Source organism: Carya illinoinensis, chromosome 10 (assembly GCF_018687715.1).
Source record: "Carya illinoinensis cultivar Pawnee chromosome 10, C.illinoinensisPawnee_v1, whole genome shotgun sequence".
NCBI lineage: Eukaryota > Viridiplantae > Streptophyta > Magnoliopsida > Fagales > Juglandaceae > Carya > Carya illinoinensis.
The window spans coordinates 10849824-10903551 of NC_056761.1; the positions used below are offsets into that span (position 1 = coordinate 10849824).

The following is a 53728-nucleotide window of genomic DNA, read 5'->3' on the forward strand; positions in this document are numbered from 1 at the left end:
ATAAATAACTAGTAAAAACTAACAACAAAATTTTAAATATAAAAATAAACTAAAATAAATTAAACAGCAATTTAAACACAAAACAATAATTAATATTAAGAAAGCACTATAAAATAAATTTCACAACTAAATAAATCCAATTAAAATTTGATAAATTTAAAATAAAAGAACTAATATTTTAATTAAATTAAAATACTCATTCAATAAAAATACACGTAAAAACGGGGTATCACAGTCACTATCCTCTAAACGATTTGCAGCCTGGCAGTCTTCTTATGTTGTACATGTCTCTCAAGAGTAGAGGATTCACTTAAACTCATCCTTCATAGAAATAAAGGATTCAACCTCTACGAACAAACTGTCCAAAATACAAACTTCATTTTTTTTTAACTATACAATAAAGAAAAAAAATGTATAGTTAAAAAAAAATGAAAAATAACGGATTACGGCTTGGATTAACTCTTGTAGACTTTGAAATTTGTGACAACTATGAAGGCCACAAGTTTTTCTCTTTCTAACCACAAAAGTTAGATCTGATAGGTCTAGTGGTGGCGATTTTGGTGATCCGATGTATATAGCTAGAAAAGCTGCTAGAAGGGGTGGCACATGAGGACCACGCGCAATTGTGAGCAATGCGTGAGAATCACATGTGGTGATTTTTGCAAAATTGTCACTATCCTCTAAATGATTTGCAATCTGGCAGTCTTCTTGTGCTGTACGTGTCTCTCGAGAGTATAGGATTCACTTAATCTCATCCTTCATAGAAATAGAGGATTCAACTTCTAAGAACAAACTATCCAAAATACAAACTCCAGTTTTTTTTTTTTTAACTATACAATAAAGAAAAAAATGAAAAGTAACATATTACAGCTTGGATTAACTCCTGTAGACTTTGAAATCTGTGACGGCTGTGAAGGCTACAAGCTTTTCTCTTTCCAGCCGCAAAAGTTAGATTTGATTGGTCTAGTGGTGGCGATTCAGGTAATTCGGTGCATATGGCTAGAAAAACTATCAGAAAGGGTGATACATGAGGACCACGCGCAGTTGTGAGCAATGCTTGAGAAGCACGCGCGGTGATTTTTATAAAATTGTCACTATTATTTAAATGATTTACAGCCTAATAGTCTTCTTATGCTGTACGTGTCTTTCAAGAGTTTTTAAAAAACTATAAATATAAATTTTTTGACTTTGAAAAAAGAAAAATAAATTAAGAAAAGATGAAAGAAAAAGGAGAATGAGAAAGAGGAGAAAGTCGATCCAGAAAATCAGAATTTTTTTTTTTTTTCAAGGAAATTTTTGTGAGAGACAGAGAGTGAGAGAGAGACGGCAAAACTTAGGATTGGAGTGATTGACATTAGGTACGAGTTGAGCCTATATATATATATAAATATCTATGTATATATTATAGAGTGAGAATGTTTGAATTGGCCGGACTCTATTAATGTATATAGAGCAATGCCCAATACTAAGTATGTACAAAAAATTTATATATTCAAGTCGCTAGCTTTCTCATTAATTTGTATACTAGTTATATATATATATATTTTAAATATATGTATATATAAATAAATAAAAACAGTAAAAAGTAATGATATATAATGCAGTACTACTACTATTAATAGTAGATCTTTTGGAATTTCGATTCGTGGAGTAGTACTACTTATTGAATGATAATTAGGAATGGGTTTACCAAAAGCTAATTTCCAGTACAAATGACAAATCCATCAAAGGGAATCTATGCCATTTCTTCTTTTCCTTTGATCAATTTGGTGGTGGTTTGGATTTCTTATATATGCACATATGTATGAATAATAGGTTTAAAAAAAAGGAAAAAAAAAAAAAAAGAACCGAAGGAATGAAAGTTATATTGCATGCAATAATATTTGATGATCAGAACCTTTCCATTTTCTGAGAAATATTATTTTTTTTTTTAATCATGGATTTAAATCATCATTTACATCTAATGAGAAATAGACCGTACGTACGTTATAAACGATATATATAAACTTATTTATTGATCACTACGTATATATTATATATATAAATATATATACACCATCGATCAATCTCTTATTTATTTATCATGCACGCACAATCAATCTCGAATTATTGGTTTAAGAGGAAATTAATTATATATATGTTTACTGCATACATGCATGCATGTACGTAAAACTCGAGCATTACTCATCATGAGAGAACACCTCTAACTTGTGGGAAATCATGATATTAGGCACGTACATATGAACGTACAGCCATATGAACAAATTTGCTAGCTATGAGGAGCTAGGAATTAAGCGGAACGATCTTGGCTCCCCTTCATAATATATATGAACATGAGCCATTATCCTTAGATTAATTAAAATAATTAAAAGCATATTTCACACATCCATGCATGCATACATACATACATACATACATATGCCATTTAACTGCCACCAACTGTAGAAGCATTGCCATTAAGGTTCACACCTGCTGATGCAGAACCTGTAGCAGAAGAGTCAGCGCCCTCTTCCACCACCTTCAACTCTGCACCATCCTCCTCCATCCTCTTCTGATTCCCAGATGCCTTTGCCTTGTCGTATGAAAAATGTAATCCGAAAAACAAATAGTAAACCAAGATAATTGCAGTCCAAATGCCAAACCTTATGAACGATGCTTTATCTATCAATCCAAGAAGAAAAAATGAAAAATGTTGATGGCAATCGAGGCTGATGGCAACCATGGAACCAATGGTACTCCCCAAAGCTTTGGTTTCCTTGCCTGTGGAACGAAAAGTCAATGCCTCACTGTCCCGATAAGCCAAACTGGCCCGGTTATTGCGTATCCTGCATGCCAGCGATCATCAGTACTTTCACCCCAGTAAGCAGCAGTCCCGATCGAGGACCCAAGTATTAGCCCCAGACAGACAACAAGCACGACACAATTTAGCTGTTTTGTCACTCCACTGACATAATAGCGGCGGACAAGAAGTGCAACAGCCACGAGCATGAAGATGAATAGCGTGGAGACTGAGAGGAGGTTGGCGAGAACGTGAAGATCTGTGAAGAAGGCAACGGCAACCGTGGGGACGAGCATGACAGCCATGGCATAAATGGGTGTGCCTGTCCTTGAATTGACTTTGGCCAAAACCTGGGGAAGCATGTGGCTGCGCGCAATGTACGTGAGATACCGAGACTGGCCGACAGCTCCGACTAACAAAGCACTTGTCATGCCTTTCAGTGCTCCGGCAGCAACTATGTACTTGGTATTGTGCCTCCTGCCTGTCCGAAAATCACACAAAACAATTTTAAAGTGGTTCAGCAAATTGCCTACGTCCACTGGAGCCTCTTTTATAGAATTTGTACAAGATTTACAAAAATCTTCAAATTCTCAATTCTCTCCCTCACATGCCTCTTTCTTTCTCTTCTCCCACTGCCCTTGATCTCTCACCGCAGTGAGGATGATTTAATCTTCACAAATTGTCTTCTTTTATAGGAGAAACCATGGGGAACAAATAGCCACACTTCTTGACCAAGTGAGCCTCCAATGGTGAGTGGGTGGGTGAGTGGTTGGTGGATGGGGTTGGTGGCTGTAAATCCACAACCAATTCACACTTGATCAATTCACACTTGGGTTGATTTCAACAATCACCCCCTCCACCCAAGTGTGTCATACCAGGCTGCTTGCAAACTGATTCATTCTTTAAATGAATACACATCTTTCTTTGACATGAGAGACTTCTGCTATCGAATACGCTCCAATGCATCTGCAGGTATGTCTTCAAATGGATGTCCAAATGCTTCTCCAAATGTATCCTCAAATGCATTAGCATCGTCTACACCCACGGAGATTGCAAGGGATTTTCTTCAGAGGAGATTTACAAGTGCTTTACTGCACAATCTCAACTCTCTAGGATTCTTCTTTCACTCGAGTCCATGAGTCTGCACTCATGTACACCTTGAGCAAACTGAGCTTCGCTTGAGCCACAACCGAGCGAACAATCTACCTGGTGCCTTTACAGCTTTCAAAACCAGGCTCCATAATCCTACAATCACACCAATCTCCAACTTGGAGACTGGTTCTCAACATGCCGAGCTCTATCTCCAGCATGATCCCTTATCATCTATGCAATTTTACAGCTCATGTCTTCAAGTCAGAAGACTAACTAAAGTGATGCATAACTTTAGTTCATCACGTACAGTACCTTTAATCAACACATACACACAGGGTAACACATTTCCTACTGCACTAGGAATCAATGGTCTCGCACGGACCTTGACACATATCAGAGAACCTGTTGCTGAGGTCTCCTTCTCCGATCTAGGAGACTGACCCTTCATCCTGCTGAATGAAGGTAGTGAACTACAGTATGAAGAAAAATCTTGCAAGAAGGGAGATTATGCAAGTCGGAGACTGCACACAAGATGGGCACATGCGACTCTGAAAATCACACAAAACAATTTTAAAGTGGTTCAACAAATTGCTTACGTTCACTGGAGCCTCTTTTATAGAATTTATACGAGATTTACAAAACACTCTAAAAATTCTATTTCTCTCTCTCACGTTCCTCTGTCTCTCTTCACCCACTGCATTTTATCATCAGAGCTCTCTCCTATTTATAGGAGAAGAGCAGCCCATCTATTGCAGCTTCTTCTAACTTTGGAGAGGGTGGGTGGCCTAACAATGGTAGGTGATGGTGGGTGGTGGTGGGTGAGCATGAGTTGGTGGCTGCAAACCCAAACTTATTTCACACTCACACTTACACTTGGGTTGATTTCAACACTTGGCCCAGCCCAGCCTAGCCCTACGGCTTGGAATGCAACAGAATATGGAGCATCTACATCAACATCAGCGTACGGCTGCATGAGGCATAGTGTCACGGCTAGCACACAGTACACTAAGGTTATAACCACCATCGGGCCAACAAGACCTATGGGGATGTCTCGAACTGGGTTCTTGGTTTCCTCAGCCATGGTTGAAACGGCATCAAATCCAACATAGGCGAAGAATAGCACGGCCGAAGACTGAAAGATGCCTCGAACACCGAAAGGGACAAATGGGGTGTAATTCTTGACATCAGCTTTTGTAAGGCCAGCGATGATGATGAAGATGATGATGATGAGATGGACAGTTGAAGCGATGTAATTGAGACGGGAAGAGCCCTTGGTGCTGAGGATGGCGAAGACACAGATGGTGGTAATGACAACAATTGAACAACGGCAACGGGGTCGAGCTTTCTGCAGTCCTCTGGGAGAAAATGGACTAGGATATGGAAATCATTGGCTTTGTGGTTGCAAAAAGTGGCAAAATATGATGTCCAAGAACGTGTTACATGCAGCAGCTCCACCGATCACATACTCGAGAAGGATGTTACCGGCAGCAATGAAGGCCACAAAATCACCGTGCTCGAGCTCTACCCTTAGGTAGGCAAAACGAACCGCCTGAAACATAGCAACTTTACACATGATCATTTAGTCCAAAAAACACAAAAGATGATTGAGAGATGTATGATCGATTGAAAGTCTCTAACCTGCTACAGGGATTATTAAAGTTCAAGAAGAAAATTCATCAACCGTTTGATACGCATCCAGGATGATGCACGTGGAAGACATTACATTTTGTTATTCTGTTTGTTGAGCTGTATATACATATTAGTTATTCTTTATTTCTCATTTTTTCATTATCTTGTAACTATAAATAGACGCATATGTACATGGCAAAGTAATACAATACAGAATATTCCCACACTCTGTTTTTGCTCATTCGGTTAGTTATGCTCGTCCCCTTCACTGCGCTGTATCATTCTTAATATGGTACCATAGCAATGACTGATTCTTGCACCCTTTCCAATCCCGAAGCCAACTCCACCATCCCGCCAGTTCATTCTTCATCCAACCTGGAGAATTAGCTCCTTCTTCCTTGGTTCCCGATTTACTAACAGTTGAGAACTATGTCACTTGGGCAAGAACCATGCGCAGAGCTCTAAATATCAAAAATAAATTAGGATTCTCGATGGAAAGATTTCCAAACCCACAACTACATTTGACCCACTTTATTCCATCTGGGAACGCTGCAATGATGTAATAATCACTTGGATATTACATTCGTTTGTCCCGAACATAGATCGAGCATTGCTCATGCAGAAACTGCTACTGCTGTTTGGACAGATTTAGACGAGAGATTCTCCATCCAAAATGCCCCTCGCATTTTCCAACTTACCAAAGTCATCTCCTCATCCACCCAAAATACTGACTTCGTTAGCCAATATTACAACCAGCTTAAGAGCTATTGGGACGAGTTTGAGATTTATGAACCAATGCCAACGTGCACCTGTGGAGCAGTCAATAGTTTGCTGGAATCTACCCATCGAGGCAAGGTGATGCAATTCCTAATGGGTCTTGATGATTCTTTTGATGCCATTCGTGCTCAAATTTTGTTTTATGATCCACTTCCACCTCTCAACCGTGTTCTCTTCCTGGTCCAACTAGAAGAGCGACGCCACCAACTCACTCTTGCACAGGCTCCACTTGCTATGGTCACCAAAGGACTAGATTCTCGCAACCAATCAACTTCACGTCGAGAACATTTATTTTGTTCTCACTGAAATATCCATGGACATTCCTTGGAGCATTGCTTCAAGGCAAATCCAAATTTGCCCATGTGTTCGCACTGTCAAATACCTGGACACACCAAAGAAAAATGTTATAGACTGAATGGATTTCCTCCTAGGCACAAGACTAATTCCAAGTCGAAATCCTCTGTTAATCAATCTTCCATTGTGCATGATACAATCAACAATGATCCATCGCTCACCTAGGAACAGCATGGTCAACTCATTGTCTTACTCCATTCCTCTCAAAATGCTGCTTCCAACCCTATTGCCAACAACGTCCATGCAAGTCCCTCACTCACATATGGTATTTCTTCTTCCAATATCACACACACATACACACAATCATATTTCCCATACAACCAACACATGGATTATTGATATCGGAGCTACGGATCACATGATTTGTAGCCCCAAATTTTTCACCCACAATGTTACTTCTATTCATCAAACCATAAAGCTTCCAAATGGTGATTCTAGCACTGTCACACATATTGGTGATGTGCACTTGACCCCTGATTTAATTCTTCATAATGCTTTATATGTTCCTAATTTTTCTTTTAACCTTATATCTGCCAAGTCTTTAGCACATCATTCCAATTGTTGCCTAATTTTCTTCTCAAATTCTTGTTATATTCAGGCCCTTTCATCTTGGATGACGATTGGAGTGGAGACGGTGCGTGACAGACTCTATCATCTTCATCTCACCAAACCCAACCCCAACGGTTTACCCCATTTTCCCCATACCCCGTTACCTTCAGTTTCTGTGAATAATGTTGCCAAGCTTGATTTATTTACTCTTTGACACTATAGACTTGGACACAGCTCAATGACTAAGCACGTTTTACATGATTTGAATTCTTATTTTAGGCATTCTAATGCTCTTGATACTCCTTGCCACATCTGTCCACTTGCTAAACAACATAAACTTCCATTTCCCAAAATTGAATAAAAACAAATAAGCCATTTGAAATTGTTTCTGTTGATATTTGGGGACCCAACCCCACTTAATCCTACAATGGTTACAAATACTTTCTCACCCTTGTTGACCAATATACACACTGCACATGGCTTTATTTACTTAAAACAAAATCTGAAGCATGCATCTCGCTCCAAAATTTTTTCTCAATGGTTGAAACTCAATTTGACACTCAAATAAAATTCTTCGATCCGACAATGGTGCAAAATTTAGTATGCCTACATTCTACAATTCTAAAGGCATAATCCATCAACTCACCTGTGTTGCTACACTCCAACAAAATGCCTTTACCGAACGCAAGCACCAACATATACTAAATGTAGCCAGAGCCCTCAAATTTCAGTCAGGCTTAGCCATGAAATATTGGTCTGAATTTGTTGCCACTACAGTGTATCTCATCAACAGACTTCCCACCCCACTCCTCCAACACAAGACCCCCTTTGAACTTTTATATAAAATCAAACCATGCTACTCCAACCTCAAGACTTTCGGCTGCCTGTGTTATGCCTCCACCCTTTCTCACAACCGGCACAAATTCGACACACAAGCCCGAAAATGCTTATTCCTTGGTTGTCCATACGGCATAAAAGGATATAAGCTACTCGACCTTAACACTAATCATATCTTCATTTAACAAGACGTCATTTTTCATGAGAGTATTTTTCCACTTAAACAAATAGCCACCATTATTGACTTATCTACCCAATCCTCTCCACCCATCATTGTTGACACTTACACCAACCCATTTATTTATCCAGATTTCCCTCCCAATCCACCCACTCAACCCACGGACTTCCCCACTACAGACCCAACTCCCACCCCATCACACTTACAACCCAACGACTTAGTCAACCTACACAATTCCACACCCACAATTGATCTCTCATCTTCCCAACCCACTCAACCCACACTCATAGACCAAATTCTATCTCAACCCAGCCCTCCTAACACCACCCCTCTCCCACTACGAAGATCAACCCATACACGAAAAGCCCCTGAATATCTTCGCGACTATCATTTTCACCATGTTGTTACACATGATCCTCACGCCACGACATCCAAGATGATGGTTCCTACATCTTTGACCACCTCAGGTAAGTCTATTCATTTCCCTCTTTCTTTTGTTCTTTCTTACGCATCTTTGTCACCCCAATTTTGTGCTTTCACCACTTCCATTTCTCTCCATACCGAACCAACATCTTATACACAAGCTGTCAAACACTTGATATGGCGTGAGGCAATGAATCAAGAACTTACGGCTCTTGAGTTGAATGAGACCTGGACCATCGTGGATTTACCTCCTGGAAAGCAACCAATTGATTGCAAATGGATTTACAAATATAAGTTCAAGGCTGACAGAACTGTAGAACAAGCTAAGGCTCGGTTGGTGGCAAGAGGTTTTACCCAATGAGAAGGAATTGATTTTCAAGAAACCTTCTCACCTATGGCTAAGCATGTCTCCATTCGATGCTTGCTAGCCATTACTACCATCAAAGGCTAGGATCTCCAGCAGCTGGATGTCAATAACGCATTTCTCTTGGCAGTCTTGATGAAGAACTTTATATACAACCACCTCTTGGTCATCCAGCGGCTAAAACCAATCAAGTATGTCATCTTCGCAAGAGTTTATGTGGTCTGCACCAAGCTTCGCGCCAATGGAACACTAAGTTTACCTCTACTCTTGTTGAATTCGATTTCACGCATTCAAAGGTTGATTACAGCCTTTTCACCAAGAGCACATCTACTTCATTTGTTGCATTACTCATTTACGTTGACAAAATCTTGATGAGTTCTAATGCAGCTTCAAGCACTTCAATCTAGCAGTTTTTGGCAACCAAGTTTCGGATCAAACACCTGGGGTCACTCAAATACTTTCTTGGGATGGAGATTGCCCGAACACATAATGGAATCCAATTATGTCAACGCAAGTATACTCTAGATATACTTGCCGAAACTGGTTTATTATCTTGCAAACCTTCTCCTTTGCCAATGGGGTCGAATATTAAACTGCAGAAAGATACTGGTGAACTCTTTCATGATCAAACTCTTTATCGTAAACTAGTTGGCAAATTGATTTATTTGACCAACACTAGACCTAACTTAAGTTACAGTGTCAATTTATTAAGTCAATTTATAGATGCTCCTCGAGTTCCACACTATGATGCTGTTGTCAAAGTTCTCAAATATGTGAAGGGTACCCCGAGGTAAGGAATTTTTTTTCCTGCAACATCCACACTGGAACTCATTGCTTTCTCACATGCCAATTGGGCTACTAATTGCCCAAACACAAGAAGACCCACCACAGGTTTTTCAGTATTTCTCGACAGTTCCTTAGTCTCGTGGAAATCAAAGAAGCAAAATACCATTTCACGTTCATCAGTCGAATCGGAATATCGTGCAATGGTCGTTGTCACCTATGAGCTAACCTGGATCTGATATCTTCTAAATGATCTTAAAATTGACATCACTACACCTGCTCGGTTGTACTGTGATAATTTAGCTAACATGCACATTGCGACAAATCCAATATTCCACAAAAGAACAAAACACATCAAACTAGACTGTCATCTAGTTCGAGACAAAATTTCTGAAGGCCAAATAATCACTACTCATGTTTCATCATCTGATCAATTGGCCGACTTGCTCACAAAACCCCTTCATTCTTCAGCTTTCAATCGACTTCTTACCAAGATGGAGAGTAAATGTTAAGATGGGAGTCATTAACATTTACTCTCCATCTTGCGGGATATTAAAGTTCAAGAAGAAAATTCATCAATTGTTTGATACGCATCCAGGATGATGCATGTGGAAGACTTTACATTTTGTTATTCTGTTTGCTGAGCTGTATATACATATTGGTTATTTTTTATTTCTCATTTTTTCATTATCTTGTAACTATAAATAGACGCATATGTACGTACATGGCAAAGTAATACAATACAGAAAATTCCCACACTCTGTTTTTGCTCATTCGGTTTGTTATGCTCGTCCTCTTCACTGTGCTTTATCATTCTTTATAGGGATCTCCACGGCAAACTAGGTGTAACAGAAAACAGAAAGCAAGGCGGAGACTCCAGAAACAACGTAAGACAACACGACAGCAGGTCCAGCATGTTTCTTGGTCTCAAGACCCGTGAGCACGAAAATACCCGAAGCGATAACCGCACCCATTCCGAACCAAATAAGATCCCACCAATTGAGTGTCTTCTTCATCTCATGCCCGCTCCGAGCCTTCACCTCCACCATCTCCATTTGGTCATGGGACCGGCTCGTGACCCTGTTTGCCAACCGCCATGGAATTTCCAACAGTGCTTGGGAATAGTTTTCCCAACTCTGGAATTATGAGTTATTGGGAATATGAGAACCATTTTCCGAGTTTATGAGGGATCTTTTTCCGATCACTTGAGAGCCCGTCTCGCTGCTCACCTCCATGCTAACATGCACAAACTGAAACTGAAACGACGACTATAAATTTCTATATTATGGATAAATTTAAGTACAAAACCGTCGAGGGCCCAATAATGTATTAATTTTATTTTATTTCCTTGTTTTTCAGAATGGGAACTAGGAAATGAAGAAAAAGTGATCCTGTATGTGTGTGTGTGCTTATCTCAGTGCAATAGTTTCTTTGAATTGAAGTAAATGATCAGAACGTAACGTATCACAAACATGCAAATCTCGATAATACTTTCTATATGTGTTTGGTTGCTAAGAAAGTGCAAATGAAGCTAGCTTATAATTAACTGATCCTTTCTTGATGACGTAAACGTACGTACGAAAGATTAGCGGCCCCAAGTGACTGATGAAGGAAGTGCCGAAGGCTCCGTTGATGATTGCATGCAGTTTTGCTTTCTAAGATTAATTAGTAGGAAAAAAGGGCTAGCTGGTATTTGGACTCTCTTTTAATTTTCTAAATTTTCTCGAAGAGCCAAACAAATTACATAACAGACACACATACGAATCAACTTGATGATCACAACCTCTACTTAATTAATACCACTTGAAAACACACACCATGAAACTCTCTCTCTTTTTTTTTTAATATATAAAAACGACAAGAACCTCGGTTGATTGTATTTGTGAAGCTATGGCAGCTAGGATACCGAACGGCTGGAAGATTAATTTTTCGTTGATAACAAGAACTATCTATATAGAGTTATATATAAATACGTGGAGAGAGAGAGAGAGAGAGAGAGAGAGAGAGAGAGAGAGAGAGAAGTCCAATCAATATTAACATGAATCCCATAGTAGAAGGGATTGATGAGTAATGACAGCCGAAACCAAAGTGTTACCTGTGTATATATATACATACATACATATATATATAATGGTATCCAAAAAAATCACGTACGAGATATAGGCAGGCTAGCTAATAATAATAATATACTCTGGGCCCGTTTCTACTAATCAATTAAGGACATAATAATAATGATGATGATGATGATGATGGTGATAATAATATGGTGGAAAGCGAGTGCCCGTTTGACCGTTTCTACTGGAGTCTTTGCAGCAGAACAATATGCGCTGGATTCTATCGGCACTGTTTCCGCCAGAAGTTCAAAGACATTTTTTTGAAAAAAAAAAAATTCAAGGCTTCATTAAAGTGGAGGAAAGCCACAAATACAATAAACTAGCGCCTAATATGCGGAAGACCCCTTTTTACAAGGCCACAAAGAGGTCTCTCCCTAAACTCCTCACCCCAAAAATCCAAATGCCAACTGTAACGGGTGCTTGGGGTCAAGGTTTGAAGAAGAAAGTGGCTTGAGTGCTGATTGGTCTGTGTGACTGTTGAGTAACAAGTGTGGTGTAGTAGCTTAGTTGAAGGAGTAACAAACTTAACGGCTTTTGGGAAGGAAATAGACCAAGGCGGAACGAAATGTAGTTGGGAAAGCTTTTTAATGAAACGATCAGTTTTGATGAGAATGCCGTTAAGCTATTTAGGTTAATGAGTATGTCGTTTCCTGTATTGTTTCTTGCATTTTCAGCTTTAGTTAAACGAGGCGTTTTAAGTGTAGGAGTAAGTATGCGTTTAGAGTTTTAATTGTTGCGTTTTATAATTTCAGCATTTTGCAATTATAAAAGTATAAGCTACTCTTATAAAAGGCATCTTGAATCATCGTGGATAATTTGAGTTTGGAGGTTGAGAACTCCTCGAAAGTTCTCTGTCAAGGTTCATGATAGAGTCTTGCATTTGATCAATCTATGTGTTCTTGTGTTGGTTCTTTGCTTATCATTCTCTGTGTGTAACTTCATCATCCATGTGATTCTTGAAGTTTTGAGTTAGTGGGAAACTGGGTTGCTGATCTTGGCATCTGGGCTACTGTTCTTGGTATCAAGAACGTTACACCAACCTCACTCTCTTTTGCAAGAAAATCTGCAACCATATTTGTTTTTCTATAGATATGATGAACACTAACATTCATCAATTGAAATAAATGAAAATAAATGAAGTGCTTCTTTCCAAAAGTCCCATAAATACCAAAATTTGCACACACCCGAACAAAACCTACTGTTTTGCAACCTGTGTTCTCTCTCGTGCATAGGGAGGGGAATGGGGCAGCACATCAACTGGTTAGATATGGTTGGAGGGTTGATAGTATAGAAATGTGGTGAGATTGTATTCCAAAATTTCTTTCTCAAATCATATGGTTTGATAAATGTCTGTAATTGATTTATCTCAAATGAAATTGTTTGTTTTATCAAAATAATAATAATAATAATAGTAGATGACTAATCGTTGTTCATACACCGTCTTCATCTCTCGCGTTTGAAACCTCTCTTCAAACTCAACCCTGCTAGTTCTTTTCACTGCTGTTGATCTGGAGAGGGGCGATGATCAGGTAGAAGCCCCTCCACCTTCTCCCTGCCCGGTACTCCTTTCCTCCTCCATATCAAACATGGCATGTGTGTGTGTGTGTGTGTGTGTGTGTGTGTGTGTGAGAGAGAGAGAGAGAGAGAGAGAGAGAGAGAGAGAGAGAGAGAGTCATCCATGCTCCATTAAAATGCATGGTATCCATTACTTACCAAAAAAATGAAGCATGGTGTCCATGCATATTTGCATAAAATCATCAATATATCTTGAAGTTCCACAGAAAGAAAGTCTCAATCTCACCTCACTAGCCCAAAAAAGTACAAAGTTGATTCTAGAGTCTAAACTACGTATTTATGAACTCCCCCAAAAGGACTGTGATTCCAAAATTTCGAGGACTGTGATTCCAAAATTTCTAGATATGTCAATGAAAGAACAAATGCCACTTTTAGCAAGAAAGACGGACAAAAGAAATGAATGTGACATTTAGAGAAAGGGGAAGAACCAAAACTATAAACAATAGATGAGAAATGAAGTAAATTACAGTCCAGAAATGCATTCCACTGACAACTACGTGAATAGAGTTACAACATCTCTACGGTATCCTCTTACCATCAAAAGCCTGGGGACATTCTCCACCAACAAATCCATGTACTCCATGTAGAAATATGCCGGGTGGTTCACTGGAGGTGCTGGTAAGCTCACAAGCACAACTGCAGCCATTCTTGAGTATCTCAGTATTGTTGAATTCAGCTTCAGAGTCGTGTAAAGAAACTTTTCCACCTGCTGCTCATTCACAACAACTGGCTTTCCATCAGCCATCAGTGGTGTTCTTTCTCTCTCAGCTGTTGCCTTCATCTCTGTTAAGTATCTAGTAATCCGGTGCTGTGCGCCTGTAAATGCCTCCAATGATTCATCTTGCTGAGACCCACCCTCTACTTGTCGATCCCATGATTTCATCGTTATAACAATCACTTCAGCTTGCATCCGAAGATCATACAGAAACTTCTTCACATCAGTCTTGAGCCCCTCTGCATCAGAATCCTCCTCTGCTATGCAAAAGACTTGTATCTTACAACTCTCAAAGCTCTCCTTGGTAAGAAGGAGCTGAGAGAGGAGAAGCATGAGACCACCGTCTCTCACAATCCAATACAAATCTATCGTACCATATTGTCTCTGATATTCATTGGGCCATTCGTCAAGACCTTTAACAATAACAACTGCCTTGTTTGCAACAATGCAGTCATTTATTATTCCAACAAAGGTGGCAGGTATTTCAGTTAAGTTTTCACGACGCCATATTTCAGGGTACCGCATCACCACAATGTTTGGTTTGAGATTGCCGAGTCCCATGGTTTGGACAATACCACGGAAGCCCTCAGACATACTAGGTGCTACAACTATCTCAGCTACACCTTCACAACGCTTGTAATCGATGTAGGTACCTAGCTGCTTGCAGGCAGCCTTGGCTTCTTCGGCAAGTTCATGATAGTCTCCATCTAGAATGGAGAAAAAGATAGACATTCCCCGTCCCTTTTTCTTCATGCAGTTTGCAAAGTCAGCAAGTTTTGGATGGCAAGGTACATTTTCTGGCAGTTTCCCCCACGGCCTGCAGAACACCAGGGGGATAGGATACCAATTCTTCGGGTGCACTTGGCTTGCTGCAAATATATTGTAAGAGTTCAACAACAAATGAAAATGCATGATAAATACAAGGACCGATAAGTACACTCATGCAGAATATACAGACCAAGGAGTGCAAGCCCTATCCAATTTTATAGCAAACAGCACACAGTATCTCCATAATGCAGTCAGATATGGAGACCATTAATCAAGAGTATTAAGACTTGGTATAATCTTTTCAGAAGCATACGCACCTCCTAGCGATCGAAGACTGCGAAGAGCTAGCTGGAAATATGCACTCTTGAAACCATCACCCCAGTCACCGGCTTTTCCTTTAATGCTCACATAATAATATATAAGGCTTACAAGGGCTAGAGCCACTATAGTAAATGACCAAGAGATTAAGAACATTATCACTGCATGCAAAACAAAAAAAACAGCACATAAACATGATAATCAGTGGGTATCATACTTGCACTGGCTACACACATGCACAGAAACACACACAATGCAAAATTTTGCCTGGAGAAGCTATTCTCTCAAATGCACCTAAGTTAAACATATGACAACATAGGTTTGAACTTCAAGTGGCCTTTTTAAGCATTGTATTCCTCAAACATGCAAATTTATCCAACATTTTTAAGCCCACAATTCCCCAAGAAATTCTACACTTTATCCGATCTGTTCAATAAATGGACGATAATGTTTCTGAAAGCATCTGCTGCAAATAACAGAACATATTTGGCAAATAGGCATATTAAAGTGAAGGAGATCCCAACCCAAGCATGCACCTTAACAACATAATTTATAATGAGAATGTCGAAGGCTGAACAGCTAGCACCAAGGACCTCTCTTGCCAATGCTTTCACTGGACCTTTTTTGGCTTGCCAAAACCTCATTTATAAACAATGCAGTGATAATTGGAAAAAAAATAAGAATGATATATGCGACAAGGAAACACACCTATACAAAGTGATGCTCCAAGAAGAGAGAGGCTCCAGTGGTGAAATTTCCACCGAGGACGCCAGCTGGGAGCATCTAGAAGATCCAGAAGGAAGCAAGATAAGTTCACACCCGCATAACACAGAAGAAAAAACATAGTGACAGTTGGTGTGATAAGATCCAGGTTCCCAATTACGACACACCCAATACAGATGAATGCAGTAAAGAGGGTAGCAATGTGAGGCTCACTGCCATCTGCAACCTTGAAGTAATTAAGAATAGGAAGGATTTCATCATTGGCTATTGCTGCAAGAAGGCGCGGGGCACCTGTCAGGCTCTGAAGAGCAGCTCCTAATGTTGAAAGAATGATTCCAATGTAAATGATGGCCGGAAAAGGCCAAGCAACTGTAGCTATAAGTAGCCTGCAGAATAATTCCATTTCAGCTTTCACGCAGTCAAAGTAGTTTATTACTTGACTAATATTCATCCAAAAATTTTCAAGTCAAAGTAGTTTATTACTTGACTAATATTCATCCAAAAATTTTCTTTTAAGTGTCGTACACATTGACAAATCGGTGCCATAACCTGAATAAATACTGTTTGTGTATAAACTCAACGACATTCTTTGTGGCGTCACATTCCTGAAGACAGATTATTCTACAATGTTGCAAAGATTATTCTTCAAAGATGACTATCTAACCTTCGACAAACTATCTTCCAGTTAGTTCTTGTATTCTTCATTAACTATGTCAATTCAAAACTTTTAAACCTGACAGCTTCTATGAACTCAAAAAATGTTGTGAGCAATGACAGAGAAAACTTAAATGATTGGTAAGCAAAAAAATTCTGAAACCTTTTAGGATTCTTGAAAAAATTTGAGATGCGTACTGTATGGAGTTGTGAAAGTGAGTAGGTAGAATGAAAAGTTTTATACACAACTTTTATGAAGTTTTTTTTTTATATTTTATATTGGGTTTGCAAAAGTTGAAAGGTAAAATCGAAAAGCTCAAAAAAAATTTTGCGAGATGCATTTTTTTGGGTTTTTGTGAATGATTAGATTAAATTTTTTTTTTTGAAAGATGAAAAATGGTTTTGGCATAAAAGATAATTGGATTGGAAGTGAAGAATTTTTCCTAAAATCCCTAAAGTTTTTTTCAAAGAAAACATACCGCAGAAGGTATGTAGAAGAACTTTTCCAAAACCTCCTTGCCAGAAATTCCCAATATAAGAAAGGGTCAAAACCTTAAAGAAATCAATAGAAAATAATAAATAATGAATTAAAACAAAAGGGTTCTAAAGAGAAGAAGATCCGGTGACATGCTAATAAGCTTTTCTTCTTTTACAAAAAAATTTAAAAAAAAAAAACGATGGGCTCCAAGTACGCCTTCCCACCTTATCATTTTCATCCAACTTTATCCCAAGACTTCACTTCTTCTCATGGATGTCAAACTCTGAAATGGCATAAAAGCAAGTCATCCCCTTGAAACTGCTCTTTTTTACCCTCCTTTTATTTTCCTAGTTCCTTTAATGTGCTTTTCATCAATAAAAATTTTCACAAAATAGAACGACCATTCTCTTTCCACAAAAACCAAAATGGTTGTCCACTGAACTCAGGTGCTTTCAAGAATGTTCAATTCTTCGTACAACCTCCCCACCCCCCCACAACAAAAAGAAAAAAAAAAACATGCAAGAGCACAGTAAAATAGTACGGCTGGGTGATGTAATGGACGAGTATTTGCCCTTTGGTTATAGAATTCTCACGAAAAGTTCTCTGCAGCAGTTTGTTTAAATATTTCTCATGCAATTATGAAGTAAAAAGGCCAAAAGATGATACTGCTGGCCAAGATTTTAAAAAGCTACTAACTCAGAAATTTAGAACTTCAAAATTCTTTTTCTAGCTCATCCTTAAAAATACTCCTCATCTTTCATTGCAGTTTCTTCTTTCCCTTAGAAACACCTACAGAATTGCACCCATGACCTATTCACTTGGTGCATATTGGAACAAGATGCCAACTGGCTTCGTTTCTGTTCACTTTTAAGTTCTTAACCAGTTAATACATGAAATATAAAGACAGATGGCCTCGGAGGTATGGGCCTTACAAATTTGCCCATAACTGAATACAAACTAGTGCTGAAATTAAAAGAAGTTTTATTACATATCAAAGACTAGCGCTGAAAATAAGAAGAAAATATGCAAAATATGTAACCATTGGTAGGAGATGAGTGAAAATCTAGAATCAAAGGAAGGTACAAAATAAATGTGTAAGTAATGAAAACAACTTAAAAGGAACATAATACCTGTCTGCCAATAGCTTCTTTCTGGTTGCAAGGGCTCCAAATAACAAAACAGAAACTAGATACATTGCAGTAGTTGTTAAAGTTGCAGCCAATGTCCCAATGGGAATTGACCGCTGGGTATCTTTCAGTGAAGCTGATCGATTTGAACCTGCCATAATTCCCGTCACAGCAGGGAAAAAAAGACCAACCAATCCACTGAAAAAGTAAGAAAATAAATATTGTTAGAAAAACCAACAACTAGTGGAGCTATTCAATTAACAATGAAAGATAAAAATGGGGGGCTGCACAACATATTTGGTCACTTAGCATTAAGGGCAACTTTTGGTGGAAAGGAGCCAAATACATCAGATTATTTGCATTACTACTACAGTTCTTAAGGTCTATGAAAATATCCCACCTCAACACAGCCATAATTTTTATTTTTGATAAATACCTCAACAAAGCAATAATTTTTAGAGAATAAATTCAAATGATGACATACGACCTTGCCCAGGCAAATCAAGTGACATGCAGGTAATTGCAAACAGAGATGAGCCATTGAATCATTTAGTCATGATTAGAGATACATAATTGGGAGGCCCCACAATCCATCAAACCCTAGAGCTAAGAAAATCCTAAAATTGATCTTGTTGAAATAGCGTCAGATCCCTAAACAATATAATCCACACACCAGACATATGTCTCATAACATTGACTCAAGATTCAATTATAAAGCCACAAAAAAGTAGTTTTATGGCTTACTGGAAATTCCAGTATACACTTCCTTCAGGATCAGGAACACCAGCATCATTAGTATTCTGATAACCTGGACTCCAATTTTCTTTGAAAGTTTCCGAACTCAAGCCTGTGACTCCAACTGTACCAAATATTTCCAGAGAATATCATTTATCTGATCCCGCTACCAAACAAATTCAAGAAAAGGCAAAGGATGATACAAGCATGAGCAGGCAAATATATAATAAACAGCAAAAGTGAAGGCTACAAATGTCAAAAGGTGTCATAATACTTAAAGCATAAACACATACTTGTAACTTATACAACCCACAACCAAGTTCACCTGATCTGATCAGCAAGAACATCTGCCTATAAAGAAACCGGTTTTTGCATCATAAAGATGCAATGGATAACCACAATGTGAAGAGATAGAACAAATAATATATCACTGGCTGGTTGGGTGAGTTAGTGCTTGAAAATCTGCTCCACCCAACTCAACTCAATCTGACTCAACATGTCAGCTTCCAACACACAATGGCTTGATAGTTAGAAGAGTTTTTTTTTTATTGTCACAGGATGTCCGAGAACAAAGTCACAACTAATCTCGGGGGTGCACAGGCCCTTGGCAAAGAGTTTCTGGCAAGTGCACCTCAGGGTTTGATAGTCAGAAGACTCTTTTCACTTGAGATGTGTGTGGGATCCAAAGCCAATAAATGAGGAAAGGAAAAGAAATTAGACAGCCCAAACTTCTGCAAGCTGGCTTCAAACTCCAGTTCAGCTCAATGACCACCAGAAGATTCGGTTTGGCTTAGATGGGGACTCACTTCCAAACCCAGTCAGCCAGAAGGCAGAAATAGGTGATGTTTTCTGAGCCAATAGGATCGGTGAACACCCCTACCAACACCATACCTCCCCAAGGGTCCACAGTGAGCCAAGTGGACAATCGAATCCGATAAAAACTTCCACAGCATAGTTAATATTGTGAAAAAGAACCAAGAATAAACATGCAACTTATGATATGACCATTAGGGTACAAAGAAACAGCCCATGGTTACTTTCTCAATCGAAAGAGACTGCTGAAAAGAGAAATCAGGAAAAGTAGTCAAACGATCTTGACCCAAAAGGCAACTAAGCCAGAAGGCACCTCAACAGCAAGAGTGGGCACAATAGTACTGCTTATAACTATGAGATATCAGGTGTCTCAAGTCTCCCAAATAGAGAAGAGTATCAATCTAAGAACTCCACAATGACATCTTTTTTTTTCCACAATGACATCTAATCTCCCAGATTAAAATAGGCGATGTCTTCAAACTGACACACCAAGGAGGAGGCCTGACAAAGGATTCTCCCCCAAATTTGTATCTACTGTGGGTCCAGAAAGGACCAACAAGATCAGGACACTTGATAAAATTCGACCAAAAGGCTCTTTGGCATGCCTATTGATAATTTCGACGTAAGAACTGATAGCATTACCATCACGTTTGCAGTTCTTCTTTTGCAATAAGCCGCATAGAGTAATGCTAAATAAGTTCACTTAGGGGGAGAGAGAGAGAGGTCATCCGCAAATCATGAAAATTTAAAAATACACTTACTCGCAGGTTTATCCTTCCTTGCCAAAAAGATCCCAATGAATATGCAGAACAGCGAGAACAGAACAGGTATAAGGAAAGCAGGTGCAACCCGATTGATGATTTTCACACCACCAAATACAATAAAGCATAGGATGATAGTCACAACAATCCCATAAATTTGCAGGTCGTGTGAACTTGGACTTTCTACTGGCCCAACTGCTGTGACATTAACGTTTGTGATGGTTTCTGCAGGGAGCACATGAAAATATATATAAACAAATTAATACAAGATACACTTTTTAATATCACTGATGGCATGCTTGGCTTATCGGTACCAACTACCAAAAACAATTGTTAACAATTCCACTATAAAGAGTGTGAATGTCATAAAAAGCAAACAAATGCATATATAGAATAAGCTCCACAAAGATATTTGTGCACACAATAAGGGGCTAAAAAATGTGGTGGATGTTCTCCCCCCCCCCCCCCCCCCCCCCCCCCCCCGGGGTTTATTTATTTTTTATTATTATTATTAAACATGTGGAGAATGGAAGGAATTTTTTTTTTTTTCTTTTTTATAGGTAATCAAGAAAGTATATTCATAGAAATAGGCAATGCCCACATACACGGGTAGCATACATGAGAAGACCTAGCTAGAGGTTACAATTGAAAGTAGAAGGTCACGGACATTTACTCTGTTACAAACTATTGCCCTGCCCACAGAATGGAAGGAAGTATTAAAAGTGAAAGATCTTTGGTATCATAATTCAACAAAGGTCAACGTTCTGGAACGACTTGAAAGGCACAACCATTTACATGGTAAACAACCTTTCCATCTGTCAAGGAGAAGAAACAGTGGACTTATAATTATCCCCATAACAAGCTGGACCTATGATGCCAATATACAGCATGCCAATATACAGCAATGTTGGCATCATGCCACAATGTCAGAGTTTGCAATGACAGTACTATTACCACACAGCTGTAGTTGGTAAAAACGTTTTTTTTTTTTTTTTGATAAGTAAGAAAGTATATTAATAAAAGAATAGGCAAATGCCAAGTTCAGTACAAAGAATGTCCTAACTACGTAGGAGCAATATAGACCAAAGCACTCAAAAGTATCATTGATCAACAATTGGTTTGAAGTCAAAGGCTGTTGAATACTATCTTAAAAAAAAAAAAAAAAAAAAAAAAAAAAAAAAAAAAAAAAAAGATTAAAAATAGAGTTTTATTAAATCAAGAACTAGGCATAGCCCAAATACGCAGAAAGTAAACAACCGAGAACACCTAGTTACAGTTAGGAGCTAGAGATGGATACAAGGAGGCTCAAGAATATTATCTAAAAAAAGACCCAGAAAATTCGCAACAAAATCTCAATGGTAACCTCTAAAAATCCCAGCAGCAGGCACAGCTTTCAGAAAGGTTTCAACAGCTCCCAACACATACCTAGAACCACAAGCAAATGAAAGCACAAAGTCAACGACTAAACTGTATTCATAAAATAGGCAAAGTAATCAAAAGTAGAACAATTATTGCATTCCCAAACTCCATTCTTCTCAAGGATGTCAACTGTCAACCATATATATCATGGTGTTATCAGATTTAAGTTCATAGAATACACTCACAGAGCTCCAGCAACTGCATTGCCAAGGAAAAAACATAGTCCAATGCTAACTCCAACTTCTGGACCAAGGGCACGACCAATGAGATAGTAAGGTCCCCCACCCTAAAAGCAAAGTAAATAAACTAAGATCACTTGGCATTAATTTGAACATGACCTATCTGGTGAAAGTGAAAATTCACCAATAGAACACAGTAAAAAATGTGAAGCAAGTGAGTTCTCATTCCCGAGGTATATTATCTTATGAACTATGCAATAAACAATATAATGAAGTAATACGCCTGAACTATAAGCTAGGAATTATAAACCAAAAGCCTGTGCAATATACCCGGAAACACATCTAGAAAATGTTAATCGAGCTCAGCCGGCTTCCTCAAAATAGGATACTCATCCCAACAAGCAAGGAATTGAGCTTTAGAAAGCCGTTGCGCTTTAGCACATCCATTGTATTAGTCTGCGCTTAGCTTATCTAAGCCAGGTTTTATCTGCAATATGCAGTACCAATATGAATTGAAGAATCCCACTATAAACTATTCAATAAATGCAATTTTTCCTTTCTCACAAACGTCGTAATGATCTAAGAACAAAAGGACATCTCCTCTCCCGTATATGAGAGTTGGAAGGTCAAGCTACGAGTTTAATCCCACATGAGGATGAGTTGTATCTAATGGTAGTATATAGAAAAAACTCCAAATTCCCTCGTAACTTTAGAAATAACAAACTATCCCAATTTATTCGTCACTCACACATAATAACATGTTAACAGCCAATAAGTTAGTCATGGAGAAACCCTTGTGGACAATTATTCTCCAACACTGGCCTCCAAAAGATAATAAAGAGCTTTTCTATAGCATGATTAATAAATATAATTGGAAGAACTAGCCATTTTTTCTTCTGTCATGATTTATAGTCATCAATCCAACTGCAATAAGACACAAGCAAAGCTAATAGGTTGCTTGCAAACAATGTTCTACCTTCATTGCCCCATTAGTGGCAATAGCACTCAGTGATATTCCAGTCAGAAAAGTGCACAAACCACAGAAAGAAACCAGCAACAGTGACTCGCCTATGCCAGCCATACCAACAATCCTGCAATTATAAAAGAAATCACTACGTGTAGTTGGCCGAACAAGAAAAGGCAACAAATTAAATTCAGATGTTTACAAACGATACGGTAAAGATATACAGCTGAAGATGCAATTACAATCCATATCCAGTTAAAGATAAGTCAATATAGAGCATTCCAAGTTACATTATGTATCTAAGGAGAAGTGGGGAGAGAGAGAGAGAGAGAGAGAGAGAGAGAGAGAGAGAGAGAGAGAGAGAGAGATGTAAAGACATCGTAATATACCATGTCTAACATCTTTTTCTCTTCTTTTTTCCTTTCTTGTCAAACAAAAGGCTGAAAACAATTAGGTGGGTTTACGAACCAAAAAATTATGTTCTCAAGCCAAAGTGTAGAGCACATCTAGTAAAGTCCTTATATGGCATAATTTGATTTGGAAGATAAATTTTAAAATTGAATCCTACAAATCAAATCTTACCATTTAAGTGATGTGGATGGTGTCCTCTACACACCAGCTTGAGAATAAAATAACTCTTAACTTGAACAAGAAGGGTATCTATACTTACTAAACAAAGAACAGGAACTTCATAGGGAGTCCACATCTTATCTACCTCTTGATTTCTTAATCCCATGAAGTAAAATAAGCTGAATAATTCTAAAAAAACGCCAACTTCCCAATCGCAGGCAGCGCTGAGGAAATTAATGTTCCCCTGAAGAAAACCACCCAAAATATCCAATAACTCATCCACCAAGGCCTCCTAGTCACACGCAATCCTATATAGAGCAGGAAATGCACTTGAAGGGTCCTATCTCCACACCAAATACCATGCCAGCATCTGATTCGGAAGTCATCCCCTCACACATCTAACGTGTCGAGAAAATGCCACTTATCCTCTTCTATGTTCTTAAGATTATTTTTTGTTCATTAATGTTCTAATGAATTTTCATATTCAGTACATTAACATTGTGAACAGTCATAAGTTCTGCATTAAAAAAAAAGTGACCCAGCATTTCCCATCCAAGGAGTTGCATTTTCAATTAGGTTCACCCACACTTGCTGGGAAACAAAAATGAAAATGCACTAAATTAGGTTTAGTTCAATATCTATGAACATATAATTTGTGAAGAAACTGTTTTTACAGAAATTCTGGCAACATTGCTTATCTTAAATTAGAAATAGCATTGGCAACTGAGAATGATTATACTCTCAACCTATAATTCCCTTTACACAACCTAAATTACAATGCAATTAGGGCATAAGAAACATCAGGTAATATGAGAGTCACCATGAAAATCGGATGTAGTAGATAATTCCCAGTATGCTCTGCAAGCAGGGGACAAATACACCCATCAGGGTACCCAGTTTGAGATCAGCACGCTGCATACAGATGCAAATCAAAAGACAAAAGGGCATCAGAACAATAGTACAGTGCACTACCAAAGGTAAAGGAACCCAAGATCACGTGATACAATATTCATGACCAAAGTCAATTTTCAAGCAAAACAATTGCAACATATGCCAAAACAAATATCCATCCAGTTCACACATAAATTCAATCTTTAGAAACAATTTGCACCGAGTTTCACTCACCAAACAAGGCTCTATTAAAATTAAATCAAGGAAAGAAAGACCAGTCATTTACCTATATCATACTTTCTTAGTTAACACCACAATAAGAACCTCAAGGATGTTCTCAACTTCCATTGGTTAGAAAAATAAAAGTGTTCTTTTAATTTATAAATTATTAAGCTGCTATTTCAAACCATCAAATGAACAAACCATTTCTGTCAAAACAAAGCACACCCCAACAAACAGAAGAATAGCTTGTGCAAGCAAATAGTAAACTGCTCAACAAAACAGTATATACCTTTGGTTGCCCATTGGTAATAGCGACATCCTCACCATCTCTAGGACTTGAGGGTGCCGGAATTGGCTCCCCTGTCATACTGGAATATATAAACTTAATCTTAACATCATTGAACAAAGTGATAGAGTAAATTCAGAAACAATAGGGATAAGCACAGTGCCAGACCTCCGAAGACCGAGGATATTGACAAGAGAATCAAAACCAAACAATTCCAGTTTCGACTCTCCCTGGGGTCCATTGGCTTGCCCATGTGTCGGCAAAGACTCTTCTTTCAAATCTGTATTCGCAGTTGCCTCAGTCCCCGCTTTGATTTTTCTGCTACAAAGAGATAAAAGAGATTGGGAAATTCTTAGGTAAAATTTGGCACTCTTAAGTTCTTTGAGTTCTCTTTTGTCAAAATGTAGATAAAAAATCAGACTTTATGACTAAATAGATCTAGGTCATATAATAAAGAGGACTTCTACTTTATAAGCAGGTGTGGAGAATACAATCTTTACACCATTGACCTGGCAGGATTTAATTTGTAAGAGATTTGAATTTTAAATTTCTCTTGTAAATCGAGTTTTGCCATGTCAAGGGCATGGAGAGTGTGCTTTACACACTAGCTTACAAACAGAATTTTTCTAAATATGTAATTGGTATTCTCCTTGTGTGTTTGGGAGTTAATAACTACAGATGGATGAATGGAAAGAAAAGAAACTTGTGACTTGAAAATTATAATTTGTTTCCGTGTTTTTAAAAAAGAGGAATACAAATGGAGTTTATAAAAGGGAATGAAGCATTCAGGTCACTTATGGGGGGAATACATAGGAGGGATTAAGAAGATCTTCCAAAACGAAATAATGGATAGGTGGATCTGAAATGGTTGCTCCGATGCATACAGTAAACAAAATTTGATAGATTCTATGAAAAGCCAAAAACTAATCAGAACATTATTGTTAAATAGTGAGTTCAGGTTCAAAGGTAGAACTCATACAAGTGGTTTATTTCATAAACTTCATATATACAGAATATGGCCCTACGAAATAATATGTTTATACCGTCTATCTTTAAGGCTAGTGCCTAGTACCAAGCGGAAGCGAAACTCACGAGCAGTTAAAGGGAAAATTATATGAAGAACTAAGTTTTAAGCAGTAAAACAGATTCTACACATGAAGAAATAAAACTAGAGTCACCAGTCCCATCACACACGGTCAGTGACAGTTGCATAAGCTTCATTACACATTATGGAGACAACTTGCATCTAACAAATATACTCATATAGAGAGAGAGGTGGTACTTGAGGGAAGCTTGGAGATCGGAGAAGGTTTCGGAGGCGGGGGAGGAAGATCCAGGATCCATGGAGGACATCTCGAGCACGACGCGATCGTTGGCCACAACGGGCCGGTACTTGCGTCCGCCTATCCGACCCGGGAATTCTTCATCCGCGCTCTCAATATCCGCATTGTCCATTTCCTCCTGCTTCTGCTTCTAGTTCTACCTACTTCTTCTTCGGATCTAGTTAAGTCCCAATTCGATAGGATACGAACACGAACAGATCCAAAAGTGAAGCAGAGAGAGATCTAAGAGCAGGAATCCGATATCAAACTTATAGTTGATTTAATTAGTATCTTGTTGAATTCAACAGAGATATAGAAGAATTGGATTAATTGGAATTGAAGAGGAAAACCCGTATACGAGTTTGTACCGCTTTTCAACTGAAAAGAAGGTACGATGACTAAGGAGCGGAGGAAGAAGATGGACTCTTTCTTATTTTCGGTCTATTCAACTTTTATCTGTTTCTTTAATAATAAGAAAGTAGAGAAATGTTCTTTGAAGTTGCAAAACGTGGAAATTTTTTTTTAAAAAATTTTTTAAATGATTAAATCTGAAATTTATATATATATATATATATATATATATATATATATATATAAATAAAATAAAATAAAATTTTATTTTTTTTAAGAAGAGGGTGGAACACTAACATATTCTAAGATTGGGTTTGTATATTGACTAGAGTTGAGTTTAATTTTTTATAAATAGTAGTGAGTTGAGATTGTAAAGTAAGTTATGTATCTAAAATGAGTCTGGATGTTAAGATGAGTTTAATACTTTTTATGAAAAATTAAAAAAAGTTGTGGGTCTCAAGTATAAAGAGGTGTTGAGTTAAAAAATATTATGAGTCCCACATATAAGTTTTTAATTGAGATGAGTTTAATAATTTATTGTATTTGATATTCAAACTCATTTCAACTCATCTCATCTAATCATTACAATTTTTTTAAATTTCAACACAAAATATAATAAACAAATTAATATTTTCAAATTCTAAAATAATAATAATAATATTAAAAATAATATTCTATTCAACTTTCGTCTCAACTCATCTCAACTTAACTTACTATCCAAACCAGCAATTATATATTTGGATATTAGACTCAACTTAAAATTTAACTAAACTGAGTTGATTTCAATCAACCAACAACCAAAATATTTTATTTAATATTACTCAATAAAATAATATTACTTTAAGCAATGCTATGGCCACAAAAAAAATTTCAAATTTATAAATTGAAGTGACTTTATGTGAAACATTATATTTACTTTACAATAAAAATAATTTTACAATATAATGTATTATATTAAAATACGGCAGTTTGTAAATTTATTTTTATAAAATCTTTTACAACTAAAACATTTATCTATTATTTTTCATCTTCTAAAATTTTATCAACCCCCATTATTAGAATCTTAAAAGTTTGGCTAGGTTTTGGTTACCAACAAAATGAACTAAAAGGGAAAATAGGAAATCATCATGAACACATATGAAAGAATTTAAATGAATAAGTAACATAAAAAATATTAACATATTTTTCTTTAGTTTTAATTATAATTTGTTGGATGCATCAAGTCATGAGCTATGCATGTTTTGTTATTTATGTTACTATTTTAGGTAAAATATTACGTAATTTATTCAAAAAATTTATACAGTTTGGATACAGAAATAATTTCATCTCATCTCATGTTATTATTACAATTTTTTTAATTTTCATACAAAATATAGTAAATAATTTAATTTTTTCAAATATCAAAATAATAATAATATTAAAAAATAATATTATAACAATATTTTATTCAACTTTCATTTAAAATTAACTCATTTCATCTCACGTACTCACAAGTACTTGTCATTTATGGGATTGGTCATTATTTTGTTCTATGCCAACTAGATAAAATCTGCTAAACTATATTATAATTTTCAAAATATAAAAATAAGTTTTCAAGTCCTTGGCATGATATGCAGTCCTTATCTGTAGAGCAGACTCAGAGCATGCGCAAATGCCATCAGGCCAGCAATCTTATGTAGAAAGCCCTTCCAGAAAGGCAAAACTGCAATACTCTGCAAACAATGAACTAATTCAAATATCTAGCAAAAACAAAAATAGAGAGATGAGTTACAAATTACACTTTCTTTCCATCCATCTCCCTAATACTTGGTTGAGTTTCGAAATCATAGAGACTGAATCTTGGTTTCTAACTTAAAAACAAAAAAGTGGAACTACGAATGATAAGAACTTATGGAGGAAATACTACAAAATAATAAAAAATTTAGAAAAGGTTTAGTCATTATGAGATGAGTTGTTCTTGTGCTTTCCTTGCCTGTCCTTCATCTTCTCAACCTTCCCATTACCATTACTCTGTTTGCTAACAGATTCAGCTTGAGCACTGCACATCTGAGACTTCAACTTAAACCCAAATTTCTTTGACACACTTCCCCACGTGCTAGAACCCTCTGTGCGACCCAACTTCTCAATCTCCTGCCTCATGTTTGAGCATTCCTTCTCAAGCTCAAATACTCTCATCCTCATATTATCCATCCCCACCTTCAAAACCTGATTCTCCCTCACAGTTGTGGCCAAGCCTCCTTCATTAGATCCAGCAGGTCCACTTCTTAACTGTCTTGATCCATCAAGATGATCTGAAACCAGAAAGCAGCCCGCAATGGAGGTCCTAAGCTGAAGCTGCTCAAAGAAGAGAACTTGAACTACTATTCTAAGAGGAAGCCTCTCGTTCTGTGCAGCATGGGTGCAAGCTTCTAAGGAGAACTTCTGGCAATCTATCAGCCTGCAGAGTTGTTCTCTTTCGGACTCTACCAACCATGGGTGTGACTGCATGTTTGACAACCATGGGGAAACCAGATAAGCCCAAACTTATGAAAATGTTCCCAATCTAGTTTGTTACGTCTTCTTCTTTTTCTTTTTTCATTTTGCCAAGGGCCTCTAATATATTAATGTGTTCTCAACTTTTGGTAAATCCAGTGCGCAATAGCAACAATCTTGAAGCTCATATTGTCTATAAATAAAAAGAATACATGGATGAAAAATTGGGGACTTGGCAGAATGTAGCCCCCATCTGGCTAAAATTTCCAGATGAAACCAAGTCCAAACGAAACTGACCCTGGTTTGGTGCCATTAGTTTGTTTCAGTTTCACAGAGAGAAGTAAAGTCCCGAGGATCAGCTGAACTTCCACAAATCAAGAACCAACTATATAAAACACAGGGCACATTCTAAAAGAAAAAAGAAAAAGAAAATATGACCTCCAGAAAATTTTCAAATAAGCCAAATCTTGTCGAAATTGTAACCTGACACAACCGAATTTCAATTAAGAAAGGCGGTTCAGGTTGGATGCAGTCAACAACTGAATTTGGCTGGGTAATAAGAGCAGCAAGATTGGGCCAAGATGCAAGCAAGTTCAAATATGTTAGACTCCAGGATGCATTATTAACAATTCAATCTCGGGCTTCTATTCAACTATCAAATAATTAGTACCTTCAGATAAATGTCTATTGCACGATAAAGTCCATCATCCAAGGGCCTGGCATAGTCAGGAACTGCAGCAGCAAGAGCTTGAAATTTGGGGAACTTCAAATTAACATCAGGGGCAACCTCTGCAAGATACCCATCAATTAGCTTGGCTACCATCGTGACTGGTGTCAACGAAGGTGACCCGATAAATTGACCATCATCAATTGCACCAGGGGAAGTCCCACCAGAAATCTGATCCATGGCAAGAAAGTGGTCAAGAATCCGTTGCACACAGTCAACATTGTATAATGTCTCCATGGAATAAGAGAAATTGGGCATCAACAGATTTTCGAGTGTAGCTTGATCAAGCTGCATCCCAATTCTTTTCTCCAAACTTGATATGCAAGTGGGGTTCGCTCGAAGAATCATGGCTGTTCGAAGTAGACCAAATAGGAATTTAGTTGGCACTAGGCCCTTCTGCATTGGAAGTAGCCTATCAATCTCTTCCAGGAAAAGTTTCTGATCTTCTTCTGATGGTGGAGCCCCAAAAGCCACAGGTGCCAGACGATTATTGGACTCAATGGCTCCCTGTCGCCGATTCAGTCCTGGCAGGTACTTTTTTGCATAGCAAGTGAGGGACCCAGCAATAATCTCCTGTTTGATTCCATGAGTTTCCATGACTGAAATCAACCTCTTAAAGAGAGGCAAACTTAAAGTACATATATCATCATACCACCAATCTGAACTAGAATTATTTGGTCTCGCCCCTGTACTTATCCCATTCCACAACACACTACCTCCAGTGGCAAGCCACCCAGATAGAGTTGGGTCAGTACATGCCTTAGTGGCCAGCGACTCAAAGCACCTTTCTGTAATGTTAAGTTCTTCAGCATAGCGTAGAACATCATCGCAGGTTTGCAGTGCCTTTAATGAGTCTTTCCAACTTTGTAGAACTACTTGATTCAGGAAGGCCTCAGTTTGAACAATCAAATTTCCTTCACCATAGTCCTCTTTCATTTCAAGATGCTCGGCAGAACAGCGGAGGTACACAACATTTGAGGAAGTAAGTTCAAGTTTCACCCCATAGCAGAACTTGGCCACAAGTTCAAACGTTTTGGCCCCACCAGGAATGTCAGGAAGGTTTATGACACATCCTTCTTCTCCTTGTTCAGATGCCTCTGCAATTAACCTTTCCATAAACCCGCTTCTAGAGAGCAAAGGGAACTGCATCATTAATTATTAACAAGTATCTATAAATGTCATTGTCTGTTCCACCACCTAAACTTGCAAGGATATACCTTACAGCCGATATGAAAGCAACACAAAATTTTCAGCAATCAAATAACACATTATTTGCTGGATGAAGTAAAATGACATTGAACTTTACATAAAGGAAAATTTAAAAGTGCAGCTCTCAACAGAATCTTTGCATTATGCTCATACACTGATCTCGAGTTTGTTTGCCAGCTTGAGCATGAAATCAAGAGAAGAAAATTTATCACCATGTAGCAACGCATGCAACTGACTCAGAGAAACCAAGATTTGAGGTTTTGAACTGATGGAGATGGAGGAGGAGGAATTACTAACAATTAAACCTAGCATCAACTTCTATGGATTTGCTCAAGTCATACAGGCCTTGGTTTGGTCGTATCCCCAGGTCTAAGGTTCGGATCGTTGGGTGCAAACAATTTTTAAGGGCCATCAAAAGGAAAGTTTTTCCTTAAATTACCCGAGATACACTTGTAGGAAACTCCTTGCCAAGCGCTTGTACACCACTAGGATTAGTCGGGATTTTGTTCTTGGACACCGGTGCCAATCATTAAAAAAAAAAAAAAAAAAAAAAAAAAAAAAAAAAAAAAAAAAAAAGCTGGCTTCACACTAAGAGACTATTGGAACAGTACTTGAAAATTGTTCAAGATTAATGGTGGAACGCAAATATACAAGCAATCTAAACAATCATTTCACAAAAAAGGTGAAGCATTTTAGTTAAAAAAAGGCATATATTCAAGTAAGCTTCAGTGAGAACTTACATCTCAAAAGACAAATATAAGTCTAAGTCAAATCAGAGTACCTTGTGAAGATGAAACGACATCTCCCCAACTTCAACAACAATATCACTCGGGAGCCCAGTCGTGCAGAACCTATAATATTACACTCACGTTAATGGTCATCTATAAAAAATTCCGGGAAAATAAGAATTTATATACACTCAAGCACACACCATGTAAGTGAACCCGCACTTTTGTGGTCAAATAGTGAGCTTTGGGTGAAATCAACAATTCAAAACTAGCAAATAAAAAAAAAAATAACCTTGTTCATAAAGCAACAATTCATTGTTTAGTACAAAATCACAAGTTCAAGTGTCAAATAAGTTTATGGTTTGCAGGAAATACCATTTGCTGTTATGTTCTGATTATATCCAACATCAATAGAAAATACAGACCAAAACAGATAGAAATCCATCTCAGAAACTTTCTTTTTCTATTTCCAGGAACACATGTTAAACTTTTTTTTCTTTTTATCAGTAAATCAGAATTTTATTAAAATAGGCGAAGCCAAGTTTTTTTTTTTTTTTGATAAGTAAGAGGTAAATATTATTGATCTGAATGAAATAGGCATAGGCGAAGCCAATTACACAGAACATATACAAGAGCAGCACCTATGCATGAGTACCTAAAAATGTTAAACTTGTGTCCTCATTGTAACTACGAGACAATATACAAAAGGAACACAAGTGTGTCATTGTGTGCATGCAAACGCTTGTATATAATCATTCACGCAACTATCCCAGATTATTCTAACCATAAGACTACAAGAGGCCATATAAGTGAACCCATGTAATACACTAGATGCAAGCCCATACATACTTCTGCAAGAGATCCATATCCTCGTATTTTTTGTTATACATAATCCATATCCACATGATATACTTATCAGATACCAGTCCTTCTTGCATCCTCTCTAATACTTCTCTGAAATATGTACCAAAAGTCAGAAGATAAATTTGTACATCTGCAATCATGTCTACAAGCCTTTTTATCTATATCCCTCCTGTCCAATCGTCACACATATCTTGTACATGCCTTCATACTTGCTAGCATTTGATCTTACATATGAGATTTCCTATGTCATAAACTTAATGGGAGTTTTTCATTGCTTTGGAATCAGAGATTCAGAATGGAAAGTTTATGAAAAAGATTAGTTTGAAGAGTCGGAAAAAAAAAAAAAAAAACCATAATTTCTGTGATAAACAAACTGTGATGAAGTAGTTTGAAGTGCCCATCAGCATTAGGAAGCAGTAAAAATCGTTTGTTACTCGGTTAGACGGACCATCAACCTCAAGTAGTTGAGCCATTCCTCGATTCATGCTATTCCCAAATGACCGAGGCAAAATCGAAACCATTCACAACTAATGGTGTAGGCCCACTTAACGTGTCTATCTTTTGCATTTGAGGACCTCAAGCTCGGACTAGATCTTGAGAGAAACTTGATCCCCACGAAGTGAGAACTAGAAATAAAGTAATGGACAAAGATTTCGAGTCGTATGCTGAAAAACAACGAGCAAGCATCCTTTGTCAAGAAAAAAAAAATATATATATATATATATATATATATATATATATATTGTCGGTTCAGATCGGGAAGTTGTATCTCTGCTACCAAACACATGAAGATTTTTTTAAGCATGAAACATCTCTGACAACCAAGAAAAACAGTCTTAGAGTGCATAGAGTTTTTGTCTCAAAACTCCGACGAAATGGAAATGAAAAAGTAAGAGATTTTAACATAAATAAGTCTTGTCCAACGGTCAACAGAATTCATACACAGGATGATATCAGTCTTAGGGAGACAAAATTACATACCAGGCCTGCCCATGCCGTTGGAATGCATCAGTTTTGGTACCAAGTTTCACGGAAGCCATTTTCACAAAAGAAAAGTACTTCAAAACTTCAAGAAAAGAGCCAAGTTAATGTGAAACCAAACCCTTCTCGGCCTCTATATCACACAGAAAATCAAACCCAATAAACGCTTTGCTTCAAACAGAGCAATCATACGAGCAGAATAGAAACCCGGCTGATCTCTTCCCTTGAGAAACACTAAGAAACCAAAACAAAGCAGAAAAAAACATGATCATCAAAACTCAAAATTCTCAAGCCAAGTCTATCAGAACCTTAAAACAGAACCACAATGTGGTTTCTTCTCTGATTGACCTGCCAAAGACAGCACAAAAATTGCAGAATCACCCTAAATTTTCCAGCAAAATTGCCCCAAATCACTAGATTTAATATAACAAAGCTAGCCTTTCAGAAACCCAGTCCAAAACCGTCAAAAATATAAATTCACTCCATTATTAGCACATACCCACTTCCAGAAAATGGCCTTAATCTAAACCCATGCCCTTCAAAAGAAGTCAATCAGCCAGCATCCTATATTAGGTCAACCCCTCCCATAGACACCCAGCTCTTCAGAAACAGAATACCAAGAAGATTCCAAAGTTCAAGCCCGCACGGAATACAGGGGACCCAAACCACACATTACCCATTAAACAAATAGTAGAAGCAAGCCAGTCTGCAAAAACATCCCTTCATGCAAGAGCCCCAGAAGCGTCTTTATTACACATCGCTCCGAAACCAATCCCCCACGCACGCATGTGCATGTGGGGGGTCCTCTTCCCTCGGAACACATTCATTGCCTGTCTAGTACTAGCTTCAGAGCATCTTTAAACAGACAAAACATGAACAGTAACCTGCAAACCTCCACCAGCATCGAAAATAAAAAACTTGATTTGTATTAATTAAGGAGAATATCAAGATTAATGACAAGCGTTGAAAAAAACATCAATGATTTCGGTCCAGCCACGCCATGTGACACCCTTTGAGTGTCCGTTGCTTCGGTTGCTTAGAAAATAATTGATCAATTAAAAACTCAAGTACAGGACAAATTCTCGGCAGGCGCATAATAATAAAAGAATAAGAATCATTACTGCTATGAAAAATTATTTCAGCTTTAGGAGAGATTTGGATAAAATAAAATTTTTTAATATATTTTTTCTTATCTAATAATTATAAATTTTTTATATTTTTATATAAAATAATAAATAATTTAATTTTTTAAATTTTAAAATAATAATATTATTAAAAAAATATTTTAATAATATTTAATTTAATTTTTATCTCTCCTCAATTTATTATCCAAACTTTTCAATATTTTTATTTTAATTTTGTGTACTATATTAGTATATTGTCCCATGCAGCAGTGGGGACCGTTCGTTTTTGTTTCCTCTTGGTGGGACGGAAATACATATTACAATAGCTCTACAGCCACACACATGAGGAGATCTCGATAGTGTAACTTTTTTTTTAATATATTGTTTTAATATTTTTAAATAATTTAAAAAATATTTACAATATTATTAAAAAATATTTCTTTAATTATTAAATTTTAAAAAATAAACTACTGTCGGAATCCACCATTTGTGGCTTTAGTATTTCTGATATTACAAAGGGATGTTGGAGTAGATTTCTTGAAATTTTCACTCAAACTTTAAGAGAATTATTCTTCATCCTAATACTTATCATATTCGATAATATGCGATAATATGAGTGAATGTCATTTAAATAATTTATTGAAAAAACCATTTGAAATATGTGTGACACATCATTGTATTGCTCAATTTAAAATCAAATTAGAGAGATATATTATGGTGAACCGTCTAATATTTATTGAGTATCTAATTTTGTTTGAAAAAATTCATTTAAAAAACTATAAATATTTATTTCTCTGGTTCTAAGCTCTAGAATGGTAATTTAAAAGACCTAAATCCAGACATGCAAAAACCGCCTCAAGCGGCTTTCCTTTAATGAGAAATGGGTGGGAGCTAATGTAACAGCCCGCTAGAAATTCAATTGTGAAATTTCTATTAACTTTAGGAACCTCGTGAAAACCCCATAAGTTTTCACAAATCCATTAATCGTATAGGTTTTTGTCTAACTACATAGTTAGTGTTATTATTTACTATGGTATCAGAAATGTGTTTTTGATTATTGGAGATAGTTAGAAGTGTCAAAATGTAATATGGTTTGTGCCATTAGACTCGGAGGGCTATTTAAAGTCTTATGGCGCAATAACATTTTTTCATATTTTCGGACAAAACGTCTGTTCAAAAACTGTAGATATTATTGGATAAAAAGAAATATCTTAAGGTAATTTTCATGAATATTATTGGGTAAAAATATTTTGAGTTGATTTTTATAGATATTATTAGATAAAAATATCTTAAGTTGATTTTTTGTAGATACTATTGGATAGAATATTATGAGATAATCTTTTATAGATATTTTGGGTAGGAGAAAACTACACTCAACTCTCAACTCCAGCCTCATCTCTTCCATATCTCATCCATAATTATCTCCAGCCACCTCTCCCCACGAAATTATCTTCATTTACACTTTTCATTGAAAGAATATCAAACACTCTCTCTCGGACAGCTTTTAGGAGGTGTTTTGCACGCCAATTTCGAAGGTGTTGTAAGTGTTTTATCATAAAGTCTCCTTCATATAAGTTGTTCCTTTTTGAGTCTAGTTTACATGGATATATTATTTGCCCCATTTGAAAATTATTTGGTCAGTCAAATATTGTGTAAACTATAGAAAGGTCATTCTGGGAGATAAACTGGAGAATATGTTATAGTTTGGAGTTTTTGACCAAGCTAATGGATAGATATTGGTCAGAAATTTTTATGGAGTATTGTTAACATGTATATATGACTATTGGTTGAGGATTTTTGCATGATTAAAGGTTTTGATGAAAGATGTTCTTAGATTTAGAAACTTAGAAACTGGAAGAGGAAAAAAAACAGTTTCTGTTTTGAGAAAGTTATCTTTGGTGGTCTAAACCTATTCTAATGACTTTAATAATTTTATTGGAGGATCCTAAGCATCTTATATACATGTTATATTATTATTTTGAAGATATTTGTTATTAGTTTCAAAGATATGAAATTTTATGTAAAGAGATATTCAAATAAGCCAAAGTGTGGATATTCTTGGCCAAATTTATGTTTTGGTTAATTTCTAACCATGTGATCTTGAATTTGAAGCTTATATATGTTTTAGGACATCTTTTTAAACCATGTGATGGTTTGGTTTGAAGATCATATATTTATAAGTCATAAATCAAGAGATTTATCAAAACTAGTTGAGGAAAAAGTTTCTGTTTTTGGACTAAGTGTAAAACCAAAAACTCCAAATGTTATTTTGTGATTTTGGTGACTTTGGTTTGATGATTTAAAGTATGGTTGATGTTAGGATGATATTATGAATATGTTAGAAGTAAGATTTGATTTTTGAAACTCTTGGAGATGTTTTGATTTAAGGTCAAAACTTGTGATTCAAGTGCTTAGATCTTTTTACAAAAAAGTTTGGTGTTGATTATTAGTTTTTTTTCTAAATGAATGTTTTAAGTATGGTTTTGAACTTAGGATTGGAAGATGTTTGTTGCAAAATTTTGGTTTAAGCATGAGTTTTGAAGTTGGAAGGAATTGCAACAAAAATAAAGGAAAATGGCCTATGGATGTTTCGACCATAGTGTGTTCTTCATAGTTGTGTTTTGTTTTAAATTTTTTGAGTTGATATTTAAGTTTAGGACAAAATTTACATGAGGAATGTAAATTTTAGTAACTTTTGGAATTAGTATGCAAAATCCTTAAGTTATGGGTAAAACGGTCATTTTCCCACATGTAGAGAGTAAAATGAAAATTTTACTATTTAAGTTAGTCTTTTCCATATTGCAAATTATTAGTGATTTAGTTCTAACTTGTAGAATCACTAATTACAGTTCCTCGTTATCGCACTTGAAGTTTTATAAGAAACGCGGAGATCGTGGTAAGTTAGCTTTTAACTTACTAGCAGTCTACTGTGTATGTGTGCTAAGTAAAGGAACTACAGTGTATGTATGTGTGTTATCATATATATCATGCCATGCCAAGTTATCACGTAATTGTCTATTATACAGAATTTATTCTGTCATCAATTTTTATCTGTTACATAATATATTCTGTTATGTATTACTGTACATTACAAGTACGTCATGCTAAGTATGCCATCTATTACATGTATATCAATTCATGTAATATTCACTGTTGCAAGTATGTCATGTTAAATATGTGGTCTATTATATGTTATGACATGTTACGAAATGTTTCTATCTCAAGTTGGTCATGTATTTCAAGTTATGTTAAGTCAAGTTTGTGTAGAATACATGGGGCCACAACAACTGTGGAGTATGTATTTACACGTAGAATACATGGGGCCACAACAACTGTGGAGTATGTATTTTTCATGTTAAGTCAAGTTTATGTAGAATACATGGGGCCACAACAACTGTGGAGTATGTATTTAACTGCATTGTGATGTGTAGAATGCATGGGGCCACAACAACTGTGGAGTATGTATTTTTCATGTTAAGTCAAGTTTATGTAGAATACATGGGGCCACAACAACTGTGGAGTATGTATTTAACTGCATTGTGATGTGTAGAATGCATGGGGCCACAACAACTGTGGAGTATGTATTTACACGTAGAATACATGGGGCCACAACAACTGTGGAGTATGTATTTTTCATGTTAAGTCAAGTTTGTGTAAAATACATGGGACCACAACAACTGTGGAGTATGTATTTACACGTAGAATACATGGGGCCACAACAACTGTAGAGTATGTATTTTTCATGTTAAGTCAAGTTTCAGAACAAGTTCATGATAAGTCAAGTCTCAGATCAAGTTCATGTCAAGTCAAGTTCAGTTCATGTTTCAATTTAAGTTATGTCAATTATGCTATGTTGTATGCCAAGTTATGCTTTAATTACTTACGAATTTGATTATGCATTTATGCTTTTACTGTCATCCATGCATCATTAGTCTGTGTGGAAGTTTTTTGTTAACTTGCTGAGATTTGTAATCAAATCTCACTGTGGTAGTCCCAACTACCATTCCCCCCGAATGGTAGATCTTGTTACAGGACCTGAAGGAGGATCAGGAGCTGACCAACTAGACACAGTCGACTGAACGACGGTGCGTCGTTAATGTTAATATAGTAGTTAAATTACTACTTGTACGATGGAGTTGCATCTCCAGTACTTTTGGATCATAACTATTTTGGAATAGTGCTGTGATCTTAGTTATTCAATGGATCTTTATGTATGAAGTATGTTTTAAGTATTTGGGATATTTTCAGTTTGGTGCATAGTATTGCTAAAGAAAAAAATTGTCCGCTGCGAATATTGCATAATGTTAGATGCATGTTAGGATTATTGCATCTTATATGTCATGAACGGGGGCAGGTAACCTTGTGTTGCATGTCTCGACGCTTCAAATGTCCGTTCGATCCCAAACGGAATTTGGGGGCGTCACAGCTAATTTTTTGTTCTAGATCTTTCGTTTTTTATTTCTCTTGTATTGCATTTATTTGTTTTGTAATGATTACTGAAGACTCCCACCCTATAGAATCTAGTATCATGTAACCACTTTGTTTATATATGAATTTGCTTTTAAAAAAAAAAAAAAAAAAAAAAAAAACCTAAATCCAAATATCAAGATTTGCTTACTAGAGACTCATGCAGGACTTTACATGACATGGAAGATATTGAAGGGGCTTTCAAAGGCTATTTTGAGCATATCTTCAAATCCTCGAATCCCTCTATCTCAGATATTAAAGAATGCCTCAAATCAATTGATGTCAAGGTGACTATAAAAATGAACGATTGACTAGAGTATGCATTCACAGGAGCAAAGATTGAAGAAACACTCAAAACAATGGCACCAATAAAATCTTCACATCCGGATGGTTATGGAACTTGCTTCTTTCAACACCATTGGAGCACAATTGGAGATGATATTTGTAATGCAATGCAATGCTAAAAGTGTTAAATGGTGAGGGTATGATTTCCTCTCTAAACTTTACTCATATTGCATTAATTCCAAAGCTCAAAAAATCATTGCATGTGAGTGAATTTAGGCTTATTGGCTTGTGCAATGTATTATATAAGATTATTTTCAAAGTTTTAGCAAATAGGCTTAAAAAAGTATTGCCAGTAATCATGTATTGTAATCAAAGCGCTTTTATTCCTAGAAGATTAATTACTGATAACATCATTATAGCTTATCAAGTACTCCAAGCTATGAAAACAAGATAGAAAGGCAACACTAGAACCTTGGCTTTGAAGCTTAATATGTCCAAAGCATATGATAGGGTAGAATGAGTCTATTCAGAGGTTGTGATGAGGAAAATAGGCTTCAAAGAAAAGTGGATAAAGCTAATTATGGAGTATGTCAACTCAGTTTCCTACTATGTAATTGTTAATGGGAAGCCAGGAGATATAATATATCCTACTAGGGGGTTGAGATAAGGGGACTCTCTTTCTCCCTACTTCCTTATCCTCTATTCAAAAGCTTAAGTTCAATAATTAATGAAGTTGAAAGGTGTATTGACATTAGAGGTGTGACAGTGGCGAAGGGTGGTACAAAGATTAATCACTTGATGTTTCCTGATGATTGTATTTTTCTGTAGAGCAACTATGACAGATTGGAGTGAACTTCATAATATACTAAGCAAATATGAGAAAGGATCCGGCCAAGTCCGTAATAAATAGAAATCCTCTCTGTTTTTCTGCTCTAATGCAAAGGAAAATGAGAAAAAAAGATAGTTCAAGCTGCATGAGGAGTTTTTGTGGGAGGTATGAGAAGTATCTCAGGCTCCCAACAATGGTGGGAAGAGTAAAGATCAGTACTTTCAGAGGCATTAAAGATCAGATATGGCAGAAAATTAATAATTGGAAGACTTCATTTTTATGTCATGCTGGAAAGGAAGTTCTAATAAAAGCAATCCTCCAAGCCATACCTACCTACATCATGAGTGTGTTCAGATTAGCCAATTCTTTGTATTTGAAAATCTCTTCCATGATCCAAAATCTAGTAGGGTAATAAGGATGGGGAGAAGAAAATATATTGGAAAAGCTGGAGTAAGATGGGTGAATCAAAATCAAATGGTGAACTAGGATTTAGAGATTTCGAGAGCTTCAATAGAGTTATGTTTGCCAAACAGTGTTGGAGGTTGTTGCAATTCCCAGATTCATTAGCAGCCAAAGTACTCAAAGACAAATACCTCAAGAGGACTGACCTATTAGGTAGGTGCAAAGTAGAGTTGAGGAGCGTCTCAAATCAAAAGAAGCTTGGTTTATGCACTAGACTTATTGAAGGAAGGCCTCAAATGGAGGGTTGTGAATGGGCAAAATATCAATAATTGGGGCCATAAATGGTTGCATTCCCCAACCATTCTCAATGTCCAATCTCCTATTAAAATATTAGAGGCAAACTCTACTTTAAAGGAATTGATAGATGAGAATTCAAGGAGTTGGAAAACTGAGCTTATCAGTGAAATTTTTTAGGAATATGTGGTTGAACAAATCTGCAGCATACATATTAGTAAACTGGGAGGGGTTGATAAGAGGATATGGGGCTACATAAACAATGGTAACTTTTTTGTAAAAAGTGCCTATTTTGTGGACTTACAACACAAGAAAAGACAACAGGAAGAATCCTCAAATGGGTCAATAGCCAATGGTAGTTGGAAGAGAATATGGCAGTTGGAGGTGCCAAGTGTGGTAAAGACTTTCCTATGGAAGGCAGTTCATAATATTCTCCTAATAAGACAAAATCTTTATAAAAGAAAAATTGTTGAAAACCCCTTTTGCTCTATCTATCATATGGAAGAAGAATCTATTACTCATGTGATATGGAGATGCAAGCATCAAATTATGCGAAGTTGATTTTATGCAGGTTTGGAAGAAATGTACTCAAAAACTTCAAAATGAGGATCTAGAGTGGGTATCAATCATCATAAAGAAATGAGTTCATCTTTGATGGGAAGCTGTCCAGCCCTAAGCAGATCATTCAAGCAATTGAGGTGACACAGGCAGAGTTCACTTAAACTAAAAAAAGTGGTAAGGAGAAGCAAGCTCAAGGTGTAGTAGTCAGCAATAACCCACCATGGAGGAAGCCTGGTGAAGGCTAATCAGGTTGCTATAATTGATGAGGTAGGTAAGAAGATGGGCAAAGGAATAGTAATAAGAAATCATGAAAGGGAAATTATGGTTGTAGTGAGCCTTCATAAAAAGATCAAATCCAAGCCTATTTTGGCTGAATGCATGACCTTGTGGAGAGCTATGGAATTATGCATGGAGCTCAATACAAGAAATGTCATCTTTGAGGGAGATGCTCAAGTGCTTGTCAAAGCTTTGAATAGCGATGATTCAGAAAGTTGGACTTGGTATGGTCAAGTCATTGAAGACATCAGAACTTTACTTAGGTGCAGAACTGACTAGACCTGGAAATTGAGTAGCTGACTAGCTTGCAAAGTGAGGATATTCGTGTAAGGATGAGTTTGTATGGATTGAAGAAGTACCTGATGTTATTTCAGAGAATGTTTTAAAAGGCAAACTTTGTAATTGTTTGCCTTTTATGAATAATACCAATGGTTTCCTTTCAAAAAACCAAAAAAGTAAATTCTACGTAATTAAAGTTATTATTTAATCTTTTAGTTTAAAATACAGAGTAATGTTATATATAATGATAGGATGTGCAAATCTCACATATTTATTTTAAAAATTTGATAAATACAATAAATATATAAAAAAATAATTTTTAATTATGAATTATATTCTTTTTAAAAAAAGATTGTAAAATGCGTATTAATATAAATTGCAATTTCTCTCTTTTAACATAATTCGTTTTTAAAATCTTATTCCGCGTTAAACTCGCATTCACCATCGTCTCATTGCAGTGAGGTTTGCGTTTACAATTGTAATATTTACACGTGTTAAGTTGAATAAAAGTAATAAAAAAATCCAAAAATAAAAAATATGTTTGTTCTTCTGCTTTTCTTATCGAGAAATTATAGAGCTACTGATATATAATAACTTGTTTATAATTATGTAATAAAATAATATTATTTTAAATTTTATGTAGATTTCTACTTTTGATTTGATTTGTATAAATTTAATAAAAAATATTATTATATTTAAAGTTGTATATAAATTATGAATAAGTTGTAAATCTATTATAATTACAACCAGATCTCACAAATATAAATTTATAAATTGATATGATTTCATATGATAAGTTATATATATTTTATAATAAAAATAATTTTATAATTTAATCTACTTAATTTAATTTATAAGATTTATTTATAGTTAAAATATTTTTATTTTTTATGTAAGAAGTATGCCCATTTATTCCGGTAAAGATATTTTCAAACGTGCCTCGGCTCTAGATCAAGAATAACACGTCATATGTCCATAAATAGCGAATTCATAATAAGGAGCATTAAAATCCTAAAAGATACTACCCAAATATTAAATGTTAGTGATGGTGACAGGCTTTGGACATGTGGGAAAAAAAAGAAAATAGTTGATTTACAATTTTATACGCAACATTACTTAAGGTAAAATGCTCATTTTATCAATTTTTTATTTTGTAACTACTAGGAACTTTGTTTGTATTATTCATGAGTTTTTCCGGTATACACAGGAATACCTAACTTTAGCAAAATGCGATCTTAGCTCTGTTTAAATGTTGAGTTGAGTTGAGATGAATTGAATTTTTTATGAATAATAATGAATTGATAGGATGGTGTGAGTTTTTTGAGGTCTACTTAAGATGAATTTAGATGTATTTAGATGTTAAAATGAATTTAGAGATATTTATGAAAATTTGAAAAAATGTTATAGATCCCATATATAAAGAGGTGTTGAGTCGAAAAAGGTTATAGATCCCACGTGTAAAGAAGTTTTGAATTGAAATGAGTTTAGTAATTTGAAAGTTGAGTATTTTGATATTAGACTTAATTTAAAATTAGATTAAACTGAGTTGATCTCAATTGAGTCTAACAACCAAACAGAACCTAAGGCATGGTTTGGATAGCAAGATCCTCTCATCCCATCACATCTTAATATCCATGCACAACAAATACAAACGCTTATCAATTTCAAATTTTTAAATTTTTTATCTAATCATTATAATTTTTTTAAACTTCCAAACAAAACATAAAAATAATTCAACTCTTTCAAATTTTAAAACAAAAATAATATTAAGAAATTATATTATAATAATATTTTTATTCAATTTTTTGTATCTCATTTTTTAAAACTCCATAAAATATCTTAACTCAAATCATTTTACTATTATTCACAAACTATTTTATTACTATTTACAAACCATCTCATCTTATAGACTAACTCTATCATATTCCTTTCTTTAGATCAAATTGCCTCTAAAAAAAATAGTATCTCTCTCTCTCTCTCTCTCTCCGCTTATTGGAGGATGGCAATTATTAAATGTTGGAATAGCTTTAAATAAATTGGCTGTTAGATTTAAAAAGAAAATAGTAGTTTTTGAGTCTATTACCTTTTTAAAAAAATCAACTCAATTTTTCTAATGCGCCATTTTTTCAAAAAGAATTTTTCTCAGACTTCCACGACTAGAAAATTAATATATCGCATGGACTATGAAGTAATATAAATTTAAGAAATATTTGTATTTTTATAAGAAAAATTCTATTATAAGGCTTCTTGTAACCACATACACCACACGCTCATAATATGGACAGTCACTTAAAAGGTTTAAAGAAAACTACTCAGAGATTCACTTCCAGACGCTCTCTTTTGAAGCTTTGGGATTCAAATCTCATATTCAACTAGGAAGATGAAAGAAGGAACTCTAAATCTTTAATATTTTGAGTGTTTGAACCAAATATTCTCGTTGAATCTCTTTTGGACTTGCCATTGTAAAATTTCATAACGTAAATTGGTACCCCTCCATTCGGTTGGAGCAACTCGTGAGTTGGAGTAGTCCATACAAATGGAAAAGCAAAAGGATGCTTGTTGGACTAGATGGAGTTGAGTATGGGGTTGGGAAATTTGGGAGGTTGGGATTTAATTTTAGAATTTGGAAGAGATTAGGTTCAAAACATTTGGCAGGTGACGAGATTGAGGGCTCATTTATGGGATAGGAATTGCTTTTCCAAATCGATCAAGCATTCTTCAAATTAAAAAATAAATTTTATGACTGGATTATGTGTAACAGCCCGCTAGAAATTCAATTATGAAATTTCTATTAACTTTAGGAATCTCGTGAAAACCTCATAAGTTTTCACGAATCCATTAATCGTATAGGTTTTTGTCTAACTATATAGTTAGTGTTATTATTTACTATGGTATCATAAGTGTATTTTTGATTATTGGAGATAGTTAGAAGTGTCAAAATATATTATGGTTTGTGCCATTAGACTTGGAGGATTATTTAAAGTCTTATGGCGCAATAACATTTTTTCATATTTTCGGACAAAACGTCTGTTCAAAACTGTAGATATTATTGGATAAAAAGAAATATATTGAGGTAATTTTCGTGAATATTATTGGGTAAAAATATTTTGAGTTGATAGATATTATTAGATAAAAATATCTTAAGTTGATTTTTTTTTTTAGATATTATTGAATAGAATATTATAAGATAATCATTTATAGATTTTTTTTGGGTAGGAGAAAACTACACTCAACTCTCAACTCCAGCCTCATATCTTCCATATCTCATCCATAAATATCTCCAGCCACCTCTCCCCACGAAATTATCTTCATTTACACTTTCCATTAAAAGAATATCAAATACTCTCTCTCGGACAGCTTTTAGGAGGTCTTTTGCACACCCATTTCGAAGCTTTTGTAAGTGTTTTATCATAAAGTCTCCTTCATATAAGTTGTTCCTTTTTGAGTCTAGTTTACATGGATATCTTATTTGCCCCATTTGAAGATCATTTGGTCAGTCCAATATTGTGTAAACTATAGAAAGGTCATTCTGGGAGATAAACTGGAGAATATGTTATAGTTTGGAGTTTTTGACCAAGCTAATGGATAGATATTGGTCCGAAATTTTTATGGAGTATTTTTAACATGTATATGTGATTATTGGTTGAGGATTTTTGCATGATTAAAGGTTTTGATGAAAGATTTTCTTAAATTTAGAAACTTAGAAACTGGAAGAGGAAAAACAGTTTCTGTTTTGAGAAAGTTTAACTCTTTGGTGGTCTAAACCTATTCTAATGACTTTGATAATTTTATTGGAGGATCCTAAACATGTTATATACATGTTATATTATTATTTTGAAGATATTTGATGTTAGTTTCAAAGATATGAAATTTTATGCAAAGAGATATTCAGATAAGCCAAAGTGTGGATATTCTTGGCTAAATTTATGTTTTGGTTAATTTCTAACCATGTGATCTTGAATTAGAAGCTTGTATATGTTTTAGGACATCTTTTTAAACCATGTAATGGTTTGGTTTGAAGATCATATATTTATAAGTCATAGATCAAGAGATTTATCAAAACTAGTTGAGGAAAAAGTTTCTGTTTTTGGACTAAGTATAAAACCAAAAACTCCAAATGTTATTTTGTGATTTTGGTGACTTTAGTTTGATGATTTAAAGCATGGTTGATGTTAGGATGATATTATGAATATGTTAGAAGTAAGATTTGATTTTTGAAATTCTTGGAGATGTTTTGATTTAAGGTCAAAACTTGTGATTCAAGTGTTTGGATCTTTTTACAAAAAAGTTTGGTGTTGATTATTAGCTTTTTCTAAATGGATGTTTTAAGTATGGTTTTGAACTTAGGATTGGAAGATGTTTGTTGCAAAATTTTAATTTAAGCATGAGTTTTGAAGTTGGAAGGAATTGCAACAAAAATAAAGGAAAATGGCCTATGGATGTTTCGACCATAGTGTGTTCTTCATAGTTGTGTTTTGTTTTAAATTTTTCTGAGTTAATATTTAAATTTAGGACAAAATTTACATGAGAAATGTAAATTTTGGAAACTTTTGGAGTTAGTATGCAAAATCCTTAAGTTATGGGTAAAACGGTCATTTTCCCACATGTAGAGAGTAAAATGAAAATTTTACTCTTTAAGTTAGTATTTTTCATATTTCAAATTTTTAGTGATTTAGTTCTAACTTTTAGAATCACTAATTACAGCTCCTCGTGATTGCACTTGAAGTTTTATAAGAAACGCAGAGATCGAGGTAAGTTAGCTTTTAACTTACTAGCAGTCTACTATGTATGTGTGCTAAGTAAAGGAACTATAGTGTATGTATGTATGTTATCATATATGTCATGCCATGCCAAGTTATCACGTAATTATCTATTATACAGAATTTATTCTGTCATCAATTTTTATCTGTTACATAATATATTCTGTCATGTATTACTGTACATTACAAGTATGTCATGTTAAATATGTTATCTATTATATGCTATGTCATGTTACGAAATGTTTCTATCTCAAGTTGGTCATGTATTTCAAGTTATGTTTAAATCAAGTTATGTTACGTCAGGGCTCCAGTCCTTTAGTTTTCTAGTCACGTTTCATCTTGAGTACATTCAGTTTGTGTAGAATACATGAGGCCACAACAATTGTGGAGTATGTATTTAACAGCATTGTGATGTGTAGAATACATGGGGCCACAACAACTGTGGAGTATGTATTTTTCATGTTAAGTCAAGTTTGCGTAGAATACATGGGGCCACAACAATTGTGGAGTATGTATTTACACGTAGAATACATGGGGCCACAACAACTGTGGAGTATGTATTTTTCATGTTAATTCAAGTTTCAGAGTAAGTTCATACTAAGTCAAGTTTCAGATCAAGTTCATGTCAAGTCAAGTTCAGTTCATGTTTCAATTTAAGTTATGTCAATTAAGCTATGTTGTACGCTAAATTATGTTTTAATTACTTATGAATTTGATTATACATTTATGTTTTTACTGCCATCCATGCATCATTAGCTTGTGTGGAAGTTTTTTGTTAACTTACTGAGATTTGTAATCAAATCTCACTTTGGTAGTCCCAACTACCATTCCCCCCGAATGGTAGATCTTGTTACAGGACCTGAAGGAGAATCAGGAGCTGATCAACTAGACACAGTTGACTAAGTGACGGTGCGACATAAATGTTGATATAGTAATTAACGTAAATTACTACTTGTACGATTGAGTTGCATCTCTACTACTTTTTGGATCATAACTATTTTGGACTAGTGTTGTGATCTTAGTTGTTCAATGGATTTTTATGTATGAAGTATGTTTTAAGCATTTGTGATATTTTCAATTTGGTACATAGTATTGTTAAAGAAAAAATTTATCCGCTGCGAATATTGCATATTGTTAGATGCATGTTAGGAATATTGCATCTTATATGTCATGAACGGGGGCAGGTAACCTTATGTTGCATGTCTCGACGCTTCAAATGTCCGTCCAATCCCAAACGGAATTTGGAGGCGTCACATTATGTCACATAGATGATATATACTTTGTGGCTTGAATTGGGGCCATAGCATAGAATTAACTCTTTTTATAAATTTCGCATTTTGCAAATGCTCATGCTACTTGGGTGAATGGCAAGCCTCAACAACCCTAATATTTAAGGACCATGGGGCTTAATTCACCAACAATCCATTATTTCACTAAATGCTTCAAACTCATAATATATTTATAGGTGTACAGGAATTGATAGAATCAGTTGAAACCGACTAGAATTGACTGTCGAACTCAGGGATCGGCCAGAATATGTGGGTCCACTGGCTAGTAAGCAGTGAGAATTTGAAAAAATCGATGTCGGTCTGGTTCGGTCTTGGTTTGAACCAGGTTCAAACCAATGAACCGGTTGACATATTATATATATTTTTATATATAAAATAAAACGATGCGATTTCATTTAACGCAATTTCATTTAAGTAAAATGTCGTCATTTTATATAAATCGTTTTAAGAAAAAAAAAAACTTAAATTTGAACAATGCTGGCATTGTTTTAGTTAGGGCTGTACAAAAAATCGAAGAACCGACCGAAACCGACTCAGACCGGCTGCCGGAGATCAGAACCGGCCGGAACCGGAGTAGAACCGGTCGGCGCACGGTAGGTTTTATTCAAAACCAATGTCCAGCGGTTCGGTCCCGGTTTGAACCTGGGCCGGTTCAGCGAACCGGGGCCGGACCGCTGAACCGACCGATGGTTTAAGTATTATTATTTTTATTTATTTATACATATATGAAACGACACCGTTTCACTTAAAACTGAAGAAGTGAAACGACGTCGTTTTATGGTTTAGTATTGGAAAAAAAAATTAAACGAACGGCGCCGTTTTAACTCTAGGGTTAACACAGCGTCGTTTCCTTCGTCGTCTTCTTCTTCTTCTTCTTCTTCGTATCTCTCACTCTCACCAGCCGCCGCTCCTCTCTCTCTCTCTCTCTCTCTCTCTCTCTCTCTCTCTCTCTCTCTCTCTCTCTCTCTCTCTCTCTTTCTCTCTCTCTCAAGGCGCACGTAGCGCAGCCACGCAAGGCCACCTCCATCGCCAGCTCCCTCTCTCTCTCTAAGCTCACCTCGCGGCGTCATATCTCTCTATCTCTCTCAAAAATCTCGCAGCTTCACCGTGGTCTCTCGCTCTCTCTCATGGAGCACATAGCCATCGACGACGCCGACAAACCGACCGGAGTTACGCCGAGACCGAGGACGATGGTTTCCTCCCCTTTCTCCGGCCTGTTTCGGTCGAGATTTTCATCATTTTCACCCAATCGGTGCGGTCTCGGTTTTTGTCCAAAACCGAAACCAACCGATATGTCAGTTTTCACCCCTAGTTTTAGTTTAGGCTCAATCCCCCCATGTCATCTCTTCTTCATTTTAGTTCTCTCTCTCTCTCTCTCTTCTTTGTGACACCTGGGTGAGGCAGTGGCACATATCGTCATCTCCCTCTCTCTCCTCCCTCTTGCAGTCGTCCACCACACATCTCTCTCTCTCTCTCTCTCTCTCTCTCTCTCTCTCTCATCGCACCTCTCTTTTCTCTCTTATCATGACGCCAAGTCATCTCCCTCTCTCATTGCACGGTCCTGATTCTACTAGTTTGCACATCAATTTCTTAGTTTCTAGCCATTCGCAACGCCGTAGGGACACTGACAATTGACTAGGATTATGTCAAAATTGACATTGCCCATTTCCTCTTCCTTTACCAGCCAGTTTTAACTGCACCGAACTTTCAGTTTTCACCTCTAGATACAGTTGTAAAATACGCAAGTGTCGTATTATCATTTTAAAAAAAGTGGAGTCTATTACTAAAAAATTAATATTTTTAATGTGGGTTACATATTTACTCAATTTTTTTTTTAAAATTAAGCGATGCTTGCAGACTCTGCAACTGCAAATATCATTTTTTATAATAAAATAAAGATAATATAGCATGTGAACTATGAATTTAACAACAAACAATACTTTTAACTATATTTTTCCTTCGTGAACTATTGTCTCATTATTGCCATTGCCTACAAACTATGAGCTATTTGCAAAAACTGACATTAAATTACGTCAATTTGTATAAAATAACAAAATTACTTTTGATGCAAAAAAGAAAATCATTTAGATTTAATGTTAATAAATTTTAATTCCACTTTGAAATTAAATATTTTTCTTACAATTTAGATAAATGACAATATTAACTCAACAATTTCATGAAATGTTTTTTTTTTTTTTTAATGGGAAACTGATTTCATTCATTTATCACAAAAAAGTTACAATAATGACTGCATACATACAGTAAAATTTTTAGATCACAAGTCAACTGCAGCATTTGGAGCTTCACTAGTACACAAAATTCTTTTGTAACTAATATGGTCTTAACTACTGCTGTAACTCTCTATAGACAAACCATCTAAGAGAGAGCACTCTACATAAAATAGAAATTCACACTCCACTCTCCAAAAAAAGATAAGACTTAACCTCTACGAACAAAACGTTCAAGAGACAATATGTTTTTATTTATTTATTATTATTTAAATAAACAAAAGAAAACAACAATAAAAGCATAAAAATATATGTAAAAATGATGAATTACAGTTTAGATCTACTCTAGTAGACTTTGAAATCAACTATAAAAGTCAAATTTGAGAGATCCAATGGCGGGAGAAGCTGCCGGAATGGGTGATTCGCCACTATCTTCCCAACGAACGGCCTAGGAAGCATATTGTGCTACTTATGCTTCACAAAAGGTGCTAGAGGATTGTAGATCTGTTTTTTCAGTCTTGAAGAAAACAAAATAAATTAAGAAAAGAATATAAATAAGGGAAGGAGATGGAGAAAAGAATGAGGGATGGAGAAGGGGAAAGGAAGGTGACGGCTCAACTCCCACGTACGGACATGCATGAGTCGTGATGTCGGGATGATAACAAAACGGGTCACGTATCCCAATGACAAGTGCTAAGTGCGTGTGCACATGCAACACGTGTAAAATAAAAGACGAAACAGATATATTAAAGTCAATAACTAAGTATCAGAATTGTTAAATACAAATTCACTTAAATACAAGTACTTAAAAAAATATTACAGTTATCTAGTGAAAATATAAATAAACTAAAATACAATATCCAAAAGAAGGAAATAAATCCCAACACTTGAGAAAGTGATCCTAGATTACTTATTCGTAGGAGCCTCTTTCTCAGGCTCTATTTCATCATATGTATCAAAATCTACGATACCATGAAATGGTGTCGCAGGGTATCGAATACTATGAGATTGCGAGTCTCAACAAGTAATAAATTAAACAGCCCAAGAGATGAAAATATATTCATGCAACAACAAATATGCGTGCATATGATGAAATATGTATGAGACCCAAAAATTCACTTTTTCCAAAAATAATTATTTTCCAACAGACGCCAAATTCCCATTTGGCCCAAAAACCAAGTCCATTGAAAATAATATTTGTCATTTTTCTAGAAAATGGCCTAGTCTAAAATCTAATTTTAAACCATATGCACCATGATCTCTCCTAGGGATCATCCGCACACATTTGGCTCCCTTTGTCACACCATGTGTAATGACCGTACTTGTACCTTCGTGACGAGAAATGCCCAACGTGTTTGTGGCTAAGTATCATCTATCCACCGCCAGCAGAGAAGCTACAAGTCGGCACGAGAGTGCTACCATCCCGTCTGATCCCGTTGTCGTCCAACGACAACTCAAAGAACGTCACTCAGTATATTACGCTTCCGAGTGACCAGAGGAGTTCTACCGAGATAATACTCATTCTTGGCTTGGGGTCATAATACACACGCACCCAAAAATCATTTCACACATGAAAATTCAGTTTTCATTTGCAACATATGAACATGCATGAACATAATGATAAATACCAAGACATCGAACACCACAAATAAAATTTCACAAATAATTCTATCCTCCAATCCAACTGACCCCCAAACTCCTCAGATTCAACACCCTGCAAAACCAACCAAATAACAAAAGATTGTTAGTGCAAAATATATTTAAATTTCAAAAATGTTCTTTGAAAAATTACTTACAGTGTTAAAAGGCAAAATCTCAAAGATGATGGCTGAAAAATGTAACTTATGGCAGACACCAGAAATCCACATGAACCCAAAATGAACCTCACGGTTTGGGATCAAAATAGGGGCATGGGTTTGAGGCTAAAATGGAACATGGCCAAACCAAAACAAATGGAATTGCGAGGGGGTTTCACAAGCTTGAACATGAATAACCAAGGGAGAAATTAAGAAAAAGAAATGACAATGGAGGCTCACGGCAATAACAAAATCAATAAGAAACACAAAATGCAACCCACGGTTAAGGCCAAAAACAGGGGCACGACAAGAGCAAAAACAGAGAAATGGAAGGATCAAATAAATGAAAATGCAATGGGAATAAAACACAAGTATGAGCCACAAAATTTATTAAGGAAAAATTTGAGGAAAAAAAACAATAAAGGCTCATAGATTTTACCCGCAACAGATGAGGAAAATAGAGAAATAAAAATGCAAAGAGAGAAGAACAGTTCGGTTTAGCAGAAAATTTATAAACCAAAACAAAGAAAGTGAAATGGAGATGTTACCAGTTGAAGAAGTGACCAATGATTTCGGCATAACCAAAATTTGCAGAATGAAGAGGAACCGAAAAAATAAAATGAAGAGGAAGAAGGAGGAGGCAACGACATGGCATAACAGAGAAGAACTAAAAATAAAACCAGAGGAAAAATGAAAGAAATGAGAAGATGAAGCAATCAGCTAAAGAGAAGGAGGGAAGAAACGAAATAAGGAAGAAGAGAAGAAAGAAGCCACGTGTGGCTCGAGAAGGAAGAAGGGAAAAGAAATAAAGCCCTAAGGGCTTAAGGGCCAAAACAATGTCCTTCAGGGGGAATTAATGGGCTGGGCTGTAGTGCAACAGGCTAGGCCCGAAAATTGAAAGGGCTTAGCCCAAAAATAAAGGAAAAACCCACTAAACACGACCCCACTCGAAAATAGAAGGGTTCAACAAAGGAAAAATGCATAATAAAATTAAATAAGAATCAAATAAAAACATTACAACTCAATATTAATAAAATAAGATAATTAAAGCCCAACAATAAAGAGCAATTTAAATGAAAAATTATAATTAATATCAAGAAAGTCCATCAAAATAAATTTCACAACTTAAAAATCATAAAATAATTCAACGAGAAACACGATAAATTTAAAACAAGAGAACTAATATTTAATTTAAATAAAATAATCATTCAATTAAAATATACTAAAATACGAGATCTCACAGAAAAAAAGAGATAGATGGAGAAAGGAGGAAATGAGAGGGGATATAAGAGAGGAGAAAAAGGAGGCTAACGATTTGGAAGGATTTATAAGAGAGAGTTTGAGAGAGAGAGTGATGACACTAGGATTTTCTGAGAAAAAAGTATTCAAACGCACTTCATGAAATGG

The 53728-nt window shown here is 35.9% G+C and overlaps 2 protein-coding genes and 1 pseudogene across 5 annotated transcripts; all 3 read right to left on the minus strand.

Annotated features, from left to right (window-relative positions):
• Positions 1-2425: 2425 nt before the first annotated feature.
• Positions 2426-11000, minus strand: LOC122278405 (annotated as a pseudogene).
• A 2588-nt stretch (positions 11001-13588) lies between these two features.
• Positions 13589-26845, minus strand: LOC122279038 (cation-chloride cotransporter 1-like). Of its 2 annotated transcripts, none has more exons than XM_043089317.1 (13): positions 26360-26845; positions 25246-25395; positions 25081-25159; positions 24499-24590; positions 23121-23235; positions 22151-22251; positions 21910-21971; positions 20547-20771; positions 18982-19096; positions 18241-18435; positions 15964-16364; positions 15255-15416; positions 13589-15038 (listed from the first exon to the last, which is right to left on the minus strand). In XM_043089317.1, exons 1-13 carry the CDS (start codon positions 26530-26532, stop codon positions 13948-13950), a joined length of 2961 nt encoding a protein of 986 aa, XP_042945251.1. In that variant the 5' UTR covers positions 26533-26845; the 3' UTR covers positions 13589-13947. The 2 variants fall into 2 exon arrangements, with proteins under 2 accessions (XP_042945251.1, XP_042945249.1); XM_043089315.1 differs by having other exon boundaries at positions 25246-25398.
• Positions 26846-28458: 1613 nt separating this feature from the next.
• LOC122279140 (BTB/POZ domain-containing protein At1g30440-like) lies at positions 28459-34692 on the minus strand. 3 transcript variants are annotated; one of them, XM_043089517.1, is made up of 4 exons: positions 33732-34692; positions 31940-32009; positions 29893-31092; positions 28459-29231 (listed from the first exon to the last, which is right to left on the minus strand). In XM_043089517.1, the coding sequence occupies exons 1-4, from the start codon at positions 33788-33790 to the stop codon at positions 28683-28685; spliced, it is 1878 nt and encodes a 625-aa protein (XP_042945451.1). In that variant the 5' UTR covers positions 33791-34692; the 3' UTR covers positions 28459-28682. The 3 variants fall into 3 exon arrangements, with proteins under 3 accessions (XP_042945451.1, XP_042945452.1, XP_042945450.1); XM_043089518.1 differs by having other exon boundaries at positions 29893-31075; positions 33732-33805; XM_043089516.1 differs by lacking the exon at positions 33732-34692 and adding an exon at positions 32736-32815.
• Between the last annotated feature and the right edge of the window lie 19036 nt (positions 34693-53728).

What these genes read in the sequence shown, in the direction of transcription:
- LOC122279038 (XM_043089315.1), bottom strand. Translation starts at nt 26,532, where the DNA reads ATGGACAATGCGGATATTGAGAGCGCGGATGAAGAATTCCCGGGTCGG. An exon ending in AAGAAGCTATTGGCAGACAG is followed by an intron (nt 16,365 to 18,240) that starts GTATTATGTTCC and finishes ATTATTCTGCAG; the next exon opens with GCTACTTATAGCTACAGTTG. An exon ending in CAGTCTTCGATCGCTAGGAG is followed by an intron (nt 15,039 to 15,254) that starts GTGCGTATGCTT and finishes ATATATTTGCAG; the next exon opens with CAAGCCAAGTGCACCCGAAG.
- LOC122279140 (XM_043089517.1), bottom strand. Translation starts at nt 33,790, where the DNA reads ATGGCTTCCGTGAAACTTGGTACCAAAACTGATGCATTCCAACGGCAT. An exon ending in TGTCGTTTCATCTTCACAAG is followed by an intron (nt 31,093 to 31,939) that starts GTACTCTGATTT and finishes TTAATGATGCAG; the next exon opens with TTCCCTTTGCTCTCTAGAAG. An exon ending in CAATAGACATTTATCTGAAG is followed by an intron (nt 29,232 to 29,892) that starts GTACTAATTATT and finishes TCAAACATGCAG; the next exon opens with TCACACCCATGGTTGGTAGA.